At 48.8% G+C, this 71,273-nt stretch overlaps 3 protein-coding genes and 1 non-coding gene across 5 annotated transcripts in view; 2 read left to right on the forward strand and 2 right to left on the reverse strand.

The window, feature by feature from the left end:
• Positions 1 to 3,659: 3,659 nt before the first annotated feature.
• Positions 3,660 to 12,191, reverse strand: LOC103186631 (sodium channel epithelial 1 subunit gamma). Its single transcript, XM_007905791.2, has 13 exons — positions 12,174 to 12,191; positions 10,697 to 11,044; positions 9,894 to 10,212; positions 9,279 to 9,478; positions 8,790 to 8,893; positions 8,030 to 8,193; positions 7,689 to 7,778; positions 6,674 to 6,791; positions 6,196 to 6,274; positions 5,582 to 5,639; positions 4,997 to 5,058; positions 4,411 to 4,486; positions 3,660 to 4,016 (listed from the first exon to the last, which is right to left on the reverse strand). The coding sequence occupies exons 2-13, from the start codon at positions 11,032 to 11,034 to the stop codon at positions 3,666 to 3,668; spliced, it is 1,959 nt and encodes a 652-aa protein (XP_007903982.2). The 5' UTR covers positions 11,035 to 11,044; positions 12,174 to 12,191; the 3' UTR covers positions 3,660 to 3,665.
• trnap-cgg lies at positions 4,853 to 4,915 on the reverse strand. Its single transcript has one exon. It is a non-coding gene; the product is annotated as a tRNA-Pro (tRNA).
• A 5,195-nt stretch (positions 12,192 to 17,386) lies between the features above and the next one.
• Positions 17,387 to 50,779, forward strand: usp31 (ubiquitin specific peptidase 31). 2 transcript variants are annotated; one of them, XM_007905793.2, is made up of 16 exons: positions 17,387 to 18,164; positions 35,636 to 35,773; positions 36,451 to 36,539; positions 36,832 to 36,924; positions 39,033 to 39,168; positions 40,181 to 40,310; positions 41,163 to 41,346; positions 42,518 to 42,629; positions 43,595 to 43,692; positions 44,089 to 44,166; positions 44,606 to 44,735; positions 45,655 to 45,774; positions 46,248 to 46,473; positions 46,926 to 47,084; positions 47,982 to 48,137; positions 49,079 to 50,779. In XM_007905793.2, exons 1-16 carry the CDS (start codon positions 17,442 to 17,444, stop codon positions 50,677 to 50,679), a joined length of 4,173 nt encoding a protein of 1,390 aa, XP_007903984.2. In that variant the 5' UTR covers positions 17,387 to 17,441; the 3' UTR covers positions 50,680 to 50,779. The 2 variants fall into 2 exon arrangements, with proteins under 2 accessions (XP_007903984.2, XP_007903985.2); XM_007905794.2 differs by having other exon boundaries at positions 40,181 to 40,301.
• Positions 50,780 to 69,243: 18,464 nt separating this feature from the next.
• The window catches only part of LOC103186633 (heparan sulfate glucosamine 3-O-sulfotransferase 2-like), an 8,883-nt gene continuing 6,853 nt past the window's right edge, over positions 69,244 to 71,273 (forward strand). The window contains exons 1-2 of the mRNA XM_007905795.2: positions 69,244 to 69,309; positions 69,726 to 70,405. Coding sequence (XP_007903986.2) covers positions 69,244 to 69,309; positions 69,726 to 70,405 — 746 coding nt within the window. The remainder of the gene's footprint in view (positions 69,310 to 69,725; positions 70,406 to 71,273) is intronic.

A 71,273-nucleotide genomic window follows, 5' to 3' on the forward strand; every position in this document is an offset into this window, starting at 1 on the left:
GGGCATTCGCTCTGTGCACATACTGCACAAACCTCGTGTTATTAAGCGCTTCCGAAAGATCCGAGAAACGTACAGCAAAAGTGTGTCAGTGAAGTCCGGGTCACAGCAGTGAATGTGTAACACAGAGAGAGAGACTCACTGCTCCCCATCGCCTGGTCCTCAAACTGACACTCACCAACTCCCCCCACACCCCCCCCCACACCTCCCCCCCACACCCCCCACACCCCCATACCCCCCCCCACACCCACCCCACATACCCCCACACCCCCCCCCACACCCCATACCCCCCCCCACACACACACCCCACATACCCCCACACCCCCCACCCCACATACCCCCCACCACGCCCCCACATACCCCCCCCACATACCCCCCCCCCCCCACACCCCCATACCCCCCCCCCCATACCCCCCACACACACACCCCCACACCACCCAGGTCACCTCCAACTATCTGTGCACAGCCACAGCCACAGCCAGGGGTTGACTGCGTCAGAAACACACACACAGGGACTCACACACACACACACACACACACACACAGGGACTCACACACACACAGGGACTCACACACACACACACACAGGACACACACACACACACACCACACACACAACACACACACACACCACACACACAGGATTCACACACACACAACACACACACACACACACACACAACAGGACTCACACACACACACACACACACAGGACACACACACACACACACACACAGGGATTCACACACACACACACACAGGGACTCACACACCCACACACACAGGGATTCACACACACACAGGGACTCACACACACACACACACACACACACACGGATTCACACACACACACACACAGGGACTCACACACACACACACACACAGGGTGTCAGTAACTCACACACACACACACACACAGGGACTCACACACACACACAGGGACTCACACACACACACACAGGGACTCACACACACACACACAGGGACTCTCACACACACATGGACTCACACACTGGGACATCCACACACAGGGACACACACATACATAGTGACATCCACACACACACACGGACTCACACACACACACATAGGGACTCACACACAGGGACATCCACACAAACACACAGTGACATCCACACATACAGACACACACAGTGACATCCACACACACAGGGACTCACACAGGGACACTCACTCACTCACTCACTCACACACAGGGACACTCACTCACTCACACACAGGGACACTCACTCACTCACTCACACACAGGGACACTCACTCACTCACTCACTCACCCACAGGGACACTCACTCACTCACGTACACACAGGGACACTCATTCACTCACTCACACACAGGGACACTCACTCACTCACTCACTCACACCCAGGGAGACTCACTCACTCACTCACTCACACTCACTCACTCACACCCTCACTCACTCACTCACAAGCTCACAGTGTCACTCACTCACTCACTCACTCACTCACTCACACCAGGGACACTCACTCACTCACTCACACACAGGGACACTCACTCACTCACACACAGGGACACTCACTCACTCACACACAGGGAGACTCACTCACTCACACACAGGGACACTCACTCACACACAGGGACACTCACTCACACACAGGGACACTCACTCACTCACTCACACACAGGGACATACGCACTCACATACAGGGATACACAGATACAGGGACATACACACTCACTGTCACACACACTGGAGACTCACAAACTCACTGATACACACAGAGGGACAGCTGTTTAATCACAGCACAGAAAGTGCTTGAAGGGGCTCTCACGGACCCTGACCATTGACACCTCCCTCCCTACCCCCCAGATATCCCCACCCCACCCACCTCTCCACCACCCTCCCCACCCCACCCAACTCTCCCCACCCCCCCCACCCCCCCACCCTGGCCAGCAATGGGGGAATAGCAAGTTTGATAATATAGTAATAAGAATCCTGGCATTTGATACAGCGCCATATCACATCTTCAAGACGCCTCAAATTGCTTCACAGAATATACTGTAAAGTGAATTGACTGTATATTTTGCGTGTAAAATGCGGCAGCCAATTGCTCACCACAGTGGATGTCCCACAAACAGTCGTGGATTGAAATCACCAATTTTTTTATTTGAATTACCCCCGTGAGAATGATCTGCCAGTTGTGAGTTGACACTTTATTGCCAGGTAAACCAAGGCGTGTGGAGTTAGAAAAGTGGCCCCACATTTTGCCCTGCCCGGGAATCGGACCCAGGTCTCTCGCTTGTGAGGTGAATTATTATTATTTTTTAAGGGATTTGGGAGGGAATGGTTTGGGAGGGAATGGAGGGTGGGTGAAGAGTGAGGCTGTGGAGATGTGAGCAATGCTGGCACTGAGACTCTGTGACTGTGTGTGTGTGTGGGGTGGTGAGGGGGGGCGGGGTGCGGGGGTGGAGAGAGGCAGAGAGATGGCCTGATGATCTTTCTCATTCCTCCTTGGTGTCAGATTGATAGGGAACCGTTGGCACCTGCGAACCCCACCCCTGGATAGGCTGCTCTGTTGTGACTAGGAACTGAGGTTCGAGTCAAGAGATAAGGAAAATCTCTCTCCAGCTCCCAGCCTGAGCTCAGGTGGGTCACGGTGAGAGACTGAGGTCTGGGGGCTCAGGTTGAGGTGGGCTGTAAGGTATTTGGGGTTTCAGCCGGGTGTTTGGTGATGATAGGTATGGCCGTTGACCAGAGAAACTGACAGCACAAAAGAAGGCTGTTCGGCCATCGTGGCTGTGCCGGCTTTTATATCGAACTAATCCTTACAGCCCCTGATGTGTATCAGTGGAGGTTCTGGGCGGGTGGGGGAAAGGGAGCTGTTCCATGCCCTGTGCTGGCTGTGGGGGAGCTCTCCGACTCACCCCCCACCCCCGGCAACACTCCTGTTAATAGGTCCTCAGCTCTGGGATGTGTGTGGGGCGCGATATCAATGCAGGTTGTTGTAACAGTTTCCCTTTTCAGATGTTTGTCCGGTTTCCTTTTTTGATGTTTGTGCCTGTGAGCCTGTGCGTGTGTGTGACATTATTATTATGTGGCCGTGTGTGAATGCGTCTGTGTGTGTGTGTGGGTGGGTGTGTGTGAATGCGTGTGAACCCCTAGGTTCACTGACTGGTCAGTGTGGGGAGGGGGCCCTATGCCTGTAATGGCATTGAGTGATTATTCCGTGGGCTCTGACCTGTGAGCTGTTGTTTTCTCAGCCCCTATTTATCACTCTTACAACCCGACAGCTTTGCTTTGACACTGTTTGTCACCTCACTCTCCCACATTTGCAGATCAGTGTACATTAACCCTTCGGTCTCTCTGCTCTTCTGGGGCGGGTGGGGGGTGGAAGCAATGGGGAGTGGGCGGGTGGGAAAAGGTGGGGGTGAGGTTAAGGGGGAGGGTGTGGAACTGAGACCAGTCACAGCCCTGGCTGCCGAGACCAGGAACTCGGCAAAGACTCGGCGCTGGGTGTGAGGAAGATACTTTATTGAGTTTTATCGGATGTGATGACACGCGGCAATGCACGACTGTGCGGCGCACCAGCAATCCCCAAGGCCGAGCTGGGTCAGACACCCACCCTCCCACCCGCCCGCCCACCACACCCCCCCGCGCCTCACCCCCCCTCCCCTTGCCCAGCACGGCTAGAAACGTTCCTCTTCGGGGCCACCGTTAAAGCCGTGGCATTGCTGCAGCATCTCATAGTTGGGTGGCGGTGCTGTGGGCGGGCATTGCCGGGGCAGACGCAGGGCGGCGTTGAAGGTCGGGGGGTCTTCGTCCTCCAGGTAGACGGTAATGCCATGAGCCGTGCCGTGCGCCGGGACCTCCTCCTGCTCCGGCCTCTGCCACCAACGGCGAACTCTCTGCCCAGCGCTCCTCACCAACACCCACAGCGCGTCCACCAGCAACACCTCCACAATCTCGATCACACAGATCACGGAGCAGCTCATCCATAGCCCCAACTGCCCCCCGAAGTTCGAGAGCAGTGTCACCATCTGAAGCCACAGAGACGTCTCCATCAGAATAATAATAATAATAATAATCATCATAGAATTTCACAGCCCAGTAGGAGGCCATTCCGCCCATCGTGCCTTTTCAAATACCTCTCCAATTCCCTTTTGAAACTGATTCTGCTTCCAACAATTCTTGTATTTGATACAGCGCCTTATCAGGTCATCCAGATGTCTCAAAGTGCTTCACAGGATACACTGTGAAGTGAATTGACTGTATTTTGTGGGACAAACTTGGTAGCTAATTGCGCACAGCGACGTCCCCACGAATAGTCATGGACTGAAGCGACTAATTTATTATCATTTTTTTTAAACGGGATTATTACCCCCGGAAAACAATCCGCCAACCGACTACCAACCGGGTTCCGGCAGCACTCACAGTGTTTGCTGGTTTCTCTGTGATGTTTCTCACGCTCAGATCCGCGTAGTAAATGTCCAGGCTAGCAAGCTCGCTCCTGGGCGGGAGGAGAGGAGACACTGTCAACGCTTCCGCACACCGTGCACTTCCTCTCTGTATTTACACAAGACCCCAAATAACACAGATCTAACCCTCGACGTCTCAAGGCGCTTTACGGAATATACTGTAAAGTGGAGTGACTATATATTTTGTGGGTGAAACACGGCAGCCAATTGGATACAGCAGTGTTCCACAGACAGTCGTGGTTTGAGTAACCAAATTATTATTACTATTTTTAAAAAAAATTTTGAAGGGATTATTACCCCTGGGAAAGCGATCTGCAGATCAACTAACAACCGGCTTCCTACTTACTGCTGGTAAACAGAGGCGTGTGGAGTAAGGAAACTTGCCCAATATTTCAGCCTGACCCGGGAATCAAACCCAGGTCCTCTCGCTTCCGAGGCGAGTGCTCTAACCACTGAGCTACAGGACTCCATAAATGCCCACCCCCAGTAGAGTAGAGCTGGCTGGCGGGTTTGGATCTGGTGGGATTCTTGCTCAGACTCACGTGCTCAGTGTTTTATTGCCATCCCGGCCTCGTTCCCAGCTCAGCAGACGAAGCACCCAGTCCTGTTGGGGTGGGGGGAACAACAAAATTAGGGAGAGGGTCCTGGTTTAGAGACCCCACCCCACCCACTGTGGAGTGCATGTGTGTCTGCGTGTGTCTCTCTCCCTTTGTGCCTGTGTGGAACACTCTTCCTCTAACCCTCCACTTCCTTCCCCATCTTCAGGTGTGAGAGACAGATGGGGGGGGCCACTCCCCCCGCCCCCACCACCAACCACCCTTGCTGGGAGCTGTCCTGTGTGTTGCCCGACTTTGACGATTTGGGGTAAGTTTTGGACCGTGTTGTGCAGCAGAGATTAACCAGTGATTAACCATAATGATTAATGACGGTGCCGGAGCACCAGGGGGGGAGTGCGACACATGGAGGGGCCGGAGTTAATCAGAACAGAGATTCTCAGCTAACAGAACAGTGAGGTTTCCAGGCCTGAGAATCTGACAGAAACCCCCAGAGCAACACAGAGTGTGTGAAACACAACAACAACAACAACAACACAGTTGCAGCTTATCCGAGCCTCCAGCCAAGCTCACCTCAGCGCTCTGTGCCGGCCACTGGGCAACACTCGTCATCAATGTCCACTCCTTACAGCTGTCAGACACAGAGACACAGACACACACAGACACAGACACAGACAGACGCACAGACACACACAGAGAGACACAAACACACAGGCAGGGAGTGAGCATCAGGGTGTCAGCCAAACCCACTCCCCAGTCACCTCACTAACCACCCCCCTCACTAACTATACAGCCACTAACTAACACTCCCACTAACTACCCGCCTCACTAACCACCCCTCTCACTTATACAGCCACTATCTAACCCCCCCCACTAACTACCCGCCTCACTAACCACCCCCCTCACTAACTATATACCCACTAAACTACCCCCTTCACCAACTATCCCCCTCACTAACTACCCCCCTCACTAACTAACCCCCCCACTAACCACCCCCCTCGCTAACTATACACCCACTAACTACCCCCCCCACTAACTACCCCCCTCACTAACAACCCACAAATATACAGTCAATTCACTAACTATACACCCACTAACCATCGCCCCCACTAACTACCCTCCCCCCCCACTAACTAGCCCTGGTTGAGCCGCTGTGCAGGGTGGAGGTGGTGGTGGCAGTGACTCACTGACAGGCTTGCCGGCACAGCTCCTGGCACACCAGCTGCTCCCGGTGAAACCGATCCCGAAGTCGGTAATAACAGTAAACTGCGGAGACAGGAAACCAGGTCTTAGCCAGTCTCAGCCCCGCATTGCGAACCCCCCCCCCCCGCCCCCACACCCCCGTGTACTGTATACACACTGTGCGCAATTAATTGGCAGCTGAATTCACGCACAAAATACACAGTCACTGTACTTTACAGTATGTTCTGTGTAGCGCTTTGAGATGTCTTGAAGACGTGATACAGCGCGGTATCAAATGCAAGGTTTATTAGTATTATTATCCATGCGTGACGGCTGGTAAGCCAGTGGATGGAAGGGGTCAAACCCCTTCCAGAGACGAGGGGAGAGAAAGTCAGGAATAGGGAACAAAGACAGGCAAACACACGTGCGTCTGTGGGGGCGGGGTGTGCATGGGGTATAATGACAGCGATGGAACAGACTCACTCCAGCCCGGGAACCTGTTGTAATCACAATACTGTGCTCCTGGGGGCAATGGCTTCTCATAGTGTCCACACCCACAGGTCTGCACCATCTCCTTTTGGAAGCAGGAATGAAGGCACATCTGGAAGCAACACAACAGGGATACATCACAGTCACACTGAGAATCATTCCCTACCTCTCTGACCTTCTTACTCCCCAACCCACTACCCGCTGCCTCCGCCCGACTGGTTCCAACCTCCTGTTGGTCCCTCCTGCCCTCCGTTCCACCATCAGTGGCCGCACTTTCAGCCTCTACGCCTCGAAACTCTGGGACTCTCTTCCTCTATCCCTCCGTCTTGCCCCTTCCTTCCCCATCTTCAGTTGATGCCTGAGACCTTCCTCTTTGACCGTACCTACAGTCATCTNCCCCCCTCCGCTCCAACCCCAGCTCGGCATCGTGCTCCGCCACTGTTAAGCGCTCTGGGATGCTGCCCTGCGTGAGGGGCACAGCGTAAATGCAAGTTGTTGTTGTTAACCACAGTGTCAGCCCTGCTCTCTGGAACTCTCACTCAAACTCTCACCTTAAAGGTCAGGGAGAAGGAAGGTCAAGAATGCAGCCTCTGGCCGGCATATTTAATTGGAGAATCCGACCAAAGTAACCCTGACTCATCAACTACACCGCGTGCCCCCAGGAGGGGAGGCCATTCAGCTCACACAGCCGGTTCCACTGGTTTATTGGATCATGATTCACGACTGATCTTCCAATCCCATTGCCTGCCCTTCCTCCATTCCCGTCCCTCCCTTCTCGAGGATCTGTCTATCTCCCTCTTAAATAATCTTAGGAGATCTCCCATGGCGCTGTTCGAAAAGAGAAGGGAGTCTCTCTCTCTCTCTCGCCGACAATCTCCAAGATAAAATCACTTGCTCACTTCCTGGCTGTTTGTGGGGATGTTGCGGTGCACGAATTGCGGTGTGAGTGTGCGAATGTGAGTGTGCGAATGTGAGTGTGCGAGTGTGAGTGTATGAGGTGCTGGCTGACCTGCAGGGAGTAGGACTTGTTGTACAGGTTGTCCTCTGGGAGGTCCTCAATGCAGTCGCTGTAGGGGCCACCCAGCTTGTGAGATTCTGTCTGTGGGTGGGAAGTGGGGAAGAAGCTCAGTGAATCCTCCTGAGATCCCTCCCCAACTCCCCTGCCTCACCTCCTCACTCCCTGACCTCTTCCTTCCCTCCCTCCCTCCCCCATTCCCTCCCCCTCTCCCTCCTGATCCCAAACCCCAACTCGGGTTCCAAATCCCTGACTGTCAGGCGCCTTGAGACGTCCTCCCGACATAAATATAAGTTGCTGTTGTTGTTGTTGTTGTTGTTGCTGCTGCTGCTCACCAAGTCCAGGCCAATGGAGGTCTCCATTCCGGCCGGGATCGCGATGCCCAGATCCTCCACAAAGGGATGCTCACTCTGGTCGTGCACCACAATCTTGGCCCCCGTCGAGGTGACCAAGTAGGGGTTGTATTCGTCCTCGTCCAGGTGCAGAGTCACTTTCAGACCTGGAGGGGGGGGGGGGAGTGGGGAAGGGGACAGGCCGTGATTGACAGACGCCTCAACACCCCTTCCCTGCACACGGCAAACAGCGTAGCAAGCGCTGGGAGTGAGTGGGGGAAATCGCAGGAGGTTAAAAGGTAAAGGGAAGGAGAGAGTCAAGTGTGAGAGGGAGTGGGCAAGGGAGGGAGGAGGTGAGGAGATACAGCAGGGGAGAGGGGGTTAAGAGAGGGAGGGGGTGAGAGAGGGACGGGGCGAGGGAGGGGGACGAGGAGACAGAAGAGAGGAGAGCGGTGATGAGAAAGGGTGGGAGTGCCTTCAGCTCCCCTCTCGACCCTCTACCCCCTCCTCGCTCCCTCCCTTCCCTCCCCTCACCCTGACCATTTCCCCCCAATGCTCGGGTCCCGACCCAACTGTCCAGCGCCTTGGGACGTCCTGCCGACATGAAAGGCGCTCTATAAATGCAATCTTGTTGTTGTTGTTGTTGTGGGTGATGGAGGGAGGGAGTGAGGAGACAAGAGGGGGAGAAGGGGTGAGAGGGGGAGCAGGTGAGGGAGGGAGGGAGGGAGTGAGGAGACAGGATGGCGGGGGGGGGGGTTATTACCGTTCTGGCTGCCCCCGGTGCGAGTGATCAGGACGCGGCCATTCTCTCCTCCGTTGAAGGTGAAGCAGTTGCCGTGGAGCGGGTGCTGGTGGAGGCTGAAGTTCCTGCGGTAAACGCCCGGCGAGGTCAGTGACAGTCTGAGCACCGTCACCGGGACCCGGTAACCCGTCAGATGTGGGGGGTGGGGGAGGGCTGGATGGTTAGAGGTAGGGTTGATGGATGGACACGCACGCACACAGGTGGGGCGGAGCAGGGATGGATACAGGCACGGAGGGGAGTAGGCGTACACACACACAGGCAGAGAGGGAGATGGGTTGTACACACACACACAGGCGAGGAGGGGGAGGGGGTGTACACTCACATACACACACAGGCGGGGAGGGGATGACCACCCACACAGGCGGAGAGGGGGAGGGGGATGTACACCCACACAGGCGGAGAGAGGGAGGAGGTGTGCGCGCACACACACACACACACACACAGGCAAACCTGGAGTCACAGGGGAGGCCGTCGTACAGGCAGGTAAGGAACAGGTCATCGGCGGAGTAGCCCATCGCCCGCTTGTCCTCGGGGGGCACCTGAGCCAGGAGGTTGTAGTAGTGCAGCTGGTACCACTCTTGCACAGCAGCCATCCCCGAGGTGAAGGTGTAGATGGTACAGTCAGAGCTGTCAATGTCCCCCCCCTCACACTGACCGTGGGGGGAGTGGGGGCAACACACACACGCAGACACACGCACGCACACACGCACGCACGCAGACACAAATACATTCACACAGACACGCACACACGTTAGCACCTTACATTTGATATAGCGCCTTATCACTTCACTGAGACGTCTCAAAGTGTTTCATAGGACATACCATAAAGATTTTTTGGGGGGAGCGATTATTACCACTGGAAAGCAATCCACCAATTGACTAACATCCGGGTTCCCATTTACTGCTGGTAAACAGAGGCACGTGTGTGGAGTAAGGAAACATGGCTAAGGTTTTGCCCTGCCCGGGAATCGAACCCAGGTCCTCTGGCTTGCGAGGCGAGCGGCTTATATTACGGACTGTTGTGTTACGAAGATCTGGATTACGAGCTGAGCTGCTCAGACGTACCAGCTTGAAGCCGACCAGGTGTTCCTGGTTGAGGATATCGGCGTTGCCGAGCGAGTGGGTGCTGACTGTACCGTTGACCCGGTGCTGCCGCCTGCTCAGCAGGTTGGACACAATGCTGTACTCGGGGCCCCTGGCCTGGATCTGCAGCAGTGGAATATTCTGGAACAAGCTGGGCCTGCTGCCCTCGCCGGGCTCCGCCTCGTGCTGGGGTCTGACCTCACCACCATCGTCCTCGGCGTCCGTGTACTTGTAAAGCTCGTCCAACACCGTGAGTGTGGCTTTCTCCAGTTCCCCCACCAGCCATCTAGTCGCACTGTACCTGTGTTTGGGTCACAGTCAGTCCCTCAGCAGTCCCTCCCTCTCTCTCCCTCCCTCATTCCCTCCTTCCCTCTCTCTCTCCATTCTTCTTTTCATCCCTCCCTCCCTCCATCCATCTATCTCGCCCACCCTCCATTTTTTTTGACAGCCGGGCCTCTGACACACGCAGAAACCCATCACCGTAGGTAAGAGTCTCCAAACCAAACTGAGAGCTCCACGTAAATGTCCCCGTGCCGTGGTGCTGGCGATGAGAGGCGGCGCTGGTGAGGGTGAGGCTGGCAGGAGGTGGGGCTGGTGAGGTGAGGGTGGTGGGGCTAGTGGCAGGCGGTACTGGCGTGAGGCGGGGCTTGCGGGAGGAGGCGAGGGCGGGGCCGGCAAGAGCGGGGCCGGCGAGCGCATGGGCGGGGCGGGCATGGGCGGGACCGACAAGGGCGGGGCCGGCGAGGGTGGCGAGCGCGGGGCCGGTGAGGGTGGGGCAGGCTGACCTGTAGGGGTTAATGTTGCAGATGGTGATGGCCGGGAACGGCAGCTCCTGAAAGTGCACGGTGATGGAGACCGACACGGTGTAGTAGGCGCTGGCGAGCAGCGCGCACTGCCACACGATGAGGGACGCGGCACAGCCGGTCAGCAGCAACCAGGCCCCGCGGCGCAGCCGACCACGTGACACCACTATCCTGCGGAAGCCATGCGTGTTGGTGTTGTAACAATACCAGCGGGCCAGCTCACTCATGCTCAGAGCCTGGGGTCCCGTCACCGGCAGCTTCTCCATGATCTTCGCCGACAGTTTCCTCTTCCCCGGCTCCATGGCTCCCACCGACTCCATGCCTCAGTCACTGCGGGCGGGCGGGCAGGCGGGGGAGTTACACAGTTATAACTAATAATGATAGCGTCTCATCACGTCTTCGAGACATCTCACAGCGCTTCGCCGAATACACTGTAAAGTGTAGTGACTATGTATTTTGCGGGCGAAACGCGGCAGCCAATTGTGGCCAGCGGCGTCCCCACACACAGCGAGTGACCAATTTTTGTATTTGGGGGATTGTCGGCCAAGACATTGGGCGAGAGAGAGAAAGTCCCTTCTCTTTTTGAATCGCCCAACACTGCACTGGAGTGGCATCATTGATTAAGCGATTCCAAGTCCCAATGCGGGGGCTTGAACCCACAATCTTCTGACTCGGAGGTGAGATCACTACCACTGCGCCAGACTGAGAAACAGCACTTTTATAGACCTTGGAAAAGTCTCCTTGCGCTTCACAGGGTATCACTGTCAAATAACAATAGTTTGTGAACGCGGAATTCAAGGTCATACTTGTCTCTGGGAAGGTTAAATTATCTCGGCCGTGAACTGAGCACAGTCACTTCGCTGGGATCCCGATCAGTGTAAGGTCGGTGAGACTTCACTTTGTAAAAGTGATGGACAGAAACTGGTTCCCAGTTGTCATCGATTCACTTCATTGTGAATTTGATGCAGCAACAAAAGCAATGGAGACACTCATACACATGAACTCAATACACACTCACACACCTGCACTCAATACACACTCACACAGATACACACTCTCTCACACACACACATGCACTCAACACACACACAGATTCACACACACAAATTCACACACACACAGATTCACACACACTGATTCACATACTGATAGAAACACATATATATGTGGACAGACACACTCACACAGCCACCGGGAGTCAATGAGCATTACAGGTAATCATAACAGCTAATCACAACAGGTAAACACGCAGGTAATCAACACAATACAAGATTACATTTGTATAGCGCCTTTCACGCTGGAGGACAGCCCAAGGACATCACACAGGTAGACACAACAGGTAAACACACAGCGACCGAGGAGCAGAAAGTGACATCTGCAAATTTACTATTAATCACAATTACAGTTGCACCTTGGCTGTGAGCCGTTCACACCTTTCTCTCTGCAGAGCAGTCAGTACCTGGTGTCGGGTGGGACTGGCAGTGAGGTGTCAGGTCCCTGGGGAGCGAGGGAAGAAGTGTTGGCAGAGATAAAGGACAGACTCCTCTCAGTCCCCGCGGCTGCTCAGAGCCACGCACACTCTCTGGCTGTGGCCAGAAACCGACTAACACTACAGGGACACAGGCACACATTTACACTGAGAATAATTGACAGCTCCACCTGGTGTCGTTATTGAGGGGCGGAGGGTCTGTCTGAGCTAACAGCACACAGGTAAGCCGTACAGGTAAACATTACAGGTAAACCGTACAGGCAAACATTACAGGTAAACAGAACAGGTAAACATTACGGGTAAACACACAGTTAAACACACAGCTATACAGACAGGTAATCACACGGCTGAACACATAGATAAACACACAGGTAAATACACAGGTAAACATTACTGTTAAACATACAGATAAACACAGCTATACCGACAGGTAAATACACAGATAAACACAGGTAGACACAAATGTAAACATTACAGGTAAACATTACAGGTAAACATTACAGGTAAGCAGATGACTGACAGGGTGACACTGACTGGCTAAAGCCAATACTCAGCTGCCCTCTAGCGGCAGTTTGCTGTCACGCCAGTCAGCTGAGATCCTGTATTGAAGGCAGGAGCTGTGTGTGTGTGACTGTGTGTGACTGTGTGTGTTTGGGGGTGGGGTGGGGGGGGCTCTGAGCTGTTATGAGATATTTCTGTGAACAAATTGTCTGCCATTTTCGCCTACAACATCTCGCAATAATATCAGTGAAAAAGAACATGTTTGTTTTTATAGGCAGGAGGGAGCTCGGTTTAACGTCCCACCTGAAGGATCGGACAATACCGAGCTCCCCCCAGCACTGGGCTGGAGTAACAGCCTGGACAGACATGTGCTGCTTGAACCACAATCTTTCCCCCCCCCCCCGAGGTGAGAATATGAGTGTGTGAGCCAGGCTGTGACCCTGAGGCCAATGCCTAAGACTGACGATAATCACTAAGATTACTGATCAGACTGATTTATTGATTATCCCGGCTCTGTCGCTCTGCCGGTCTGCAATCCACTTGGGGCCTGAAGGTTCGCGTTACCCTTGGGCCTAACCCTGTTTTTACCCTTTCGAGGTTGACAAACAACGAGAATGTAACCTCCTGAAGACTGGATAAGTACAGATTATCAGTGACTCAGACTGGACAAGGCGAGTGACTGAGCTCCAACAACAACAAAATTATTATATTCACGTCGGGAGGACGTCCCAAGGCACCCTCCAGGGTGCAACCAAAAACAATAATAAATTGGTCATTTTCAATCTACGACTGTTTGTGGGACATTGCTGTGCGCAATTGGCTGCCACGTTCGCCCACAAATATACAGTCAATTCACTTTACAGTTTGTTCTGTGAAGCGCTTTGGGACGTCCTCCCGTCGTGAAAAGCGCTATTTCAAATGCAAGGATTATTATTATTATTATTATTAAGGGAGCTGAAGTAGAGGCACCGTCAGTGACACAGTGCACTAGCTGGGAGGGTTACAGAGCTGAATGTGGGGTAGCTGGAGAGTATCACTTGTAATTTGATCATTAATAACCAGAAGCTTGAGAGATCGATATTGCAACATTACGTGCTTAATTGGTCTTAATTGGCACTCAATATTTCCTGTCTTGTCACCACCCAGTAATTCCTCACTGATGTCATCAGTTTAAATAAAATGCATAAAAACATAATATTAATAATAATCCTTACATTTGATATAGCTCCTTATCAACAATGAGACATCTCAAAACACTTCACAAGATTTACTGTAAAGTGGAGTGACTGTGGGTTTGTGAGCGAAATATCTTCAGAAATATAAACAAAACCCGGAAATTGTTTAACCTAATTTTTTTAAGTGTGTTTGTGTGTGTTGGGGGTGGGGGGGGGGGGGGGAGAGGGGGCGTTTCCTGTGTTTTTTCCACACATTGGGATTGAGGACAGCCAGCTGCACCGGCCAACCTTTCACACCGCACACCCACACACAACTCACAATCTGACTGTCACTCTGACAACTGGAAAACATCTTACACAATTGTCAGACGGAGTCAAACTGTTTCTCTTTCAGAGCTGTGGGAAACCAGCTGCTAAACTGAGAAGGAATTTGGGAAGTTATATTAATATTAGTGATATGATTTCACCTATGTCGAGAAGATGCAAAAGAGTCTCACAGGATTTACTGTAAATTGCAGTGGCTGTTTTTTTTTGTAGTTTTTCTTTTGCTTTGCAATGCAATACAAATGCAATGAATGCCTTACAATAAAGAACAATAATCTTTGCATATGACGAGAGCGCCTTTCACGTCGGGAGCAGATCTCACAGGATTTTATTGTAAAGTGCACGATTTCTGGGTAAATTTGGAATTGGCCAATTCCTTCCAGCGAAGTTCCACACAGAAGCCGGCAGTGAATGAGCAATGTTATGTGGAGGATTGTTAGCCGGGAACACCGGGAGACACAAACTGCCGTGGGATCTTTAACGTCCAACCTCAACGGCGGTTAACGTGGTTTAACGGCTCCGAAAGATGCAATGCAATGATTGTAAGAAATGGGGGAAAACATATAATTTCTTTTACCCCCTCCCTCAGTCCCCCCCTCCCTCAGTCCCCCCCTCCCTCAGTCCCCCCCTCCCTCAGTCCCCCCCCTCAGTCCCCCCCTCCCCCAGTCCCCCCTCTCCCAGTCCCCACCTCCCTCAGTCACCCCCTCCCTTAGTCCCCCACACTCAGTCCCCCAGTCCCCACCTCCCTCACTCCCCCCCTCCCCCACTCCCCCCCCTCCCTCAGTCCCCCCGACCCTCAGTCCCCCCGACCCTCAGTCCCCCAGTCCCCCCCACCCTCAGTCCCCCAGTCCCCCCCACCCTCAGTCCCCCCAGACCCTCAGTCCCCCAGTCCCCCCCACCCTCAGTCCCCCAGTCCCCCCCACCCTCAGTCCCCCAGACCCTCAGACCCCCAGTCCCCCCACCCACAGTCCCCCCTTCTCTGAAGCCGTTGCCCCTTTAAATCCCGTGGCTGTCCTTTTAAATCACTTCCCTGCTGAAGGCGGGAGGACGGGCGAGTGACGGGCGTCGCGCTCGACCAATGACGGCTGAGGGTCGGACGCTTCGACCCAATGGCGGGCGACCGGCCGGGATCGGCGTGCCCGGCACCCAATAGCGGGCCGGGCTGGGGAGGGGTGGGGGCCGGAGCGGCCAATGGGCGGCGGCGGGGGGGCGGGAGCTGGGCGGCCGCGGCGGTTGCCGTGGAGAAAGGGGCGGGCGCTGAGCTGCAGTCCGCCGCCGCCGCCGCCGCCGCCCCCTCAGGTGGAAGTCAGAGCGGCGCTCGCGCGGACGGACGGACTGTCTGCCGTCAGGAGGGCGCGAGAGGCCGCGACCAGAGGAGCCGAGCGGAGCCGAGTTTACCTCACACCCACCTGTCCACCTGCCCGTGAGGCGATGCATCGAGCGGGGCGCCAGGCCGCCGCCTACCCGCGGGCCTCAGGCTTCTGAGGGGATCCCAGCCCACGGTCAGACCGAGCCACAGCCACAGCCACAGCGAGCGGCCCTCGACCCGACCCACTCCCCTCCCCGCGGTGGGGAAACCATGCGCCGCCGGGCCAGCGAGCTCCAGAGCCGGCAGGAGGTAGTGGTCGTGGTGGTGGTGGAGGAGGCGGCGGCGGCGGCGGCTGGGAGCGGAGCCTCGGAGCCGGCGCCTCACTGAAGCGGCCGCTCGCTGCCTCCCTCCTCCCCTCGCGCCCCCGATGCGGCCGCGGGAGCCCGAGCTCCAGCTCAGCGACCAAAGGCCGTCAGTCAGACAGACAGACAGTCAGTCTCTCTCTCACACACAATCACAACCTTCTCACTGCAATCTGTCCCCACACTCAAACCTGCACCACTCCCCGCCCGCCGCTCCCACAGCCACAGACACACACACCCACACACACCCACAGCCATAGCCACACACACCCACAGCCACACACACCCATAGCCACACACACCCACAGCCATAGCCACACACACCCACAGCCATAGCCACACACACCCACAGCCATAGCCACACACACCCACAGCCATAGCCACACACACCCATAGCCATAGCCACACCACACACACCCATAGCCATAGCCACCCACACCCATAGCCATAGCCACACACACCCATAGCCACCCACACCCACAGCCATAGCCACACATAGCCATAGCCACACACACCCACAGCCATAGCCACACACACCCACAGCCACACACACCCATAGCCATAGCCACACACACCCACAGCCATAGCCACACACACCCACAGCCATAGCCACACACACCCATAGCCATAGCCACACACACCCATAGCCACCCACACCCACAGCCATAGCCACCCACAGCCATAGCCACCCACAGCCATAGCCACCCATAGCCACACACACCCATAGCCACCCATAGCCACCCACAGCCATAGCCACCCATAGCCATAGCCACCCACACCCATAGCCACCCACAGCCATACACACCCACAGCCACAGCCACCCACAGCCAGGTTGCTGCTGCTGCTGAGGATTTTTTGGATAAATAATTCCAAGATTTAACTATATAGATTATATTTCTGTCTCTCTATCTCTCTGTTTCTGTGACTCTCTGTCTCTGTCTCTCTCTGTGTCTCTCTGTTTGTGTCTCTGTCTGTCTACTCTCTCTTTATATGTGTGTGTATATATATATATGTAATTGGGCATTTTTCCATTTGCAAAAAAAAAGTATTTTTCATTTTATTTTGCAATCTTAATACTGTACCATCCCTTCCGCATCTTCCACTGCAACTCAACAGAAACAACCCCAGTAAAGTCTCTGCCTTTAAGCGACGGGATTTTCACTTTAAAAGGTCCATTTGTTTTTTTAATTTTAGAACTCCCTTTTTTTTCAAAAAAAAAGTTTTTTTGTTTTAAAAAATATATATTTTTATAAAAGAAAACACACACGCAGTCCAAAGCCACTGTTGGGGGGGGTCTTCATTTGTGGTGGTTGGAAAGTACTTTTCTTTAAAAAAGAAAAAAACTGCGTTGTTTTGTTTTGCTTCAAACGACAATCTTCAACGTTTACTTTGTTTTTTTAACTAGGAAAAACAAAACTTATTGAATGTTTCCCCCTTTGAATTGGTAGATTTCCTGCACATACAGACACAGTTACTTATTTTTTCTTTCAATTGGAATTACTGTATTGTAAAGATCACTTTTACACACACGTGGATATATATATATGCATATTAATTTATTCTGCAAATGTCAAACATGTCCAAGTCGGCAGCTAAAGAGAAGAAGTCTTTTAGCAAGAAACTTTTCAGGCGAGGGTCTGTGCGATCCGTGGGCAGTTTCATGAGCCGAGTGCTCAAGACCTTGTCCACCCTCTCTCACTTTGGCACCGAAGAAGCCTCGGCCGAGGATGAGAAGGATGATGGCGGCTTCAAGGACTTCCGAGCCGCGGGGGCTGAGATGGGAGTGGGAGCCGGGGCTGGGGTGCTCTCCTCGGCTTCTATCATCATGATGATGAGCGGCATTAGCCCGGGGATGGGAGCTGCACATGCCGTGGCCTCTGCCGGCAGGTGTGCGGCCGGACACAGCGACTCCTCCGACAGCTGCTTCTCTCCGGCTTCCGGGGATCGCTGGCAGCCACCCGGCCTGGCTGGCCTCAAAAACCATGGCAATACCTGCTTTATGAACGCCGTGCTGCAGTGCCTGAGCAACACTGAGCTGTTCGCGGAGTTCCTGGCCCTAGAGCAGTACAGGGACCGGGTTAGAGATACGGAGGGCAACCGAGGGGAGCAGGAGGAGGAAACGGAGGAAGGAACTGAGGAAAAGGGCAAGAGCCAGAGCCCCAAGTCCAATGGTGTGTTATTTCCACCCAAATCCCAGCAGGAGAAAGGGGAGGTGACGGAGCAGCTTGCTACTTTGGTCCGGGCCCTTTGGACATCACAATACACTCCACAACAGAGCCGGGAGTTTAAGGTAGGATAATAATAATAATAATAATCATCCTTGCATTTGATATAGAGCCTCATCACATCAGTGAGACGTTTGAAAGCGCTTCACAGGATATACTGTAAAGTGAATTGATTGTATTTTATGGCTGAAAGGATGTACATACAGTAGTATATCTCCGACCTGCTTACTTCTCAATCCACTACCCTCTGCCTCCACTCGACTGGCTCCGGCCTCCTGCATGTCCTTCATGCCCTCTGTTCTTCCATCAGTGGCTATGCTTTCAGCCACTATATCCCGAAATTGAAACACTTCCTCTAGCCTTGCCCCTTCCTTCCCCATCTTCAGGTCGTACTGAAGATCTTGCTCTTCGACAGCACCTACAATCACCTCCCCCCGGCACAGGGTCGTACTATGCCACTGTCAAGCGCTCTGGGACACTACCCTGTTTGAGGGGCTCAAGTTGTTGTACATAAATTGTATTTTTGGATAAGAGTTTTGGCGCTGTCATTACATAACATCCATTTAAGTATGACTTGGTCAAAACGGGTGGGGACTTGAAGATATTAATCCATTAATCCATTCAAGCTGCGTGTGTACTGTGTGTTTTAAGAATGAGTGATGCTTTCTAATGCGATAGGCTGCATTCCTGAAAGCAGGGTGAGTCAGAGAGGACTGCTCTGTGAATTCAATTCAAGGACACTCGGAGCTCTTGTAATGTGTCATGATCATGGCTCAGGGCTGCACACCCACCAACCAGGAAAGGCGTCTTTAAGGTTCAAGTGCAAAGCGATTATCCGATCAATTATTTAGTACTGTAATGCTTTATGGCAATGATGTGCTGTCTTGTAACCTAAATCCTTGTATTGATGGCTTGTGAGGTTGGGTTATCATAGCTGTCTCGCTATCCTCTCCTTAATGTTACCCAACAGGATCTTAATTTCCCTGTGATACTGTTTCCTGGATTGCAAAATGATTCCCTCATGTAATTCCGCAATGTACTTACTGGGTTAATGTCTATCCTAGAGCCTAACAGTGCAAAAATTACAGCCTACTACATGGTCGACTCCCAGCAATAATTCCTGCTCTTTCTTTTTGGTAAAGGCTGTTTCGTGAAAGATTATCTGCCTTTGCAGCCCTGATACTTCCCATAAACTTCCAGATCTGCATTGAGGTGGACAGCTCAATTTTAAATTGCTGCCTTGCTATGCTGAATCTGTAGTCAGTCGGGTTGGGATTATAGAGCTGTGATTGAAATGTAAACTGGGCTCAGGGTAGTCAGTAAATATTATTTCTGGGAGTTGCTATATGTATATGTGAAAATTAGTGGAGAAGAAAAACATTCTTGAATGAGAATAGAACCCACTCTACCTGTGTTGTACAGATAGCAGGACTCAGCCTGTTTCCTCGTTCATCACGTTACCCTGTTTTGCTTTTTGCTGCAGTTCTTTGTCACAGCAACAATTTTGTTTTATTCCACAGTAAAGGCATTGCCTCCGCGCTTTCGCAAATCTGATCTGTTGAGGGAGGTGACTTCAGGTAGAGGAAACTCTGAAACTACTCCCCAGTTACCTACCTCTCCTCCCCTCCTCAAAAAGTAACTAACATAAAAGCATCAGGTTATGTCCAGTTATCTTCCTTGTTTTATGCTAACTTGTTCTGTCCCACAGTTGTCATTGCTTCAGCAAGTGTGGAATGTCCCATACATTATACGTCCACACAGCTCATTTTTAAAACAGTCAGATGTAGGAATAACTTTTGTTGCCCTTATTCTTCTACACCTGAAATGTGCTGACTACTCACAAGAAGGTAGTTCCACTTGATGCAAATCTACTCATTATATTCTACTATCTGGGAAGGGAATTGCCAGTAACTTGTTCCACTTGAGGCTTATTTTGTATTTGTGTCGATTCTCTTAGACTCTGCAGTCTGTTAAAGTTAAATAACTTGCCTACATCCATGTTGTCAAAGTGCTTCACAAGTAATTATTGTTGAGTCTAGGAATTGTTTTTGTAGGAGAATGAGACATCCATTTGCACCAGCAAAGTTTTGCTAACAGTGCATTTTGTTGTTTTGGTCAGCCGGGTGTCTGGCACATGCAGAAACCCATCACCATGCTTATGAGTCTGAGAATTGATTCTCAAAGCGAACTGAGAATTCCATGTATCCCACCTTGTGTGCATTTTGAGATACTTGGGAGGATCTAGAGAAGAAGGTTCAAAGAAGGTGTAGTATTAATTTAATGGAGCAAGGGAGATTGGAAGGCTGAGGTGAGGGTTGAGGAAAGGGATCCCTGTAACATGCTTTTTCTAGTATCCTGTGTTAGAGGTATACTTGAAGAAAGGTTACTTGTAGGTTGGTATTTTAAGAGATGATTTGTGAAAATGATTTGTGTCTTGTGCTCTTAACGGAACCTAAAATTCCACCACTGTGAACCTCGCCGAGCTCCCAGTGAATAGGAGGCTGACTGGGGCAGTATAATAAAAGGTGTGGCTGTAATTTTTCTTTAGAATACCCTATAAACCTAAATAATGAAGTTTCTGGCCCCGGGCCTCTTGCGCTGTTTCCTCTGGGCAGAGTGGCTCTGGAGGCACATCCACTCGGAAACCTTGCTGTTGTGACTGTCCATGTGAGTGTCTCTCTTTCTCTGTGTGTGTGTTTCCCAGCGCCTTGGGATGTCCTCCTGAAATTTATATATTTTGCAACAATCTAATATGTGTTAATACCTCATGTTGAGTTTTTATCAATAAAGTGAAAAAATGTAGGTTGATAGTAAAATGTACCTCAATAGCACCAATCAACCCCCGCAAAATGTTGCCAAATTGCCCTGTGACTTTTGACAAATATATCCGCTCTTTTCTATCAGCCCAGGTCATTACTTCATATTGAGATCATTTACTCACTGGATAAATGTCAACAGCATTTCTTCATACCTTGCCCTGACAGCTGCCCTTAACCAGTGTAGATGTTGGAGATTTTTAGCTGTAAAGCCACAAAATGTAAGTCATGCACACTGGATGTACACATTCTCCATGTCTCCAGAGCATTTTGTGAAAGTTAATCTTATTTGCACATCATTGTGAATCAATGACCCGGAGAATCTCAGCAGTTGGTGTCTGCATCGACATCTGCTGTTGGCACAAACCCGTGCTAAATGACTGATAGCAGGGCGTAATTTACAGGCACCGGAGTAGTCGGGCGTTTCACATGACCTGTTATAAAGCACTTGCTGTCAGCTTGACATTATTTCAACTCCATTAGATTGCTGCCCTCAAACCCGAAAGCCTCTGTTCTCTCTGACAGTGTTTTATCTCCAGTCTGTGATCTGCTGTGTAGTGACCATCAACATGAGAGAAGTCAGAATCGAGCACTGTCAACCTCTTGTGTAACTTATGAGTACAATAATTCTTCAATTTGATGTAGCATTTATAAAGTTGAAACTCCTCAAAGCGCTTCACTACGGTCAGGGTGTAGTGCCTGTATTTTCATGGTAAGCTTCGCTGCCCTTCTCTCTTTATACATCCCCCAAATTGATGACCTGAACCTGAGAATGCAAATATTTGTTGCAGTTTTCTGTTCGGAAATCTGAGTGAGTTGGTTTGTTCCATATTATAGGATTGGACTTTGATTTAGACCTTGGGAGTTGAGAATAGCATTTAAAGGTTGGAAGGCACTTTGCAGATTTGCAGCATGATTTGAGCAGGTTTTCCAAAGAGAAGAATTAAGCAATTTAACCACCTCCGATGTCCCTTTGTATTAAGCTACTGTTTGTTTTCAGTAATTTCAGCCGCTTTGCATCCCGGTGCTTTTACTTTTTGTGTCTTTGCTGACATTACAGGAATTGGTGATCCATATAAGAATGTGTGTATGTTATAGCGTTGAACACTTTCAGGGCTGGGTTGTGTTCTTGTTTCTGTTCCCAGTTCCTTCCCCTCCCTCCTGAAGCAGTTGACCTGGGTTCAATTCCAGGCAGGGTGAAACCTTGGGCAAGTTTCCTTACTCCACAGCCTAATAATAATCCCTCCAAAAACAAAACAATAATAAATTGGTCATTTTCAATCCACGACTATTTGTGGGACATTGCTGTGCACAATTGGCTGCCGCGTTTCGCCCACAAATATACAGTCAATTCACTTTACAGCATATTCTGTGAAGCGCTTTGAGACGTCTAGAAGATGTGAAAAGCGCTATATCAAATGCAAGGATTATTATTATATTACTGGAATAGAGCTCCACCGATGCCTGGTGACACCTCACTTAAGTGAGAAAGGAAGAACTTTCATTTTTAAAGCGCATTATAACATCAAAATATCTCAAAGTGTTTCAATCAGCCATGAACTGAATGACCAATTGTTGACCAGCTCACCATGAGAAACTCTGCTTTATTAATATTGTAACAAGATCTTTAACATGCACCTGAACATAGAGCAGAGTTTAAGGAACGGACCGTTTCTTTATAATGTAAAATCTGGTCCTTTCTGTAGGATGAATAAAAAGTTATTGCTATTCTTACTGCATGAGTGTGTGATACCTGCAGTGTGAATGATGCTTGACTCCTTTTGTCGGTCAGTGTTGCATGTATTTTGTGTTAGGTTAGTGTCTTTATATAGTGCCATGATTTAATAGTCAATATAAAGATTGCTATATCGAAACCTTAAATTAATACAAACCGAGAAACCTCACTAATTGGCTCGCAATAGAAATAATAGTTTGACAATAGAATTTAGGTTTGAGAAACTGACTGTTTCTCCAAGTTCTGTAAGGTTGCTATTGCTGACTGTCATTGCACTGAGACCAAGCTCAATGTTGTGTTTGCCAATCTTTTTTTGGGGGGTGGGAGAAGGAGAGAGAAGAACAAGACTCTCAGTGGAGCCTGACTGGTGGCCAAAGGAGAGAATTGTGAGAGGCACATCACACTATTCTTGAGCTAGTTACAGAGCAGGGAGGGGTGGAGTGAGTTTCCCAGGTATGCCCTCAACCAGGAGTGTGGGTGAGGGGGGGAAATGTTCAGTGGAAAAATCACTTTACAGATATCAAATATGAAGTGCATTGAGTGACATTTCGCATTGGAAAATAGTTTTTTTTTAGAGAGCTGTATAATCTGTGACAAATTTTCAGGAATGTGATGATGTGGGAATTTCTGAAGGGCAGTGATTCGAGGCCAAGAAATAAAACCTTTAATGGGAGACTGCACTGGTTTGTCATCTCACAGCTGGGTGCTGAATGCCTTTCCGTACCCGTGCATTCAGAATTTCTCCTGCAGCTTTCTTCAATTAAACCAAACCAGTTAACACCTAATCTTACAAAGAGAGGTATTGATAAATTAAACATCCAATCCTTCTCTGTTGCTGTTTTATGTTTTTAAGAACTAACTTGGAGGAAGAGTTGGAACTGATGCATAGAACGCCTCCTACAGTGACTTTGTCAATGGGAGGTGGATTTGGCTTGTGAGACTGAACATTGCAAAATGCTGAAGAGAAAAGGCCAGTAGCCGCTGTAGCTCATTCCTCTATTACTTTAACTCTTCTGTTACTGGTGTAATTGTATTTGGATTAAGACCAATTTCAATTGCCAATTATTCTAAACTTTTACAACATCAGAGTAATTTTTTTTACTGGTTATCTGTTCAATTATCTGTTCTAAAAGATTTTCACTAATCTCCAGGGCTGTCCTACTTTAATGTAGCAGTCAGGGTTTACCTTGGGAGAGAAATGTGACTAAACATCTGACATATTTACTACATATTTTTCACAAAACATGATTTCTCCTGCTAAAAAGCTTATGTTACAAAACTAATCATTAGGCTTCACTGCGGAAATTAGCAATACAAAAGGTGTTTGTGACCTAGGTGGTAGTCGAGTGGTTAATCTGCAACTAGAAATCTGATCTTATTTATACTTTTGCTTCATTGGCTTTCTGTAGTCACTTATTTCGCAATCCTGGTATTGAGCTCTGCTTTCTGTACTCTTGATCGTTCAACTTTAAGTTCCCTGATGGCATTTGAACTTTTGCTATTGTGATCAATTTCCGTCCCCTTAAGAATGTACAGATTTAGTTGGATGACCTTAACATTTCTTTTCTTCCAAAGTGATCATACCCAACCTCCTTGCCTCGCCGAATTTCAATCGCTGTTATCTAGAATCTATTTGGTTACTCATCTCTGTACTCTCTCAAGGACAGAGATATCCTTCCTGTGATTAGGTGACCAGAGTTGCACACAGTACATCAACAATATCCCTTCTTTTGTTCCTCCTGTTTTTTGACTATTCCAGCCAGCGTTGTACAAGCCTTTTATTGCAGAAAAGACCACGTGAACTGTTTCACACTTTTATCCAAAATAATCCCCTTTCCCGATTATCCAGTTAGCACTATCACCGTCTCCCCATTTGATTCCTTGCTTCCATCGTCAGTTTTGTTGTAATGTTCCAATAAATCTGATTCTGACTTGGACACCTTTTCCTCTTCCTCAGTAAGGGGTGGGGGGGGATCGTAGCGATATTATTATCTGTGATATTAATTTTCCCTCAATTCTATCTTTACCACAACACAAGCTTCTCCTGTTCACTCCGTTTTCTGTATTGATATTGTCATTGTTAAATACCCTCAGCAGGTGTGTCTCATTCCTGCTCTACTGTTGGTTCCCAGCCTGAGAACACTTGAATTCCCAGTGGCATAATACGTTACACTAACCTGCTCTGTCTCTGGCAATGTTACTTTGCCCTTTAGGCCATAAGGTAAGGTCAGAAGACCTTAGAAACAGTAATATTTTAAATAGTTAGTCTCCTCTGCTCCAACCCCCAAAGATCAAAACGGTCTGTGCAAAAGACCCAGTCCCCAGATCAGAAACATCTTTTTTATTAAGAAGTGCATATTAATTTTTTACGAAGTGCATCTTTCTGTTGATGGGTGTTTTTATGTTAACGGTTGAGTACTGATCCATTCATTGTGGAAGCACTATATCGGATTACATGCTGAGCCTGACCCACTGAAGAGGTTGATTTAAAATGCAAAACAAAAGATAAATCACCCTTTGATAATGGCTTATGTTGCTATGGATAACTTCGCACTCACACTGTCCTGTGCCGAGCCTCTGGATGACGTCATCGACACAGAAGCATGTTAATTGTGCTAACGAAAAGACTGGTGACTATTCAGTAATTCAGTACCGTACAAGTTAAGTGTAATTTTAGTGAAAGAATTCTAGATTGGTGTGCAAACACCACTCCCCATTCCTGAACTATTCATTATGGGAACTCCATAAACTAGGCTCACTCCTCACTCCCTGAAGCTGTCAGCTTTTCCAGCAATAGATTGCCGCTGAGGTTTCATTATAAATGTCTTTGAAGGGATCAGATGGAAGAAGCAGGTGACCCTTTTGGTCCAGTTTCTTTCACCCATCCCCTAGGGATTGCCCTACAGATACCGTTTTGATTTCTCTTAGAAAAGACACTCCTTTTACACTGTGCTCCGTCCGGACTGGGCAAAGCAACATTCTCTTTGCGAGTCACAGCAAGTCCTTTTGTTGTAGAAAAATGGGCATTGCCTTTCTGAAGGTGAACACACATTCACTGAGCAATTAAACTTTTGTAATTGCAATGTTTGGTGTGGGTTACCTGGTTGACTTGACAAATTGAGGACTCTGACATCACAGAGGAAAAGTTGCCTCTCCAGTATTTCTCTTTATCTGATTAGCAATAATAATATATAATAATAATGTTTTCATTTGATATAGCACTTTATCGCATCTTCAAGATTTCTCCAAGTGCTTCACAGAATATATTGTATAGTGTAGAGACTGTTTATTTTGTGTGTGAAATACAGCAGCCAATTGCGCACAGCAATCTGTTGTCCTATGATGTTGCAATGGCTTGAGATAGATGTAACACTTAGAAGTAGAACTGAAATGAGATGTTGTTTGTAAACTGTTTGCATACTTGTATATACAGTTCATTCTATGTTCCTTGCTCTCCCAGTCCACCAGCTGTCTCTCGAAGACCACCATCATGATTAGAGACTTGAGCTTGTATGTGCATTGGTGGCCATGGTGATTAGAGTTGTAAATTACTGGTTGCTATAATATGAACTGTGCCTTAGCATTGGCTTGCAGATTCTTGTATTTTCTTTAAAGAAAAACAGCTGGCAAATGTAGAGAAACTGCCTGTGTACTAAGCTGTTCAGCGAATGGTTTCACCACGCAGTTGTTCTCTGTCGTTTCCCTCCTGCTCGGAACACTGATGATTTTGACAGCACGCCAACTGAAAGCGGTTGCAAATGCCACAAGTCTCCGCTGAAAAAGGACACTGCAGAAAACGAGTGAATTAGGTTGGGCCCTGTGAGGTAAATGGAAATGTTGCAGTAGACATTTATTACCACTCGTCTGAGATTGATCAAGCAGTAGTGGAAAGTTAACATTGCTAAATGGTCCTTGGCTGATTGGTCTTGCTCTGATCTTGCTTGGTCTGATGTGAATTGCTGTTTAACAAATTGCTTGTGTCTCCTATCTTGCTTCTTTCTTACTGCATTCCCCTCTGATTTTCAGACTGTTCTGTTGTGCTAATTGGGACTTTTTAGCTCACAGTTTAAGCTGACAGTACAGTGCCGTATCCAGGGGGAGCTAATTCAAAGGCTAGGATTATTATTCTTTCCCGGCTTGTTCAATCGTGGATATTCAACATCGTGGCATCAAGATATCCAAAAACTGAGTTAAGCTTTTCATTTATAGGAAGATATGAGTCCTCTCTTCTCCTCTTGGCCTCACTGGCTATTACCCACCTGAAGGTAAGCCACTTGCTCTTGGATATCACCAGTGTCATTCTTTACCTGGTCAGGTGTGTAGTCACCTGATGGTAATTCTTTCTGTTACTCACTGTACATTAATGCCCTACTTACCCAGTGTGTCTGGTCAGGAGCTCACTGGGAAATGCAATCCCTACCTGTGCTTCCCAGTACCGCACCAACTGTGGGAGAGGGACTCTTATTGTCCCAACTTCAAAGAAAGGCACCATTGTTGCAGGTGACCTGAGCAGAACCAGCTGTGACTTACAGCAGTTCAGGCCACCTGCAGTCGGCCAGGATTAGCTTCTGTAAATGTTATTTTAAATCGCTGCCTCTTGGGTTATTTATAAAAAATCAACATAATACTCGATTGCTCATGTCTCCTTCAACCTGAGATTAATCAGTTCGGTGATTAGATTCTGATAGCTGGCGTCAGGGTTCTGTTTTGATCTGCATCCTGGAACTGGGCGAGAGGGGAGCGGGTGGCGGTAAGTGAGGAAAAGTCATTCACAGGAGCTTATGTAAGTGTTGCTTTAAAGTAGAACTTAATTGTGAGTTTTGATGGCTCTTGTTTTATCAGGTCCTGTAAAGGTTTTATTTTTTTCAACCCCCCCCTCTCCACCTCCCCCTTTTTTCTCCCCCTGCTCAAAAAAGGATTTGCATGTACATTCTTGAAGCGTACAACCCAGTCCTGAAGTATGAACAGAAGAAGCTAATGGTATCAGCTCTTTTTAAATTGATTGCCGGAGATTAAATCCCTACCTGCCCTCGATATTTCCACACACACTGTGCTGGGCTGCTATATATTGCTGCTGTAACACGTTGCGAAAGCTCTCTTTATTCTGTGGCGGTTATGGCTGTGCTGTGGGGCCATCCTGTATATAAATTCCAAGTGACACCCAAGTGTAGCACTTCCACTTCTGTTGGAACCAGTGAAATCGAGGCCAGGAGGGAACCGGTAGTAAATGGTTTTATTGTGTCTTATTGAATTTAATCTCTGTGCTGACGATGGCTGAAATTTCCTGATAGCCTGATTTATCTTGTTACACGTGAGGTTTTGGTATGCCTTGGAATATTGCACAACTGCTGGTCTCGGACAAAGAGTTTCCTTGCAGTGTTTCTCTGGTGCAGCCCAAGGTGGAAAGAACTGTGTAACCTTACTGAGATCCAGAATCATTCAGTGCCATTGCCCAGATTAATTGTTTTGAGGATTCGGGTCTTGGCTTTGAGCTAACCAGGGTGTTGCATGTCGTCTGAAATTCTCTGTGGAGCATTTGTTTGCGATTCACTAATGCAGGACTGAGCCTGTGTCTAATAAATGAAAGCAGAAGGATGCATTTTTTGTTCAATTTTCTGCTTTTGCCACAGCCTTGACTGTCAGGGCTCAAATCCTGAGCCATTCCGGATGCCAAGTTGCTGATCCTTAGTACAGACCTCAGGGCTATGATTTTGCCCACAGAATATACAGTCAATTTGCTTTACAGTATATTCTGTGAAGCGCTTTGAGATGTCTTGAAGACGTGATAAGGTGCTATATCAAAATGCAAATATTATGATGATGATGTAGTCATTCACAGCAAACATTAGAAAGGTGCAGGGTTAGGCTTGTCTTTACCCTCCCCATCCTCTTCAGCTCCCACCTTGCTCTATCTCGGGTGCCCAGCTAATAGTCTAAAGCACTTTGAGACGTCTTCTTGGTATAAGGCGCTGTTTACAGGGAAATTGTACTGTATCATGTGGGTACAGTACATAGCTACAAATGCTTCAAAATTAAACTTAGTGGTTTCTCAAGAAACTGTCATCTGCATGTTAATCAGTACGACTACACCCCAAAGCTGTGGTAGTCTCTCCGTCAATCCCTTCGCCTTGCCTACTGTCACCTTCCCCCTCCCACCGGCTCAGCATCGGGGTCGGCCACTGTTAAGCGCTCCAAGACATTATCCAGCATGAAGGGCGCTATATAAATGCATATCATTATTGTTGTGAGCTGCTTCCCCAAAAATACTCTCAGCCCCGTCTCCTGCCCTCCACTCTCAAAACCCTCCTCGTCGACCGCACCTTCGATCACCCTCCTACCGCTACCCGCCCTTCACCCCTCCTGATCCCAACCACCAGCTCGGGACGGATCCCTGACTGTCCAGCGCCTTGGGACGTCCTCCTGACGTGAAAGTAGCTATGTAAATGTAATTTGTTGCGGTTGTTGTTGTTGTTGTAGTACATGAGTGGGTTAAGTGTTGAGGAAAACAAAGCCAGTTTTAGGAGCTGTTTCTTTTTACGGAATACTTTTTCCATTTGCTCTGCCAGAGGGATGTTTTGATTTGGAAAGATGAACTCGGTGCGTCCCGGATCAGGTGTTGAATCCCGTCTCATGGCTCAGGTGGATGCTAATGATTCAGCTTAATCAGTAATTCACTGTGTGAGGGACCTGGCTATGCACAAATAGATGCTGTGTTTGACCATAGAAATAATCGCTACATTTGTTTGCCTCGCTATACTTTGCAGTAAAATTTGTGAAGCGATTTTGAGATGGTTTAATGAGGTGATAAAGGTCTGTATCCAATAAGGATTATTTTATGTATCCGTTTTATGTATCCTGGAGATCTGTTTAATAATAATATTATTAAACGGAGACACACCAGGTTTCAGCATTCTGTAGTATTTATTGTGCTAAAGATTTCTACCTCTCTCTTTCTGGAGCTGAGATTTGTATTTTTTAACATTTTTATTTGGGAGATGTGTATTAGGGAAGCGTATGTTTTCAGCATTTACTGCACTAAGGCACTGAATCAAATACAAGAATTATTATTATTACTGTTCTTTTGTCTTTCCACTTGCCCTGATAGTACTGATTGTTTCATAGATACAGGCTGTTCTCCAGTAGCTGCCCACTAAGTGGCTCTTCCCTCCCCCCGGCCCCCAGCTCCACTCCTGTTTTGTGCTTTGATGTGAAGTATGCACGACAGCCCGCATCTCAGTGATTCTCTGTTGTGGCTTCCCACGGACTGAGTGAACATCTTGACCTAGTGCCTAAACGTAGCAAAGTTCCGTCTCTGTGAATCATCCCTACATTTTCAACTCGACAGAAAATGCTTAACAGTAGAATGTTTTGCAGGTGTGTTTTTTTTTTAAAAAAGCAGCTTTTGAAAATAAATCTTTTTCAATTATGAATTACACAGGGGGTTCCTTCTCCCAGGCCTGTGCTATAGCTGCTCAGTCGTCAGCCTTGGCAGGTGGAGTGCAGCAGCTTAGCTTTTAGCTACCACTCTGTTGGAGAAATTGAGTCAAGAAATCTGTCTTGAACACGCAGGCGTGCACTCTCAGATGCACACAGGCGCACACACACTCACACGCACAAGTGCTCACACTCAGGCGTGTTGACACACGCAAGCGTTTGCACACAGGCACATGCTGACATGCACAAATTTGCACCCATTTTCTCCTGCAGGATGTTGAAAGTGGAGAATGCTGTGATTTATAACTGTTTTGGTGTGCAAATGTATCTTAATAGTAATAATTCTGGTATTTGATATAAAGTCTTATCACATCGTTGAAACATCTCAAAGTGCTTCCCAGGATTTACTATAAAGTGTAGTGACTGTATTTGTAGACAAACACGGCAATTCGTGTGGACATAGCAACAATCCACAAACAGCCAGGGGTCCTTAATGTAGTCCTCAATGGGTTGCAGTTCTGAGACATTGAGTATCAGATCGGGAAGCCTGTGCTACTCTTTCTAATTCTGAATGAAAGTTCAGTGTCCATGCTGCTGATTACATCTGGAAAGTGTTTAAATAATCTAGATCTATCTTTCGCCTGGGGCTTCCAATGACTGAACAAATCTATCTGAGAGAGAGTAGAATGTGTTTTAACCTTTTAAGCCCATACTTTGAACCTCTTCCCTCCAGTGTCCCTGATTTCTTAGGCTGACTTACACTGTTTGGTTTCTCCCTACCCCCAACCCAACAAGAGAGAGAATTGTAGCTCTGCTTCTGGAGACACTGGTGTCACTCATTGTTTTTCCAAATAACCTTGTCAGCGGTTTCCTATTTAGTAAAACAAAACGTGCCCTCGACCATCAGTGACCCCACCTCCAGCACTCGCAGTGTTTCCTGATCCTCTGGGATGCTTTTCCAAAGGAACCCTGAGGGAATAATGGTGAACTGCATTACGCTTTTACCGTAGCTGGTATAGCTCCCTGAGTCTCAAAGTGAGGATCTAGTTTATTAATCAAAAATTGTTCTCAGTACATTCATAAATATACAATTTAACTGTGCTGCTGTTGACCAAGGAAGAGGGCTTGACAATATTGACCGTCTTCAAAACCAACCTTAAAACCTATTTGGCACTTTCGACCACCTACTCCCACCCCACCCCCTCACTACCACCCACACGCTTGAGCTTCCAGACAGCTGAGTGAAGCACTTTAAGGTGCCCTCCTGATGTCGAAGGTCCAATATTTGTTGTTTTGTAGCTTGTTGTTTTGTTGAAAGCTCATATAAAGAGGAAGTGGTGGGAGGGCTTTCAGTCAAAGTAGTTTTACTAACACAAATGGTGGGAGGTAGAATAATGAAAATCTCCAGGGTAAAAGTAATCTGGGAAGTGATGCCTCCGTCCTTCTGGCAAAGCCTCGCTAATCCCAATTAAATTCTCCCGGTCCCATCAGGGCAGCAAGTGAATTGATGTCAGGCGCCCATTAGACGCTGCAAGTCCCAGATGTTACTGGAGTGATGTCAGACGTCTAGTCACTCAGAACAATGTTTCAGACTGACTGATTCAATGCCAGTTCAAGTTACAGCTCAGCTGGTTGCTTTCTCTGCAGTGTGTTTGTGTGTGTGTTTTATTAAAAAAAAATTGTTGTGTGATCATAAGCCAGGTCATGCAGACCTGATGTTTCTGTCTGGGACAGACAACCGCCTTCAACTTGCTTGTGGCAGTTTTTATAACTCCTGTAGTTGAGCTTCTGTCCAAAGCCTGATCGCTTCAATTGATTGGTTTAATTGCCTTCTTCACTGTGTCAGTAGCAGTATCTGGATAGACTTTTGAAACAGGATCAGGAATGTGATTTACTGGCTACGTCTTACACAACATTGTAAATGGAGAGCACTATAACTTGTTTACTATTGTCAAGTTTAACATTGTGGAGTCCTGTAGTGTAGTGGTTAGAGCACTCATCTCCCAAGTGAGAGGAATGGGTTTGATTCCTGGGCAGGGCAAAACCTTAGGCAAATTTTGTTACTCCACACACACACACACACCTCTATTTACCTAGCAGTAAGTAGGAACCCGGTTGTTAGTCAATTGGCAGATCGTTTTTTCCTTCAAAAATACAATGACATTTTTAAAAAAAATTTGGTCACTTAATCCACGACTGTTTGTGGGACACTATTGTGCGCAATTGGCTGCCGTTTTTTGCTCACCCAGCGAACACGGTCCATTCACATTTTACAGTATATTCTGTGAAGTGCTTTGAGACGTCTTGAAGACATAAGGTGCCATATCACATGCACTATTATATTATTATTGTATTGAAGTGTAGGTGGGTACAGGACAACCCCGTTGGCCTTAGGTTGGCCTGTTGTGTTCTAAAGACATTTATTGATCTTGTTGTCATGCAGGATCCCCTTCACAGCCCAACAGGTCCTGCAATAATTTCACTTCTAGTTATTGACTCCATTAGCTTTGCATTTCTTGAGGGCAGTTTAGAGGGTCTGCATGTTCTGTGGCACCTCTTGGAAAATACCACATTTGATCATTTTCCATTCTGTCAGAGTCAGCTTAGAGGTTGACTCCCACAAAATGACCCTTCAGTGCTCTACACATCTCCCCGTTTCTCTCTGTAAGTAGCCTGCTGGAATGTGCAGTTAGTTGTGTATAGGAACACTGCTCCTCCAATGATTAATATTCTGACATTTATATTGGGCTAAGTGCTTGAAGAGTTCCTCGTGCAAATCCTGAAGCTATTTCATTTCTAACTATGATGGAAGGTGGCGTGGACTCATAAAAACAGGCAGTTCTGCTGGCTATTGATCTTTAAGGTGGACCAAGGCTACAATGTTGATAGATTTTAAACCATGTATCCAGTTTGTTAGCAATTCTACAGAAGAAGGCGGATTTGAAATGGTCTGTGGTTTGGCAGGTTTCTACTAACATACAGTCAATTCACTTTACAGTATATTCTGTGAAGCACTTTGAGATAGCTCAACGATGTGATAAGGCTCTATACCAACTGCAAAGATTATTATTTCTGCAATATTTGAAGCATTACTATCTTCCAGGGAATCGCGTTGAGGTGCTGTACCAAATGCAAGGATTAGTATTTTTATTATTCCTTCTTCTGCAGGCTGAGCACTGAGATTGGCTGCCTGTTTGTTTCAGGTGAATTGGACAAATGTATAACTTGCTAGCATACTGCTCTGCGCCCCAGTTTCTTTGTGGGTGTTTTTTTTGCTTACTCCATACAATTTGCAATCTCTAGTAATCCGAACTGTTTAATTTTTGTTGGAATTCGGGGTTGGAATTAAATGTTGGGGTTTGTTAGCTTTTCTGACACCCTCTGAACCCATCGTTTTGGAATCCCATAGCTCACCTCACAAGCGAGAGGACCTGGGTTTGATTCCCAGGTGGGGCAAAATCTTAGGCAAGTTTCCTTACTCCACACTCCTCTGTTTACCTAGCAGTAAGTAGGAACTTAGTTGTTAGTCAGTTGGCGGACTGCTTTCCGGGGGTAACAAACCCTCCAAAAATAAAGAAATTTGTTTACTCAGTCCATGACTGTTTGTGGGAAACTGCTGTGCGCAATTGTCTGTCATGTTTCGCCCACAAAATATACAGTCAATTCACTTTATAGTATAGTCTGTAAAGCTCTTTGAGACGTCTCAACAACGTGATAAGGTGTTATATCAATGCAAGTATTATTATTTTGAATTATACTTTTTAAACACGAAACTGGTTGTCCATTATTCTGTCTTTAACTATCTGAACCACTTGCACGTCACGGGATCCAGACAGCAACTGGCCCCAGGTGCTGGCCGTCGTGCTTGGAAGCGATTCCGTCCAGCGTTGGATTAAGCCTTTGTGGTTTAATGTGTGGAATGTTTGTATAAGGGGATTCGATGTGTGCTGACACAGCAAAGTGGCTAACCAGGGCGAGGCCAGTTAAACGCTTTTTGTGTGGAGCTAAAATGATGAACTCGTAATGCCCAGTTCAAACGTTCAGTCAATGGGAAGTTAAATGCTGGCGATGTTTTTGTTCTTAAGTCTGCTGGTGTGAAGTATGTAGGCACATTGTAGCCACATTCCATCTAATCATCTCAGTCCAATCTCCTTTAATCAAGACTGAACATTGTTTTCAGTGTTTATTAATGGAGTAATTGATAAAACGTGTGTATATGTTGGCGAGAGAAATGAAAGGAAAGCATTCTGGAGCTTGTTTGGTACATTGGCAGCATATTGTAGTTAAAACAGCCTCCTTCAATGGCTAAGCTTTTTAAGTACCACACAAACAGGTTCCCAAATTGAGAACAAATTTAAGATTTTGCCAAAGTTCTGCGCAACGTGAATTTTTAAGACCCTGATTTAAAAAAAACATTTCAAATTTGAAATCACACAGGTTTCCCAGCTTGCATGGAGATCTCCTATGTGTCTGTGAGGGACTTTGAGACATGAATTCCATGAAACACGCTGCATGTAAGTGCACAGTATTTTGGACTGAAACTCAATAGCTGAATACAGACTTGTGCTGGGTTAAGCAGCTGTTCAGCGTGGTCCGAAGTAGAAGCTGGTGTTACTTCTGGTTTTGACTCATCAGTGTTACCCAGCAGTGCAGAATGCCACTTTGGAATATGTCTCAGTTGGAGCTGTTTGGCATCTTGATTTCACGTGGTTCATATACTGGTAAATGTCTCTGGTCAGTCTGTAGCTAGAACCTGAAAGCTGTCTGTCTTACACTTCAACTTTCAGTTGCTCTTAGGAGAGGTGCTAGCTGCACTGTGAACTATGTTTGTGAATAATGCACACACACACACATCCAAAAAAAATCAGTTACGGTGAGTTGGTAAGGAGTAATTTAATCAGGTGAATGAGTCTGTGGCAATCTTGTCTTCAATTCTAATCATCTGTAAGCATTGATCTCTTAGGTTTTATCAGTCATGTTTGTTTAGTCATATGAGCAGCTCTGTACATATCAGTACATTCCACTGGTTGCACATTACAAAAGGTTCTGCTGTCTCCAGTCAGAGAGTTCTTTAACTGCGTGCTTCTCAACAACAACAAATTGCATTATATAGTGCCTTTCACATCGGCAGGATGTCCCAAGTTGCTGGACAGTTGAGGGTTTGCACCCGAGCTGCGGGCTGGTGTCAAGAGGTGGAGTGGGGGGAGATGAGCTGAGGTGCGGTCGAAGAGGAGAGTCTTAAGACTGGAGTTCTCAAGGAACATAGGAGTCAAACTGCTCCTGCCAGCTATGTCAGTCTGCCTCTATTGGTAGCACTCTCCTCTCTTGTTAGTCTGGGCTGATCCTCCAGTGGAGCACTGGGACTCCAGCATGACTTTCCTGGAAGGGTGTGTGTCTGTATAATAAAAAAATGGTGCTATCCGTCAGATCAGACCTTAAATGTCTGCCTGTCTTCAAGTGGATGTTTACCCTATTGGAAAAGAGAATGGATTTTTTCCCAGTGTTCTGATGGCTGATTTTAAAGAAATGTCCTTAAAATCATTTCTTTCAGAACGTTGTTGCCAAGAATGCTTTCCAGTATCGGGGGAACTCCCAGCACGACGCCCAGGAGTTTCTGCTGTGGCTGCTAGACCGAGTGCACGAGGACCTTCACCAAATCGTGTTAACCAACGGGCGGCCGCCTGCCAAGGTACGTGTACCCAGCGGCTCTCAGAGGTCTGAAGCCAGAAGATTCATCCAGTAACTCAGGGTGTTTATATCTTAGCTCCGCTTATCTTTATGGTTTGTCTCGTAATGTGTGGACCTGTAGAGTAATGGTTAGTCCTCACAAGCGAGAGGACCTGGGTTCGATTCCCGGCCATGGCGAAACCTTGGGCAAGTTTCATTTCTCCACAAACTCCTGATTACCTAGCAGTAAGTGGGAACCAGGTTGTTAGTCGATTAGCGGATCGCTCTCCGGTGGGGGGGTTAATAATCCCTCCAATGTGATAAAAAAAAAGTGGTCACTCAATCTATGACTGCTATGCACAATTGGCTGCCTCGTTTCGCCCACAAAATGGACAATCAATTTACTTTCCAATAAACTCCATGAAACCCTTGAGATGTCCCAACAATATGATAATGCTCTATATCTAATGCAAGGATTATTATTACTAATTAATAATAATTCCTGCATTAGACATAGAGCCTTATCATGTAGTTGTGACATGTCAATAATAATGATACATTTTGGGGAATTTGTAGAAGGCAGAAACCACTCGAGAGCAATTGGACTTGAGTGGGACTAGTGGAAGCTTTACCTCTAGCTTCGGTAGTAGCGATTGGGACTCTTGTTTGGTGACGGTTGAGCTTTTGTCCTTGTTTCAGCCTCCGGGAGCTGAAGATGAGTTGTGTGAAGGACCATCACCCAGCTTGAGGAGCAGCTTCGTGCAGGAGCTCTTCCAGGCCCAGTATAGGTGAGTGTGGCTTTGAGATTCCACTGGGAGTCACTGTTGGGTGGAGTGGGAGGAGAATTGATTTTAATATCATACAGGCTTCCAACCTGCTCTCGTGGTATGGCTTTAAACCAGGACTACAAGCTTTCTCCAATACCTGTACTCAATGCTGTCTGACACACATGGTCTGAAGGGGATGGCAACCAATTTTTTTGGGGTGGGGGTCACTTTACTTTTGGGGGGCTACTTCCAGCAGTTGGTCATTTTGTGCTTCAGTTGATCACCCAGCCTTTGCCTTCCCAACTTTCTCTAGGTCTTCATTGACGTGTCCTCATTGCCAAAAACAGAGCAACACCTTTGACCCGTTCCTCTGCATCTCCTTACCCATTCCACTGCTCCAGAGCCGGTAAGTGTTCACCTGTTACTGCTCCAGTTTTGTTGCCAATATCAACGCCCGAAGCCTTAGGCAAGTTTCCTTATTCCACACGCCTCTGTTTACCAGCAGTTAGTAGGAACCCGGTTATTAGTCGATTGTTGGATCACTTTCTGGGGATAGTCCTGTAGCTCAGTGGTTAGAGCACTCGCTTTGCAAGCGAGAGACCTGAGTTCAATTCCAGGCAGGGCGAAACCTTGGGCAAGTTTCCTTACTCCACACGCCTAATAATAATCCCTCCAAAACAAAACAATAATAAATTGGTCATTTTCAATCTACGACTGTTTGTGGGACATTGCTGTGCGCAATTGGCTGCTGCGTTCGCCCACAAATATATAGTCAATTCACTTTACAGTGTGTTCTGTGAAGCACTTTGGGACGTCCTCCCGACGTGAAAAGTGCTATATCAAATGTAAGGATTATTATTATTATTAATCCTCCAAACAAAACAAAAAAAAATTTGTCACTGAATCCACAACAGTTTGTGGGATAATTGGTTGCTGCATTTTGTCCACAAAGTATACAGTCAGTCTACTTTAAAATATATTCTGTGAAGCACTTCAAGACGTCTCAACGACGTGAATGCTCCATATCAAATGCAAGAATTATTATTATTATTCTCCGCCTTTTTCTCCCAACTCAATGAAACAGTGAACCAATCTTGGCATTTGGTTTGACCCTCCGCAGCTCCACCATCCAGAAGCTCAGCTCATTCCCCTGTCCCCTGTCTGTATCCATGGCTGCATGAAACAAGCCCATCACCTCTGTGTCTCCCAGATTGAATTCAACACCTTCCTGCCTTTGCGACCATCTGTAGGCTTGCTCTTCTGCTCACGCCCTCTGGTCAGAAAACTTGAGCCTGAAGTCCTGTGCGTCTCTGCCCTTTCCACTGAGTGGCTTCAGCCACTACGCCACCACACTCTGGAACCCCCTCACTCAACCCGTCTCTGTCTTTGAAAGTCTCCTTAAAAACCTACTTCTTGCTGCCCTTCTCTCCCATCCCTCCTGCTTTGTGGTGTCACTGTCTCTGTAAAAACCCAGACATTATTCTGTCTGAAGGATGTTCTGTAAATGCACGTTTTTGTACAGATCTCTCTTTACCAGTCATTACACTTTAAAGTATATTCTGTGAAGCGCTTTGAGATGTCTTGAAGACGTGATAAGGCGCTATATCAAATGCAAGGATTAATTATTTATTCTCTCTCTCTCTCTCTCTCTCTCAGTACACTCGGTATCTAACTGTGAGCAAAAGCATCTGTTTAAATTGTGTGATTGTGCAGTGAACACAGTTGTCCAGATTGATTGAGCTCTTTTCCCAGCCTGTCAGAGATTTATCGGATTTACTGCATTATAACCCAAACGGGGTTTAGAAATGGCGTGATGCTGTTAGTAAACCGCTTTTCTATTGAATATTTTGTAATCTTGTATTCAAACCGTATGTATTAAGCGCTGAGCAGGGGCTCTTGGTAGAAATGTAGCTTTGCTCCTTTGAGTGTTGGCGAGGCAGCAGTATCCAGTAATTAGTTTTAATTATCTCCCTGTCGGCTAGCATACTGCTTACTGCTGGTTTCAGCACGGGTATTCCGACCTAATAAAAACTTTAGTGAGTTTAGGTGCCACCCGGGGAAAGAGAAACTCTTCAAACCATACGTTCTGCTTCCCCTTAAACATTGAACTTTCAGGTTCTCAACTTAATTGGCATAACCAACCCTCCTCCGCCTTGTATAAATGCAAGGAATTATTCAGATCGGTCTCTCAATATGCTTCTGTTGATGTCTAACCCTCTTTTCTTATATACACACACACACACACACCCACCACCACCAATAAAAAACAGCTCCAGTGATTTCTTAGACTAAGAGTAACACAGTCCTGCTTTGATCATGATTCACGTAGTGAATTGAAAATTGGGGAAGTGGTTGATAGTTTTTTTTGGTTTGTATTTCTCCGCCAACCTCCCGGTTTATAGTGAACAGTCTCCTTCTCGGGAGGGGTGCGGCTAACATTTGATCAGAAAAATGAAAACCTTCGGCCGCTTTGAAGCCCTTTAGTCTAACAACAGCTGTTTTCTGTGTTCACAGGCCATTAAATATCACTGTGGTTTATGAAGGCAAGTGTTCGCACTGTATGAGGATAGGAGTTGCTGTCCCACTATCTGGCACAGTCAGCAAACTCCGCGAGGCAATAGCGCAAGAAACCAAAATCCCCACCGATCAGGTAGAGTTGCTGGCTCATATGTACCGTGGGTGCTATTTATTTTGTACCGAGAACAGAGCAGCAAATATATGCCTGATAAAGTGTGCAGCTGCCCCTCGAGGGTCTGCTGGATTTTGGCCAAGGGAGGGCGGTTTACTCAGAGCGGAGGGTTGGAGCCATTCAGATGGCACTAGCTACGATGCCTCCGGGCTGTCTGAGATTAACACTGAGTAGAAGCAGAGCCATGTCCACCTCCTGTCCCACACTGTGCCTGGCACTGTTTTTCTCCACATGCTTCAGTTTGTATACAATCCGATTTACAATGTTCAGCCTCGCTGAGCCTCTGCACGTGTCTGATTGCCGCTGGATTTTGTCACGTTTTCAAACTCCAAAAGAGGAATTTCTATGGCTTGTAATTACAGCACGTTAGTCCTCGGGATGGTAATCCTTTACTGTTACCATGGCCGCTGTGGTGGTAAAGTTTGCTGGTGACTGATAACCCAGATCAATGGAGCAATTGCTGCTCCAATACATGTGTTCAGTAGTTGTGCCAGCCAGTCATTGATCACACTGATGTCTAAAAACTAGCTCAGGCTAATAGAGGCTCAGGAGGGACGGATTTCTGATATTGCCAGACTGTCTGTATTGCCACTGCAGTGTAATAGCATTTTCAGGAAGGCACTGTGCAAATGTTTACCCATGCAGTAAACTGTGCTCCGCACTGATGCCGGGGAGGGCAGGGAGGATGTATGAAGAGAATAGAACTGCAGCTATTAGACAGTGCTTGCTGGTGGATTTGTGGAATCCTCTACCGCCCCTAACCTCCCTTCTGTTGATCTGTTGATTCCCACGACACCCCATACCTGCTGTGGCTCGAGCACCATGAACTTGATGGCCTCCTTGTGGCTATGTTTGCGTGTTGCTTACTGCATAACTTGGGAGTGGTGTGCGCTGGATGGGTTTTGTGTCTGTGTAATGTGTGTCTTTAATTGTTTGTCTTTGTGTTTAAACCCCCCCACCCCGCATGTTTTAGATTGTCCTGACTGAAGTGTATTACGACGGATTCCATCGTACCTTCAGTGACGACGATGACCTGGACACCATTCATGAAAATGATTGTATTTATGCTTTTGAGACGCCCGTGAACTACACAGGTCAGAGAGGTATGTGTGGTTGTGTACAGCCTGAGTGCTGTCTGTGATGGTGGTGAATGCGATTTCCTATAACACAGCATGAGTAGCAAGTGGTCAGTGTGAGGTGTTGTCAGCGCTCCCACACTATCCTGCTTGAAGGGTGCTATATCAGTGCAAGTTGGTTCCTTAAAGGCTACTTATTAAAATAGCTGTGGGAGGCTGGGCGGGGTGGGAGCATATTTGCTTGTCGAGCTCTTGAAGGGGCAGCAACAATTGGTTGGTCTGTATGATGTGGAGGAGGTTTAGCTTCTGGGTGCCGGCTTCTCATAGCCAGGAGGATGAGAGGATTTGCTGCCAAGTCTACACTGCTCACTATGAACCTTGCATTCCAGACCCAGAGGCAGCAGCTTAAAAATCAGAGCAAGAGTGTTAAATGTGAAAATATTTCTTCTCAGAGGGTTGGAAGACTGGGAATGCACTGGCCCAGGTGACTAAAGAGGTTTAAAAGGGAGACAGATATTTGGGTTAAATAAAGGGAAAAAATAATTAAAAAGGTGTGGGGGAATGCAATTAAATTATATGGTCTGACCTAATAAACTGGTCACTGAGCGACCACATTTTGTTTGAAGGATTATTACCCCCGGAAAACAATCCAGTCTCAATCCAGAAAACAACTGGATTCCTACTTACTGTAGGTAAACAGGTGTGTGGAATAAGGAAACTTGCCTATGTTTTCGTCCTGCCCGGGAATTGAACTCGGGTCCTCTCGCTTGCGAGGCGAGCGCGCTAAACCACTACACTATGGAGACTCCAAAGCTTGCGCTGATGAACAGTTAACCTGTCTCTGACACGCCGGTGAAGTGCTTCATGTTCGTGCTATAGGGACGCTGACAAACATAAACCAGAACAACCTGAAGTTCAGCAGCGATCACCACTCGTCCTCAGTCCACTCGCATGGGGGAGTGAAGCAGATCAAACGGGAGAGAGTGGCGGTGACCAGCTCGGGGTATGAGAAGCTAGTGCTGCTGGTGTGTAACCGCTGCTGCTCTGGGCAGCAGGGGAAGAGGTAAGTAAGATGGATTTATCTGCAATCATTGCTGATTCTACTGATCTTAGATTGTAGCCTGAGCGAGTTTCCCTGAGGTGTCAACAAGGGCCACGTCTGTGCAGTTTAAATGAAGCCAATGATGGCAGTGGCTTAATCGACCAGATTACAACGAGCTGATAATGGGAAGGAAATCACAGCTCTAACCTTTACAAAATGCACTAATTGTTTAAAGACTAATCTCCACACATTGTCTGCCATTGCAATTGACAATGTATTCTGAATTTGCGTGCGCATATGATAGGCCAAAAATAACACAGACTTACATGGACTGTATTCATTTCAGCCGCAGATTTCGATACCTCTCTATAAATTCAAGCCATGTTTCTATTGATGGAACAATTAGTCTATTGACATCTTCTCCGAATCCACTCCTTCCTCTTGTCAGCTGATTGATTAGACTAATCTTTGTCTGCATTGACTAATCGAGGACTTAACTCAAAAGCGTCCGGCTGACACTTGTGTGTCAGCCGCACTCTTTCGACAATGGTTTCCTATGTAATAATTATATGTAATAATGTATATAATTGGGGATAGATTCATAAAGCTAACATTCTTTTAACCCTCAACTTGTGGATTTATTTCCAGATATTTATAGTCTCTTTTGACTATTATTAAAATTCAATTAAAATTTAAATTTAAACAGCACCTTTCAAGTCAGGAGGATGTCTCATAGTGCTTCACAGTATTTACTGTAAAATGTAAATTTATAGGCAAATGCGGCAGCCAATTTGTACACAGTAAGTGACCAATTTTACTTAGGGGGAATGTCGGCCAGGAAAGAGAATCTCCCTTCTCTTTTCAAATAGTGCCATGGGATCTTTAACATCCACCTGAACAGGCAGACGGGACGGTTTAATGTCTCATCCGAAGAATGGCACCTCTGACAATACCTCGCTCCCCCAGCCCCACACTGTGTGCCGGAGTGTCAGGACCCAACCCTGCGCTGGCACAGATCAGCTGCAATGTTTGGCTCCACTTTATTTCTCAATTCTCATTATTATTATTTGTTTTGTCTTGTGAGGTGTTTTGAGAATTCACATGACTTCACGTGCCACATTAATGTAAGTTATTAATAGACTTCTGAAATCTGTTTCTTTCTCCTCTTCTCCCTTCATTTGTGCTTCTGTAGGTTTGGACATCCTTTCGTCCTGTGCTTGGATCGTAAAGTAACATGGGAAGCTCTGCAGAAAGACATTTTGGAAAAAATGCGACATCTCTTCAGGCCAGGAATGTACACTGAGGTAAGCAGTGATTGACTTGTAGGAATGTTTGCGTTCTGTGTTACTGAACCTCTCTGGGTGCCTATTGTGTTACTGTATAATGCTGTACTATCTGATATCCCTAGTGCAAGCTGAAATTGCTCATTTTTCTGCGCAATATCACATAGCTCCCTCCAGGCTCTGTGCACACTCTGTGCTCTCATGTTAATTTACACAGATATGTGAAAAGTAAGTCAGAGAGCAGACAGCAGGACGCCTGTGGACACACAGCTGAGTATTGTTTGCTGATGGAGCCGACCAGTCGTAGACACCCCAGCCGGGTGTCTAATACACGCAGAAACCCATCACCATGCTTAAGAGTTTCCAAACCAGACTGAGAATTCCATGCATCCCACCTAAACATGAGGAGTCCTGCAGCTTAGTGGTTAGAGCACTCGCCTCGCAAGCAAGACGACCTGGGTTCGATTCCCGGGGCAGGGCGAAATGTTGGGAAAGTTTCCTTACTCCACATGCCTCTGTTTACCTAGCAGGAAATAGGAACCCAGTTGTTAGTCAACTGGCAGATCACTTTTCCGGGATAATGATCCTTCTTATATAAAAAAATGTTTACTCAATCCATGACTGTTTGTGGGACACTGCTGTGCGCAATTGGCTGCTGCATTTTTCCCACAAAATATATAGTCAATTAACTTTATAGTATATCTGTGAAGCGCTTTGAGATGTCTCGAAGACTTGATAAAGCACTATATCAAACGCAAGGGTTATTATTTACCTATTACACATGGAAATTCCAGAGATAGATTGTTGAAATGGAATGCACACTCTCTTTACTCTGTTCTTTATGTATGAAGTGCTCTGAGACGTTATCCCGCACAAATGGTAACTGTCTAAATGCCAGTTGTTGTTTTTGTTGTCGTGTGACATGAGGGTGTTTGGAGGAGAGAGCTTTGATTTATTGACTGTGTTGTGCTCTATGTTCTTGGCAGGTTGGCCCATTCAGTCTGCGAGTAGTTGGAGGAGTTATGGGCAAGAGTTACCTATCCCCTCAGGAAGAATACCCCCTTTCCCAGGCTACCATGGAAAGGTAAAACTTCACCTCTTATTACCTGTGTGGGTGACTGAGAGACCTTAAATGTCTCTGGAGTGCACACTGTGTTGTATTTGTTCCAGGGCTGTGTTATAGACATCTAGTCACTGGCCAGTTTACGTTTGACATTGCAGCTGGGGATCTTCATCTAGGCCTGAAAAGAATGTCAATGTAAGCTCCTCTCCCAAACTGTGAGGTGACACAAGCCAGGCTCTGTGAGAAATGTCCAGATATCCTGGTGGCTTTGTAGTAAACGTGGCTTCTTCACAGTTAAAAGCTCCACCATGTATTTGTGTTTCAATCCTGAGGGTGTTGGGGGGGGGGAAGCTGAGCATTGATGCTGAGGACCCATCTCTCTGTCGTTCTGTCACTCCGTGTCTTTCTCTCTTTCAGAGCGTTGAAGTCATGCAGACCTGGTGGGCCCCAACATGTGAAGGTGACTGCAGAGTGGGACAAGGAGACCAAGGAATAGTACGTTTTACTGCCCATTGGGATAACCAGGGGAAACGCTCAACATTTCTTCCAGTAACAACGGGAGTGAATGGGTGGGTGGGGAGCGGGGGAAGAGATGGGGCAGGGGCAAGTGGACATCTTAATGTGAGCTGAGAATGTGGCCAAAGGCACGGTCAACGAGGCCGAATGCCCTTAAGACAGGCCTTGAAGAAGGTGAGGTATGGGGATTCAGGGATGGAGTTCCAGAGGGTGGGGGCAGAAAAGCTGAAGGCTTGTCCTCCGATGGTGGAGAGGGTGGGGGACGTGGAGCCGTCCAGTACCCGTCAAGCAGAGGGAGCGAGAAGGTTGGTAAGGTATTAAGAGACAAGGCCGTGGAGAGATGCAGTGAGAGGATGCAGACAGTGGTCCTGGGCTTTGCCGGGGCTGCCCCTGTAGCAGCTCTGCTTTCCGATTGCAGCTTGTTCGGGAATGCCGAGGACGAATACGTGCCCGACTCGGAGACTGTCCGCCTCCAGCAGCAGCTCCATCAGCAGCCGCAGACCTACACGCTGTCCCAGTGCTTTCATCTCTACACCAAAGAGGAGCAGGTAACCACGAAGGGCACTGAGCGAGGCTCCCTTAAGCATTATTCTTTAGGTTAGGAATAGTCTGGGGATAGAAAAAACACCCCCACCCCCCACCCCCCCACACAGTTGTGAGTTGCTCCAGTCCTGTTTTAACCACAGGTAAAACGCATCTCTCACCTTGTCCACGTGGGGTGAATATAGAGCCCTGTGATGTGGGGCACTGGGGCTGAGATCACATGCAAGCTGTAATTTGGATTTCCTACCACAACCATCCTGGGATTGAGAAGCTGAGGTATAGTGTGATATTGGCCGTCCCTGCAGTATTTCTTACCCTTCTGTGCTGATATAGCACGACTTATCTGTAAGTACATTGCTGAGGATTGGAGAGTAATAATACTTGAATTTGATATAGCGCCTTGTCAAGTCATTGAGATGACTCAAGGAGCTTCATGGAATATATTGTAAGGTGTAGTGACTGCAATTTGCTGGTGAAACGCGGCAGACAATTAATTGCACAGAAATGACCCACAGGCAGCCATGGAGTGAGTGACCATTTTTTTTTCATTTGGGGGAATTTGTTGGTTAAACAGATGAACTAAAATAGCTAAACTTACTCAGTCTTTGAACTGGGTAAAGAAACTGACCTAAGAGCTATATTTCAGCAGTTTTAGGGAAAGTGTTTGAAAAAGGATTTATTGGTGAGTAATGGTGCTTGGTTCCTCAGCTTATTACGGTATAATAATAATAATCCTTGCATTTGATGTAGCGCATTTCACGTCTTCTAGACATCTCAAAGCGCTTCACAGATTATACTGTAAAGTGAATTGATTGTATAATTGCGGGCGAAATGTTGATCAGGATTTAACACTGGTCCTGTTTACGGGGCTGTAATCTTTTTATTTCTGGTCACGCCTTGCCTGCCTGTTGCTTGTGTGTAAAGCTTGCCCCGGACGATGCCTGGCGGTGCCCGCATTGCAAGCAGCTTCAGCAGGGCAGCATCAAGCTGAGTCTGTGGACCCTCCCTGACGTGCTCATCATTCACCTCAAGCGCTTCAAACAGGTACTTTCAGCGACAGATTTCTGGGTTCTGATTTCTGACTAATTATTTTGAATGGGGAATTATTTTGAGCGAGGCATTCGGAAAATCAAATCTCAGATTCATTTGCCAACCTGTAAAATGGATGAGGAATTGGATGTTGTGTCAGTTTATTGCTTCATGGCAATTTTTTAAAATGCCTTTTCCCACATATCCTGCAAAGTAATGGCTTGCGTTTGATACAGCGCCTTTCACATCAGGAGGATGTCCCAAAGCGCGTCACGGACTATCCTGTAAATGTAGAGAGTGTAAGACAATTTGTCCACAGCGACCTCCCACAAACAGCTGTGAAGCAGTAACCAACACCCCTGTTTCCCCAGTATGTATCTCTCCCTTTCAAACACCTGAATGCACATCCTTGCTGCCCTCCTGTGACAATCTATCTGTTTAACATCTCGACCGATCGGATGCCTCAATTGGCTCTGCTCCTCCCACAGGAAGGGGATAAAAGGACCAAACTGCAAAACCTGGTGAGGTTCCCCCTCACCGGCCTGGACATGACTCCTCATGTAGTGAAGCGCAGTCAGAGCAGCTGGAGCCTCCCATCCCATTGGTCCCCGTGGAGACGGCCGTACGGGCTGGGCCGAGATCCCGAGGACTACCTCTACGATCTGTACGCTGTGTGCAATCACCATGGAACCATGCATGGAGGCCACTACACCGGTAAGATAATAATATAATAATAATCCTTGCATTTGATACAGCGCTTTATCGAGTCGTTGAGACGACTCAAAGCGTTTCACTACGTGAAATGTGGTGACCGTGTATTTTGTGGACGAAACGTGGCAGTCATTTGCACACAGCAGTGTCAAAAACAATTGTGGATTGACTGACCAAGATTTTGTGTGGGGTGGGGTGGGGAGGAGAGAATTATTACCCCCAGAAAGCGATCTGCCAATTGACTAACAACCGGGTTCCTACTTACTGCTGGTAAACAGAGGCGTGTGGAACAAAGAAACTTGCCTGAAGTTTTGCTTCACCTAATGCCAGGCACAGGGACCAGGACTGTAACAGTTTGAGCCCTCACTGGGACTGGCAGTCTACCTGCTGTGGGACATTCATTCTTTATGGTTATCTCTGAGCGCGAGCAATGACCCTGATTAATATCTGCCCAGCTTACTGCAAGAACTCTGTGGACGGGCTGTGGTATGCTTTCGATGACAGCGATGTGCAGCACATACCAGACGAGGATGTGTGCAAGCAGACGGCCTACATCCTGTTCTACCAGAGGCGAAGCGCCATCCCCTCCTGGTCAGCCAACAGCTCTCTAGCAGGTAATCATCTCACCATCTACACTGGCTGCTGCTCGTGTTCTGATCTACACCCATCTCCTACCCTCTCTGCCCTCCACCCTCCCTGATTGTTTAATACCGTCGGATGTCCTTCTGACTGAAAGGGGCTTTAGAAATGTAGTTTTGTATTCTATTGTATCTCAGCAGTAGTGTTAAATCATACCACTGCACACTGAGCTGTTTGCATGGAACAGGTTTGAAGCTCAATTAAATAATAATAATAATCCTTGCATTTGATATAGGGCCTTATCACATCTTTGAGACGTCTCAAAGTGCTTCACAGGATATATTGTAAAGGGGTTTGAATATGTATTTTGTGGGCGAAACACAGCAACCAGTTGCGCACAACAATGTCCCACAAACAGCCATGGAGAAATGACCAATTTTATTTGGGGGATTATATGACCAGGACATCGAGAGAGAGAGAAACTCCCTTTTTTCGAATAGTGCGATGCGATCTTTAACGTCTACCTGGACAGGCAGACAGGACCTCGGTTTAACATGTCATCCGAAGGGATATAGGGCCTTTTCGCATCATTGAGGCGACTTAAAGCACTTCACAGAATATATAGTAAAGTGATTGATTGAATATTGTGTGGGTGAAATGCGACAGCCAATTAAGCACAACATTGTTCCATAAACAGTCATGGATTGAGTACCAAATTATTGTTTTGATTGATTGAAATTTACTTGAGTGAGTAAATTGAGTGATTCAAAGAGATGTTTACTTGAAGAGAAAAAGATATAAAATTGTTTGGGAGAAAGAGCGGGGAGTGGGAGGGTAGGTTTAGACTGCACAGACTCGCTGGTCCAAGCGGTGTGTTTTTGTGCTGTGAGAGTGTGTGATGTATAATGTGCGGATGTGACTGTGTTTCACAGGATCCACCAGCTCGTCGCTCTGTGAGCACTGGGTAAACCGACTGGCCGGCAGCAAACAGCCCAGCATCACTTCCACCGCCTCGTCCCGACGCACATCCCTCGTCTCGCTTTCCGAGTCAGTGGAGTTCACGCAAGATCGCAGCGATCAGGACGATGGTATGTTTGTATACTCCGCGACACTCGACCTTTTTCACTTCTCCTGCCCTCTCTCTTTCTCTCTATCTCTTTTGTGTTTAAAGTTGTGTTTAAAGCTGTATTGGTCACTTACCCAATCACTGAACTCTGTCTTGTGATTACTGGGCCTGGTTTTCAGTGAGTCCGGGACCGTGGTGCAGCCTGAGTGTGAGAATGGCCGCACATGCTCGCCTTGGGTTTCTCCTGTGGGAAAGAGCCTTGCATTGCGTTGCCCTCACCTCACCCCAATCCCCCCCCTCCCCCCGCCCAAAGCTGCCAGTTTGGAGATGTGTTAATCTGCTGTGTGAAACGGCCTCTGATAATCCCAGACTGGGCCTATGGTGGTTGCGAACAGTTTGTACACATACTCGACTGGACGCACAAGGGACAGGAACTGTCTCAACCCAAAGGGCAGCCTTTGAGGAGCTCTATGTCCTCCGTTAATTGGAAACTCTCTGAATCGCGTGGGGACCGATATAGATCTAAAGTTGTTGTGTCTTGTCAATGTATTGGCTCAAGACACAGCATGGGGGTGCCATACCGATCTCCATGTTCTTAAACAAAAGGCAAAATACTGCAGGTGCTGGCAATCTGAAATAAAAACAGAAGCTCCTGGAAACACGCAGCGGGTCAGGCAGCATCTATGAAGAGAAAAAAATCTCTCTCTCCATAGCTATTGCCTGACCTGCTGCGTCTTCCCAGCAACTTCTGTTTTTATTCCATTTTCTTAAGTTTAGTTTAAATGATGGGATTTTTTTTATAGAGACTGAATCGAGCTTATGTTTTGTGAGCTCGCTGGGAACAGCTGTGACTGACGATGACACAGCAGTGAGCTGGCTGCTGCTTGTGACACGCTTATGACTATAAAAAACAAAACAAATACCAAACAACCTGAATTAATGAAACATTCTTGTCATTAAAAGGTGGTTTTTCCACTCGTCCTTTTGTGCGAAGTGTCCAGCGCCAGAGCCTATCGTCCAGATCTTCAATCGCCAGTCCCTTGGTGCTAAGTGAGAACGGAGCAAAATCCCAATGGCCATTGTCTACCAAGGGCACCATGCGATCAAGCTCACCCTCTCGCTTTTCCCTTGAATCTCCGGCTCATAACCCCACTCCCACTGCAGGGTTCCTGGGCTACACCAATGCCAATATAGGCCTCAGTGCTTTACCGAGCCACTTGGGCACGTATGCTGGGCGGTTGAAGGAAGTCAATCAAGTCGAGGGCCTCCAGGCTGAGCGCATGGGAAGTAGCAGTGAGGCCCGGGCTCCTCTGGCAGTGATGGAAAGCATGGCCCGAGAGGACGAGCTGAAGGTGAAAGCAGTCAGCTCCAGCAGGCCCAGCTTGCCTATTGAAAGACCACTGGACCAGTACATCAGTGGGATGGGACAGCCCGAGAAACGGAACTCCCAGTCCGAGACTTCGGACAACAACAACCGGAAGAGCACACTGGACCTGTCCAGCCCTCAGTCCCCCAGCCTGAGTGGCGTCTCCTCACTGGAAGACCAGAGGCCACGAAGGAGCCTACTGGCAGCCGTGCAGGCCCTGGAGAGTGTGCAGAAGAAAAGCTTCAATGCCCGAGGCGTTCCCGAGCATCCCAAGGTCTCGCTGGGGAAAGGCCACTCCTCTACCAGCTCCCACCACCCCACCGGGTCGCCAGTCAGGGTCTCGCGCCGATCGAACTCTGTGCGGGACAAGTCTGAGTTGAAAGTCAGTTCGCGACGCGCTTCATCCAGCCTCCTACCCAAAAAGGACAGCATCCGGAGTCAGGACTCTCTCTCCTCGGGTTCCCGGCCCAAGCAAAAGGCAGCCGCCTCCTCGCACAACTCACCCTCGCTCTCGCCATCCAGGAGGAAACCTCTGCATACGCAGGAGAGGACCCCGGGCCGGTCGAGAACTTCAGAACGGGACTCCAAGGAAGGGAGAAAAGGCAGCCCCTCCCCGGAAAAGCGCCGGGCTGCGGGCTCCAAGAGCAGCAGCACCGCCAGGCTGCCTCACGCCAAAACGGACAGCGCTCGCCTGGAAAGGAGGCGGCTCAAGAACTCCAGCAGCAGCTCCTCGGTGGCCGAAGCCAAGTCTTCGGACTCCAACTCCAGGACCGACCTGAGGCGGGACAGCAAGGCCGACGACAAGGGCATGTCCTTCTTCCGCTCGGCACTCAGGCAGAAGGAGAGCCGCAGGTCTGCGGACCTGGGCAAGAGCACCTTGGTGGCCAAGAAGTCGGTGGAGAGCAAGAAAGTTCCCAGCGAGGGAGCGCTCAGGGAAGGACAGCAGCTGAGCGCAGAGGCCTCCTCTCCCAGCCGCTCAGCCAGCAAGTTAGCCACACGGGGGAAAGCATCCAGTAAAGACCCTACCCCAACCAAGCGCCCCCTCCTCTCCCCCACTAAATCCAAGTCTGTACAGCCAGAGGCAGAAACTAAGTCCCCCACAAACCGAAAGAAAACTTCTGATAAGACTTTTAAATCTAGAAAGATTGTTACCAGCGGCATGCAGTCCTCTGCACGACTGAGCAAAAAGTCACAGTGAAACGTGAGATTACCGGAAAATATACATAAAAGCCAATTTGTCTTTCTGTCAGATCGGTTTATTATTATTTTTATTCCGGCTGCTCTTCCCACCCCCTCTCCCCCGCACCCCCCCCCCCCACACCCCTCACTTCGACTCATCTCGCCTCGTGTTACTGACTCAGCGTTTCTGTTTGGAGATGTTTTTATTTTTGTATTTTTTTTAAAAAAAATCTGCCCTTTGTTTTGGGGTGGGGGTGTGTTTGTTTTGTAAAAAGAATGAAAATTAATTAAGAGCCTTTTTTTGTTGCTAGACCAAATAATTGCCTCTGTGCAAAACAAATGCAACAGATATCTCTCTTGTGCATTGATCGCCAACTGAGCTGTAGATTTTTTTTGTTTCAAAGAGAGAGAGGTCTCCCTTCTGCAGCGGGTGGTAACAGCACTTTGTATGGCTTTAGAAACCTCTTTTGGCTGGGCATTGACACTAACTATGCTGTTCTGAATGAATGAATGATTTGGGATTTTCAGAAGAATTTTATGAATGTTCTTTTTTTAAAAAAAATCACACACACAATGTGACTACTGCGTATCCTGAGAAAACTGATCAGTCAAAGTGATTTCTGTTCCCTTTCCCTCTCTGTTTCCACCCTCCTCCCCCGTTCGCCCCATCCCTCCTGCCCGCACTCCCTGGTTTGTGAAAGGGTTGTTGGTGTCTCGCTCAGAGCTTGATAAAGTACTGTAATGCGAGTCAGCCTCCGGTTAGAACAGTGAGTAATGAAGGAAGAAGATTGATTGGGTTTCGATGTGTCTGGCGTCTTGTCTGAGAGGTTCTTACTGCTGTGGTTGGACTGTGCCAGAATCCTTGAGATGTGGCTGGGTATCACCGGTGCCAAGATGGGTGGGTGTGTGTGTGTGTGTGTGTGCTGGTGACTGGTGTCCCTTTCCGGCTCCAGAATTACAAGTGCTGGAGTCCCGTAACATAGTTAGTTAGCTAGCGGGTTCGCCTTGCAAGTGAGAGTGGGTCTGGGCGAAACCTGAGGCAAGTTTCCTTACTCCAAACGCCTCTATTTACTTAGCAGTAAGTAGGAGCCCAGTTGTTTGGTGGATCGCTTTTCCCCCCCAAAAAAAAATCTGGTCATTCAATCCACAGCGGTTTATGGGACCAATTGGCTGTGCGCAATTGGCCACTGCATTTTGTCTACGAAAATACACCGTCATTCCACTTTACAATATATACTTTACAGTATATCCTGTGAAGCGCTTTGAGATGTTTCAACGACGTGATAAGGTGCTGTATCAAATGCAACAATTATTATTATTGTGGGAAAAAAATTGTAAAATTCCATATATACACAACTTAATTTTATCACTGATTCCAACCGGAAGTGAAAGCTTCCAAACCCTCTCTGTAGCCCATAATCGCTTTCTTTCGCACCCCCCCACATCCTGCTCCCTCCAAAGATATCGGACTCACTCGCTCCTACAGATTGTTAAACCAAATGACTATATAAAAGGATGTATATTTTCAGAAATGCTTGTGTTCTTCCATAGAGGGTGAAATTCCTGTGTTTGCCCTTTGATGTTGTTTATCCATTCTCCTGTAAATGTAGCCAGCCCCTTCCCCCCCACTCCACCCCATGCTCTTTCACCCAGGAAAGGGAGTTAGTTCTCCTGGGTCTCCCTACACGTGCTGCACTATGTGACACACTTTCCTGGTCAGCGACACACAACGAGCTTTGTTCTCCCCATGTTTTTGGGGACTTGTCGCAGTTTTTTTTAAAAAATGCTATATTTGCACAATTTTTTTAAAAAAAATCCTCGCTGCTTTTTCCTGTGGTTTGACAGTGTCTGTCTCCTACTCTGTCTGTCTGTGTGTGTGCGTGTGTGTGTGTTTCTGTCTCTGACTTTGTGTCTGTCTGACTGTAGGTATGGATGCGTGTATGTGTGTCTCACTGTGCCTCCCTCTGTATGTGTGTTTGTCTGTGTGTGTGTCTGACTGTGTGTGTTTCTCTGACTGTAACTGCGAATGTGTGTGTGTGTCTCTTGTGTGGATTGATGTGGAACCAGCCAACTACCAGGGGCTGAAGGACACGGGTTGAGGGTGGGTGTGTGGTTCCGTCACCATCTTCCCTTAAAGTAAACTAAAAGAGAAATAGACACTCCCGAGATTACAAGCCACTCCATCAAATAAATCAACTAAAAGACAGTTCTGAGCGCCCACATCCCCCAGCACATCCTCATTGCTTCATATCACTGTCAGAGTGGGTTGGACCCGGGTGGGGGGGTTTGCTGATATGTTGGGCTCTGTCTGGGCTGTTGTGTTGAGCACAACAACTGCTCTTTAAAGACCTCAATTAAGATTCGGTGCTGAACTGTGCAGAGGTTTCCTGCAGTGTGGAAAGCTGCCGGGATGTGGCGCTGTGGAGCCATGGTGGGGCTTTAATTATTTAAAGGGCCAAGAGCCATGTGCTGAGCTCCAGCCAAGTCAGAACGGGTATTGAATTCTCATTAAGTGTCTGGGGGCTGCCCCCTTTCTCACAGTGCCATCATTCCTTCCCTCTTCCCCTTTCTCTCTCTTTCACACACTCCCCTCCCAAAAAAAGCAGATACTTAAGAATTATTTGAAGCACGCTTTTTTTTGAGCTGTTCCTTGCAGAGCTATAACCCTGTCCTGTGCTTTCTGGCAGGGCATGCTCTGTTACGGACACCCACACCCAGTAGCGATGCTTTAAACATTATCAAGCAATCTCTGATGGTGCAAAACCCATCCCCACCCCTCACCTCCCCCGAAAGTCACTTGTGACCGGCGGCTCTGCCATCCTCTTAAAACACTAACCTCTGGAATTACAGGCTTGCCAACAGCTGGCCAAATTCAGGCACAGCTGGGATACAGCGGTGCTATATATATAATATATATAATAAATATATAAAAGGAAAATTTCTACTGTCAATGCTTAGTTAGCGACTGCCAGACTTTCTTGTGAATACGCTTAATTAGAGAAGCAAGTGGCTTTGATCTTATTGCCGATGAGCTACCTAGAGGAAATGTCTCCGATTTTACACCTGCTGATCTTTATTCGGTTACTTAATTCAGTGGTTAAAGTGGGTTTTGATTAAGTGGTCGATTCTTTCTCTTCCCCCTATCTCAGGTGGAGTTCTGTAGCTTAGTGGTTAAGTACTCGCCTCGCAAGCAAGAGGACCTGGGTTTGATTCCTCGGTAGGGCGAAACTTTGGGCAAATTTCCTTACTTCACACGCCTCTGTTTACCTAGCAGGAAGTAGGAGCCCGGTTGTTAGTTGATTGGCAGATCGCTTTTCTGGGGGTAATCCTTCAAAATAAAAGTAATAATCCCTCCAAAAGAATAAAATTAACTTAGTCACTCAATCCAGGACTGTTTGTGGGACGCTGCTGTATGCAATTGGCTGCCGTGTTTCGCTCACAAAATATACAGTCAATTCGCTTGACAGTATAAGCTCTTTGAGATGTCTCGAAGATTATTATTACTATTTCCCCCCCACTCTTTCCACAGTAGAATAGAGAACAGAAGCGACCACTTCATTCAAGCGCAAATGCACAAGTCTCTCTGACCAGCACCTCACATCTGTCCAGTGTCTCACTCCACGGCTCAATCGTACCCAAAATGAGCCTCTTGGGGAGGGTTATGTAAAGTCTCAGACGCTGTTGCCACAGCCTGGGGGGCAATGGCTGCAACCAACAGCGCAATCCTGGTGAGACAACCCAGAGAGCTCGCTTGGGCAGGCCGTGTGTGGGGGTGTAAGGTTTGTCCCCTGTAAATTGGAGATGGGATTCCACTACATGACGTTGCTGATTTTAAATAAAAAAGGAAAAGATTTAAGTTATTTTTTGGGGAGGACAGGTGCATGAGAATGTGTTGATGCCTTTCGATAATTTATTTGTATGTTTTATTAACGAGGTGTTTGCACTTTTTAAATATGCAAAGTTTGTATTGTTTCTATGTTTTAAAAGAACGTTTCTTTTGAGGACAGTTTGTACAGATTTCATGTCGTTGAAAACAAACCTGCGCAGAGAATCAAGAGTCAAGAAAAAAAAAACACCACAATAAAATATAATAATGCAACCATCTCTTTGTGAAGCGCTACGGTGATGTTTGTTCAGGGTTAGCGTTGGGGCACAGCCTGGCTCGGGGTGAAGTCTGCCCTTGGTCAGCAGGAGAATTGGGAGCACTGCCGTTAATAGCAAAGACTGTCTGTCAGCCTGCCTCATTTGGTAGCAATCTCGCCTCTTGAGTCAAAAGGTTGTCTTTCCAGCACCTTGGGACGTCCTCCCGACACGAAAGGCGCGATAACAAATGTACTTTGGTGGTTGACGTTATTGTGTTTCAAGCCCAGCACAACAACGTCTCCACAAACAGCTGTGAAGCCTTTGACCAATTGTGTTTGGGGGATTATTGACCAGGATGCTCGGAGAGAGAGAAACCCCTTCTCTTTTTGCCACAGGATCTTTAATAACAGGTACAGGCGGGATTTCGTTTTGACGTCTCATTTGAAAAGGCTGATGCCTCTGGGAAAGCGGTGCTCCCCCCACCCCCAGCACTGCACTGGAGAGTTAGCCTGGACTGTGATCAGAGACCCTGATACTGAACCCACAGGCCCCTGCCTCAGAAGCGAGAGTGCTGTGAGGTGAGCCAGACCGACACCCAGTTACCTGAGGGGAGGAAAGTGTCCTGTAATTGTGTACCAAGTACATACAGCCCCTGTGCTGGCTGCCATTCCTGTTTACTAGTTGGTACACAGAGTCTTATTTCAATGTGGTCTTTCAATCGCACTTTCAGTCACTACGCCCTGAGACTCCGAACACTCTTCCTCAATCCCTCCGCCTTGCCCCTTCCTTCCCCATCTTCAGATCGTGCCAGAAGACCTTCCTCTTCGGCAGTGTCTACGTCACCTCCCACCTCCCCCCCCCACCCCCCCCAGTCAAGTGTTCTGGGACGCTACCCTGCGTGAGGGGCACTGTGTAAATGCAAGTTGTCGCAGTAACCGGAAGTTTGGGTTTATCTTGTAATACATTCGTGCCAAGAGCAGGTGGTGCCGTGGTTGAGTTTATCCTGAGTTCCCCTGAAGCACTGACACTAATAGTTGTTTGGTTTGTATTTCCCTGAAGTGCTTGAGCAGGAAGGTGTGTCACCTGTCAGTGTGTACAGCAGGTATAATATGACACAAATTAAATGCTTTCAGATACAAGAAATTACATTTATTCAAGGAGCAAAATGCTAGCGCACTCGCCGCAGTAGGCGGTGGGTTCAAATCTAATAAATAATCCTTGCATTTGATATCATGTTGTATGTCAAAACATCTCCAAGCACTTCACTGAGGTTTTTTGAAGAGCCCAGTGATTATGTTTGTAGGCAAACGCAGCAGCCAATTCACACTCAGCAACTTCCCCATAAACAGCCATGAAAGGAATAATTTGTTTCGAGTCTGGGGGGTTGTTGTCAGGACAGCGGGAGAGAGAAACTCCCATCTCTTTATTGTCCATCTGAACATACGCAGAACACGTTTGGATTATTGTCTCAAATGGTACTTTCGACAATGCAGTCCACGTACACGCACGTACGCACACAGCACATACACACGAAGCACTGCACTGGAGCATCAGCCAAGACTGAGCAAGTCTTTGATTATGAGGGCTTGAATCCACACCCTTCTGAACTCAGAGATGAGAGTGAGCCCGGCTGATGCCTGGAAAGTGTTCTGTTTAGTCCCACTCCTGCGTCCTTCCATTCCCCCACCCCCCCCCCCCCCCCCCCGCCACCCACTCATAACCTTGTATGTATCCCTTATCAAATCTGCTTCCTTCTTAAGCGCTCCGAGACTGCCCTGTATGAAGGGCGCAATATAAATGCAAGTTGTTGTCAATGATTTCTGCTCTGGTCAGTGCTCTTGCTGGCATTGTGTGTCCGAACATGTTTTCATTTATGACCTCCCGCCCTGGATGAGTGCGGAGGCTCTGTGTCACACTGTCACAGTCTGGTGTCGGCTTTCAGACCATCGATTGTCCTAGAGCCGGGTCGATGCTGGAGGAGGTGACCTCTGGCTGGGGGATAGCGAGGCTGGGACCAGGGGAGGGGGGAGGTTACTCCTCAGAAGATTATCACCTCTTATGGGAGGGGAGGGTGTGTCAGTGTTCACGTGTGTGTACGAAGTGGGGAAAAGGGTGGGGTGCATATAGAGGGAGGAGATACCACGTGAGTAAGTCAGATTCAATGTCCTGTCACTGTCCTCGCAGTGTGGACACACAGTGTAGAGGGAATCAGTGGAGGGTTATTACAATGGATACGGAATCGGTTGACCGGAAGAACCCAGAGGGTGGTGGTACAGGGAACGTCATCAGACTGGGAAAAGATTACCAGTGGAGTTCCACAAGGGTTTGTTTTGAGATCTCTTTTGTTTAATATTTTTATAAATGATCTGGAACTTGGAGTCACAAGTACAGTGTTTGCAGATGACACCAAACTAATGAAGGTCGTAGATTGTGAAGCTGAACAATATAGGTTACAGAAGGATTTGAACATATGAGAGAAATCGAGAGGATACAGAGGAGGGCAACCAGAACGATTGAGGGAATGGAGGGACTGGACTATGAGGAGCGACTAAGTAAATTGGTCACATTCACACTGGAAAAGAGAAGATTGAGAGTAGACATGATTACAGTCTTTAAGATTCTAAAGGGGCAAAACAGTATAGATCATGACAGCTGTTTCAACTACTCCAGAACAGTAAAACCAGAGGACACGACCTGCGATTGAAGGGGGAAAATTCAGAATGAATCTATGCAAACACTATTTCAGTGAGCGAATAGTGAACCTGTGGAACAGGCTCCCTAGGGAGACGGTTGAAGCAGGAAATGTTGATTCCTTCAAACAAATTAGAAACACAAACACATTTTTAGGAAATAACATTATAGAATATAGTGCATAAGTAGTTCGGGACATATGTGCAGGCAACCGCCAGGAAGGTGGAAGGCGAACTAGATCGACCTTGGTCCTTCTTTCGTCGAGCATTTCTTATGTTCTTATGTATTTACATAACAGTCACAAGACTCTGGCCCCGTCCCACTAATTTCCACTATCTTGATAAAAATCCTACCCTCTCTGCCCTCCACCCCTTTCTGAACCCAACCCTTAGTTCAAACCCAAATGTCAGACTGTCTAGCGCCTTGGGACGTCCTCCCGACGTGAAAGGCGCTGTGTAAATGCCATGTGTGGTTGTTGCTTGTCCATTGTGTACATTGTATTCTTACCTATTCTATATTGTGTGTAATAATAATAATTGCATTTGATATAGCACCTTATCATTTCATTTAAACGTCTCAAAGCGCTTCACAGAATATACTGTAAAGTGCAGTAACTTTTCATTGTGGGCAAATTACACAATATATATTTACTGCCTGGATGGTGAGTGGAAGCTGTGGAGTGACAGTGCTGGAAGCTGGCTCGTGGTTGATGAATTATAGAGAACATGTTTGAAGGCTTGAGTCCCTTTGGATGATTTATATGAGCACACTGTGCTGCACTATTTATGAGTTGCTTGTCAGTCTCTGCCTTTAATTCATCGCAATTTTTCATTACTCCTCGCTCAGCAGCCCTGCTCTTCCCACATCCTCTCCAATCAGAATTAAACATAGGAAATAATATTATATATATATACATATATATGATAATAATCCTTGCATTTGATACAGCATCTTATTGCGTAATTGATACGCCTCAAAGCGCTTCACAGAATATATTGTAAAGTGGATTGACTGTGTATTTTGTGAGTAAAACGCGGCAGCCAATTGCGCACAGCGGTGTTCCACAAACAGTCGTGGATTGAGTGACCAAATTATTGTTATTTTTTTAAAGGGATTATTACTCCCGGAAAGCGATCCGCCAATCGACTAACAACCGGGTTCCTACTTACTGCTGGTAAACAGAGGCGTGTGGAGTAAGGAAACTTGCCTACGGTTTCGTCCTGCCTGGGAATCGAATTTGGGTCCTCTGGTTGCGAGGCGAGTGCTCTAACCACTGAGGTACAGGACTGAGCTATGGGGGTTTGAGGGGAGAGTGGCTGTAAACTCAGGTAATATTCAGTGGATGCGTGGGACAGCATTGAGCTGTTATTTGGAGGCTGCATGATATCTGGGGAGTCTTTATCTCCAGCAGGAATGACTGCCTAATGAAGAGGCCACGAGCAGCGGCCGACACAGACACAACTTACACTGGGAGACAAGGGCAGGTAAGGAGAAGGGGAGGGCGGGCACAGAGCCTGGTATCGATCGCTTCCTGCCTGGAGACCATCTCTCCTCTCAGGTTCCCACAGTGCGACGACTGCCTGTGACCTGCCTGGGGCTCAGATAGACAAACTCTCTCTCTCTCCCTCCTCGCTCTTTCCTTCTCTCTCTCTCTCTCTCTCTCTCTTTCTTCCCCCTCGCGCGCTCTCTCTCTCCCTCTCCCTCTGTCCCCGAAGCGACCGGAAAACACACCCGGAATTTTATGTTTAGTTATTGAAGTCAAATTGAGAAGAATGTACAAAATCACCCACAGGGATAATAATAATAATAATCCTTGCATTTGATACAGAACCTCATTACATTGTTGAGGCATCTCGAAGCGCTTCACAAGATATACTGTAAAGTGTCAGTGAGGAGGGGGGTCAGTGAGGAGGGGGGGTCAGTGAGGAGGGGGTTCAATGAGGAGGGGGTTCAAAGAGGGGGTTCAGTGAGGAGGGGGTCAGGGAAGAGGGGGGTCAGTGAAGAGGGGGGTCAGTGAGGTTCTGAGTGAAGTGAGAATGTAAAGCTGTTGAGCACTGGGGTGAGGTGGGAGGGACAGGAGCCGGACACAAGGTCAGCCCCAAACCACTTCTCAGCCTCTCCAGCCTCCTTACAACTGCACGTGACGAGAGAAGAAATAATGTGCTCCCCCCTACCCACAAACAACCCCCCCCACCACCAACACACACCCAAACCCTTGTCAGCTGCAACCGCAGACAGCATCCTCTCTACATCAGTGATATGACCACATGACTGCCACAGCTCTCACTGTCTGACTGCGTCTATACAGACATCACTCTCTACCCCTCCCTTGCTACCCCTCTCTGTCTCACTCTCTCCCATTCTCTCCCTCCACCTCTCCCCCTCCCTTTCTGTCTCCCTCTCTCTTTCAATTCCTCGCTCCCTCTCTCGCTCCTCTCAGCCACTGATTCACTGGTGTCTGAGTCCTGGCTTTAACCCACCAACTTCCAGCCTCAGAACCTAAACCTGAACCTATCCCAAGCCCTGCCCCAAACTCAGCCCCAAACCTGAACCCATAACTCAGAGTATCAGGGGATATGGGGCAAAGAGAGCTAATTGGAGTTGAGGAACAGATCAGCCATGATCTGATGAATAGCTGAACAGGGTTGAGGGGCAGAATGGTCTACAACTGTTCCTATGTTACTGTGTTCCTGACGCTACCCCTGTGTTGTGTGTGTATGTGTTGTGTGTGTTGTGTGATTACAGACCTGGCTGGAGTCTGGGAGCCCGTGTTTGACAGACCGTGAGCAGTTGGTGTAAATACAAAGCCACGTGTTGTTGCCAGTGAGGGGAGGGCACAACATTCACCATCTCTGGGTGCTTCTGACACCGGGTCAGAGTTTTATTCCCTGCAAGAAATCAATAGGCTTCACACAGTGACAGCAGAATACAGACAGAGTAAAGCTCCCTCTACACTGTCCGTTCATAAGAACCTAAGAATTTGCAAGGTCTATCCAATTCACCTTCCACCAACCTGGCAGTTGCATCACAGGTCATGTCCACCGGCACAGTAAAGCCCCCTCCACAGTGTGCGTCTGTCCACACTCCCAGGTCAGAGTTAAGACACAGTAAAGCTCCCTCTACACTTGTATCCGTCCACACTGCCAGGTCAGGGTTAGAGACACAGTAAAGCTTCCTCTACACTGTGGGTCTGTCCACACTCCCAGGTCCTGGGGAGCGATGTGTGTGTGTGTGTGTGTGAGGCCAATAGGATTCAGGGGGAGAAAATGCGCAGATGCAGTACCCTACACCACCCGGAGGTGGCGGCAGACATAACATTTGTTTGTTACATAAAACATGGCTGTGATTAATTACAGGGTTTCTGGTGTTTAACAGGTTCCAGCCTCTGCCCAGGATCACCACACTGTCATTATATCACATGCACTGCACACAGTCCCGGATCACTGCAAAACAGCTGAGAAATGAATGAGGGAATTTCACTCTGTGTCTAACTCGAGTTGTAGCTGACCACCTCTGTGTGTGTGTCATTCATTAATTAATTAATTCTTGCATTTGATACAGCACCTCATCACGCCTTCAAGACGTCTCAAAGCGCTTCCCAGAATATACTGTAAAGTGAATTGACTGTATATCTTGTGGGCAAAACACGACAGCCAATTGCACTCAGCAGTGTCCCGCAAACAGTCATGGATTGAGTGACCAATTTTTTTTGGAAGGGATTGTTTCCCCCAGTAAAGCGATCCATCAATCGACTAATAACCGGGTTCCTATTTACTGTTCGGTGAACAGAGGCTTGTGGAATAAGGAAACTTGCCTCAGGTTTCTCCCTGCCCGGGAATCGAATCTGGGTCCTTTCACTTGTGAGGCAAGCGCCCTAACCACTGAGCTACAGGACTCCACGTAGCTCAGAGCTATGTCCTTTGCCCGCTCTGACAATGTGTGAGTGAGTGTGAATGAGTGAGTGTGAGGGGTGACTGTCTGTGTGAGTGTGTAAATATTTGCTTGTGGTAAACAAGGTGAATGTGAGAAGCTCCCATGTGCACTCATTTAGCTGCCTCCCACAGCCACAGAGCGAGTGATCACATCCCACAGCCTAGCGAAAGACTGAGAACAGAGAGAGAGTGAGTGAGACAGAGAGAGAGTGAATGGGACAGAGAGAGAGTGAGCGAGACAGAGAGAGAAACAGACAGAGAGAGAGAGTGAGACAGAGAGAGAGTGAGACAGAGAGAGACAGAGAGGGAGTGAGACAGAGAGAGAAAGAGACGTTTCTGACCTTAATGAAAGCGTCTGACGACTGGCTTGATGTTTGTTCTGCGCCTGATCACTGGGGGGGCAGTGAGTGCGGTGACAGCCGTGTGATGCTCTGTCACCACAATCAGCCTTGACACATGTCACTGAGACAATAATTAGCTGTGTCGCTTCTCATTCCCTCTCATTGTTACTCACTCACACAGCAATTCCCCTCACCTTCCCCCCCCACCAAGAGGGGGAGAATTCTGGGTGAATTTTTAATTGTTAAAAATGACATTTTGTTTGTTGAGGATTTCAACCTGGATTTGATGATCAGCTGTGAGGTTCCTCTGCTGTCACAGAGAGAGCGAGAGAGAGACTGAGAGTGAGTGATTGTGTCAGACACCCGGCTAACCATGGTGATGGGTTTCCGTGTGTGTCTGACACCCAGCTGACCAACTCCCATACCAAATTGCCTGTCCCATTTGCCTGCACAGTCACTACATTGGAGATGAGATTCCCGTGGAGTTCTCTGGGTGTGTGGGGGGGGGGGGGGGTAGTTTGATAGGATTGTGTGATTGGCTAAAGGGAATGTTGACTGATGCCCAGTTGGCATTGTGGTGCTCGGGAGAGATGGGAGAGGAAACTCAGAGAGTCGGAGACTGATTGAATTCCCAGACCGGTGGCCGGGCCAGGCCACACATGGATTTAATTCCCGACGTTCTGAGGCCGAGAGCGGGAAAGGTCAGTGGGAAACCGTCCTCGGAGAATTTTAAAAAAAGGCAAAGAGATTTTATTCAAGATTCATCACATTTGGTCTGTTCAATTAGCCAGGAGGCTGACAAGCTGATCGACGGCAGAAAAGCCAGGTCATTGATCAGCTGTGTGTGTGGATCTATCATCGCGGGTCACACTCACCACTGCCGCAGTGACAGCTCTCTCTCTCTCTGTCTCTCGCTCCCTCTCTCTCTCTCTAGCTCGATGACCACGCTTGACTTCCAATCTCACAGGAAGGATGGGCAGTGATGGGCATCTCTCACTCATAAACCTTCACCCCCCCCTTCGAACCGTGTCAGTGCATCACAGGGCAACGCTCTCACTGATGACGACTGTTGTTGTAACGCAAGGCCCCTCTAATTCCATCCCACATTCCCTCCGCCTCGTCCCCTCCCTCACCTCCTTCAACGCAGGTCTCAAGAAGATCTTTGGCCGCCCTCCCCTCCTCTTTACCCCTACCCTCACTACCCTCCACCCCTCCTGATGCCAATTCCCTGCTCAGATGCAAATCTCTAACTGTCCAGCGCCTTGGGACGTCCTCCCGACATGAATGGCGCTGTATCAATGCCAGTTGTTGTTGTTTACACACAGGCCGTGAGGTGAAGGACGGAACAAGGAACCAGGAAATGACTTTGTTTTGACGTCTCATCTGAAAGAAGGACAGAACCTTCAACAATGCAGAGCTCTCCCCCTTCCCTACTCTCCCCCACCCCCCCACCACCACTTACTCCCCCGCACCCTTCACTACCCCACAGGGTTGTGCTGAAGAGTCAGCCTGGGCTAGGAGTCTGAGTATGAGTTCAGTGGAGCCTGAGAGACAGGAGCTCAGGAGGGATTGAGTTTAAAGCTGGGAGCCTCCTGGCTGCTGGGATAACGTGTGCAGCAGATCTCACACTGTAACACAGGGCTCAGTATTACAGGACAACAACGTGAGATCTGAGATCTTCTACGCACATTATCCCAGCAGCCTGGAGTCTCCCAGCCTTAAACTCTTCCGCAAGCCAGAGGATTCGATTCCCGGCAGGTGAAACCTTATTATATTTAGGCAAGTTTCCTTCCCCCTCAGGCCTCTGTTTACCGAGCAGTAAGTAGGAACCTAGTTGTTAGACGTTTCTCCTACTGAATAGTCAATTCACCGTACATTCTATGAATCGCTTTGAGACATCTCGATGACGTGATAAGGCGCGATATCAAATTATCAAGGATGATGATTATTGTTATGATTCAGTAAATACCGTGACTGCTCAGCCTCTGTCTCTGTGTGTGTTACAGCCGCTGTTTCTCTCTGATGTGATGAGGATAAGGAAAGCCCCAGGTGAGAGGCTGTGCAGAGTGTGTCATAGCCCCACACGCAAAGGCTGTTTGTTCAGCTAACACACAGCGCCTGCTGGGGCTCACTGGGCTGAGGTCTGAAAGGATTTATCGTTGAATTATATGTCTGAGTATCTGTGTTTCTGTGTGTGTGTATATCTGTGTTGATATGTGATGTGGTCTGTGTCTGTGTCTAACTGTTTTGGTGCCTGTGTTTGTGTGCCTGTGTTTGTGTGTGTGGTGCCTGTGTTTATGGTTGTGTGTGTTTATGTGTGTGGGTGTGTATATCTGTTGGGGTGTTATATGTGTGTGTGTGTGTCTGTGTGTGGGTGGGTCTGTGAGTAGGGATGGGGCGGTGGCTGCTGTGGGTGGTGACTGGAGCTGCTCTGGGAATCACTCTCACCCTTCACACTTCGCAAATGTGGTTAACAAACTGTTCAAAACAATATTATCACAGCCAGCCTGCTCATGTGTGTCAGCCCGACTCTGTGTGTGTGTGTGTGTGTGTCAGCCTGGCTCAGTGTGTGTATATAGACCTGCACAGTCACTACACGTAGATTCAGTGTGAGGTGCTGAATGGTGATGGGGCTGTATGGCTGTCGCTGGCTGGCGCACACACAGCGGAGTCTATCTCTCGCTGACGTGAGCGGTGGAATTTGATGTTATTGATCGCCATTGTGTCCGGGCGATCGATTAAGTATCAACCGAGCTGGCAGCTGCTTAATGGATGGCCTTACAGTGAGCAGCCTGTTAATGTTAGTGTTAATGTTAATGTTGGTGTGAAGGGCAGTGTGGAGGGAGCTGTGTCCCATGTGCTGTCTGCCGCTCACTGGGGCAGAGGGTAGACACATTATTTGGGCTGACGGCCTGATTCCGTGCAGTTCGGTCTCTGTGATTCTCTGTGGTTTTCTGGTGTGAGATTCCGTTAGATCACGAGATCTCAGGACCCAAAAGGGAGTCTCTCTCTCTCTCTCTCCCCCAGTGTCCTGGTCGACAATCCCCCAGATAAAATCACTCGCACACTTTATGGCTGTTCGTGGGCACATTGCTGTGTTTAAATTGCCTGCCACGTTTTAACAGCGACAACAACAAAATGACATGTGTGAAACGCCTTTCATGTCAGGAGGACGTCCCAAGAAACTGTACAATCAGTGTTTCCCTGAGCTGGGGATCGGGATTGGGGAGAGTGGAGGGCGGGGGGTGGGGGTGTGGTGGGGAGGAGGGTGATCAAAGGCAAGGTCGAAGAGGAGATTCTTGAGACGTGTTTTGAAGGAGGCAAAGGAAAACACACCCACATAACACACAGTCACTACAGTTTACAGGATACTCCTGTGAAGCACTTTGGGCCGTGCTCCTGACTTGAAAGGCTCTGTAAAGTGCAGGGAATATTATTATTATTATTTTATTACACAGAGAAGAGATGGAGAGATAGAGAAAAGACAGAAAGACAGACTCTTTTTACAAAATCATTTAAAAAGTATTGGCTGGGAAATTGGCAATTTGACAGGAGGTAGTGTTGATAAACGATGCCTAACTATTGATTTGTTCTGCAGGTGACGAACTGTGCTTATAAATGTCTCTTTTACAATCCACACCATGAGGAGAGAGGCCGAATTAGAACAAGATCACAATTCTACCCTCATTCCCACTGGGGGAATGTCTTGCCCCTTCCTTCCTCATCTTCAGGTGGCACCTGAAAACCTTCCTCTTCGACCGTGGCGTACGGTCACCGACCCACACACACATACACACACACACACGTCAGGGATTCTGAGCTCACAGGTAAGGCTGACACTCCAGCCCAGCGCTGGAGGGGAGAGGGCTCCAGATTGGCAGAGGTGCCGTCCTTCAGATGAGACGTTAAACCTCACTCCCCGTCTGTGCCCTGTTCAGACGGACATTAAAGATCTCTGTGGCTCTGTCGGAAAAGTGACAGTCAGTGGTACACACACAGTGACAGTCAGTGATACACACACAGTGACAGTCAGTGGCACACACACAGTGACAGGCAATGGTACGGTGACAGTCAGTGGTACACACACAGTGACAGTCAGTGGCACACACACAGTGACAGTCAGTGGCACACACACAGTGACAGTCAGTGGCACACACACAGTGACAGTCAGTGTACGGTGACAGTGCTACACACACAGTGACAGTCAGTGGCACACACACAGTGACAGTCAGTGGCACACACACAGTGACAGGCAATGGTACGGTGACAGTCAGTGGTACACACACAGTGACAGTCAGTGGCACACACACAGTGACAGTCAGTGGTACACACACAGTGACAGTCAATGGCACACACACAGTGACAGTCAGTGGCACACACACAGTGACAGTCAGTGGCGCACACACACAATGACAGTCAGTGGCACACACACAGTGACAGTCAGTGGTACACACACAGTGACAGTCAGTGGTACACACACATGGTGATGCTGACAGTCGGTGTGACAGAGAGCCGTGTGTCAGACCTGCTCTAATTGAAACCGATCCTCGACAAGTGTTGTGTTTGGGAGGTTCACCCTTGGCTGAGCGGCCGACAGCTCCTGTTCCAGCTTCATCTCAAACACTGCGAGGCTGAGTGAGCAAACAGCAACTTCACACATTGCTCTTTATAATGCTTTCACTGGGGGGGCGGGGGGGGGGGGGGGGGCAGGAGAGAGAGGTAGGGGAGGGATTTCCATAATAATAATCCTCACATTTAACACAGCCCCTTATCACATCTTCAGGACGACTCAAAGCGCTTCACAGAATATCCTGCGAAGTGAATTGACTGTGTCTTTTGTGGGCGAAACGGGGCAGCCGATTGCACACGGCAGCGTCCCCACAAACAGCCGTGGGTTGAGAGACCAAATTGATATTACTTTTCGAAATAAAAAAATTCCGCAAACATTCACCCCCAACTCCTGTGCCGGTCGGGTTGCGGCCAGCCGTGACGGTTACCCAGAGACACGTTACCACCCCCCCCCCCCCCCCACCCCCACCACCGCACCCGCTTACCTGAGCAAGGTGCTGGGGAAAAAGGAGATGATTTATTGGAGGCAGGAAAGCCTCCACGTGGCCCGCCAGGGGCAGTAGAGAGTCTTCTATTGGCTGCTCCCACTCATCAGTCAGCCAGACCCCCGGCTTGTACATGGAGGAGACCTCGCTTATCCCCTCCCCCCCACGTGTCCTCAGGGCCGAACTGGCTCCCAGGTGACATGTTTGGCCACAGAATGTCAGAATCGAGCCGCCCCCTGAGCCAGGAGGGTCCGCAGTGTTCCAGGGCACTCGCTGCTGATGACAGCACAGCACCGGCCTGGGTCATCGGCAGGACCTGGAAGGGCCGAGCAGTCACTGGGGGGAGGGCGGGGAATCCTCCCCCTCAGCTCCTGTTAACCTGCAGCCAAAGCCTTAATGGGGAGGGTGGTCCAAGCTGGACAAGCAGCAGGAAAGCTTGGCCAGACAGCACTCTCTCTCTCTCTCTCTCTTTCCCTCAATGGCCAAGCTATGTGTGGGTTGAGCTGGTTAGACTCCAGCAGTTATCCCAACGCATGCTCTGGGCCTCCCCCCCAAGCCTTGGCTCTCGCCAACCTGCGCCTAATACCCTCCGGAATTAGGTAAGCAGGACGTGTCCCTCCAGGGAGAGAGAGAATGCATTCCATCCCAACAATCTGTCTCTGGGATTTCCATGTGTTGGTTGGGATGCCTGGAATTCTCAGCCTGGTTTGGAGACTCTTAAAGCAACGGTGATGGGTTTCTGTAAGTGTCAGCAAAACAAAATAACTCCCCCCCCCCCACTCTCAGAAAGCCCTTCACGGGATTTACAGAGAAGTGTAGTGACCGTGTGTTTGCAGGAGAATGAGGCGTATTTGTGATTGGGAAACTCTCAATGAAAGCAGCTCCTTTTGACTGAAATTTTCTCTGCTTCTGAATTCAGCAAAAACAAAATGAACCAATTGAACCGAATGTCAGCAACTCACCCGCTGGTGGGGAGAGAGAGAGAGAGAGAGAGAGAGACAGAAACGAGAGGAGAGAAAGGACGAGGAGAGGAGGAGAGAGAGAGGGAGGAAAGATGTGTGACAGGAGAGAAAAGGGGGTAGTTGAACCCGACAGCCAGTTTGCGCACGGCAACGTCCCCCAAAAAAAGCAGGGAAGTGAGTGAGTGATTGACGTTGTCGGTCGGGGGGGGGGGATTGTCGGGCCAGGACACCAGGAGAGAGAGAGAGAGAGAGCGAGGGAGAGAGAGGGAGAGAGAGAGAAACTCCCTTCTCTTTTACAATCGCGCCGCGAGTCCTTAAACGTCCGTTGAACAGGGCATAAGACACGTGGTCTAACATCTCATCCGAAGGACGACTCCTCCGATAATGCAGCCCTTCCCCGCTCCGCGCCCCCCACCCCTCCCCTCCCCACCCTCCCCCCTCCCCCCCACCCCCCAGCGCTACACTGGAGCACCAACAACAACATGATAATTCGTAAAGCGCCTTTCACGTCGGGAGGACGTCCCGAGGCGCTGGACAGACGGAGCTTCGGGACTGGACCGTGAGCTCAGAGAACACACCCTCTCCTCTGGTCATTCTCAAGCCTGGGTCAGGCTCATCCCCCTCTCCTCCTGAGTCAGCAGGTTTGTGGGTTCGACCCCCACCCCCCTCCCTCTCTCTCCCCCCAGGGGGGAGAGAGAGGGAGGGGGGGGTGGGGGTCGAACCCACAAACCTCCTGACCCCAGGGGAGAGGGGGATGAGCCTGACCCAGGCTTGAGAATGACCACAGATGTCGTGGGCGGCCGCAGAGAGACACAGACGGCGCCTTGTGAGACAGATCGGTCAGAGAGAACTTCGCTGGTCTGTGCGAGTGGGTGTGAGAGAGGGAGTGTGAGAAAGAGAGAGAGAGAGAGGAGGGGAGGGGAGGAGGGCTCTAGAAATCGAGAGAGACAGTGCGAACTGGAGAAGATAGCTGGAGGGAGAGAGAGAGAGAGAGGGAGGGAGGGAGGGAGGGAAAGCGAGAGCTGGAGAGAGAGAGCGATAGAGAGAGAGAGAGAGGAGAGCGATAGAGAGAGAGAGAGGGCTGGAGAGAGGGAGCATTGGAGGGATAGAGAGAGAGAGAGCAATAGAGAGAGAGAGAGCTGGAGAGAGGGAGAGAGCAATAGTGAGATAGAGAGAGCTGGAGAGAGAGAGGGAGCAATAGAGGGATAGAGAGAGAGAGAGAGCAATAGAGAGATAGAGAGAGACAGAGAGAGGGAAAGCGAGAGCTGGAGCGAGAGAGAGAGCGATAGAGAGAGAGAGAGGGAGCAATAGAGGGATAGAGAGAGAGAGAGAGCTCCAGAGAGAAGCTGTTGGCATCTGTGACACGGGTTAGTGACTGTGGAGCGGGGATCGGAGTGTGGCCCCGAGTGAGTGAGTGAGTGGGTGAGCGGGTGAGTGAGTGAGTGGGTGAGTGGGTGAGTGAGTGAGTGGGTGAGTGAGTGGGTGAGCGGGTGAGCGGATGGGCGGTTAGCGGGCGGTGGATGTTGGCGGTTACCGGTGGTGTGTATCAGCGGCTGTGCGGCGGCTCCGGGACCGGCAGCGGGAGTGTGGGTGAGGCCGAGCGATGCGGGGGGGCCGGGCCGGGCCGGGCTGAGCCGAGCCGGGGTTCAGGTGCCATGTAAAGCCGCGGGGAGCGGACCCCGGCAGCTGGTGCCGGTTTGGTCAGTTTCCCGGGAACGGCATTAGGTCGCAGTCACCGTTCGCTCGTTCGGGTCCGCAAGCGGCCGAGCCCCCGGGCCGCCTTGGGCCCGCGGGCCGGAGTAGGAAGATGCGGGTTCCGGGCGCGCGGGGCAGCCATGACCGGGGGCGGCCGGCACCCCGCTAGGTGGTCCCGGGGGGCGCTGCTGGCGGTCAGCCTCTCGCTCTCCCTCACCTACCTGTGCTACAACTTGATCACCGGCTCCCCCCCGGGCCCCGGGCCCCTCCGTCTCCACCCCCCCCCCGGCCCGACCCCCGCCTCCAGCCCCGCGCCCACACACTGACCCTGCAGGAGCGCCTGAGAGCGCCCCAGGGGCTCGGCCCCCGGACGGAGACCCTCAGCCCCGGGAGAGACGTCACCGGGAGGGGAGAGACCCCCAAACCCGGGAGGGTGACCCCGAGCTCCAGCCCCGACCCCGGGATCCGGGAGACCCCCACTCCCGGGAAAGATCCCCCCAACCCCAGCCTTGGGACCGGGGGTCTCAATCCCGGGACCGGGAGCTCCAGCCCCGACCCCGGGAGTCGGGAGACCCCTCATCCCGGGGGAGACATTACCGGGAGGGAGACCTCCAGCCCCGGGCTGCGCCCCCCCGGCCCCGGCCCCGGCCCCACCGCTGTCCCCGCCACCGCTCAGGGCACCCGGAGCCCGGGAGCGGCCGAGGACTGTGAGCCGAGTCCGGAGCCGGTGACCGGGCGGAGTTGGGTGTCCCGAGAGCCGGAGGCCAGCAGCGCGGCGGCGGCGGCGGCGGCGGCGGCGGCGGAGGAGGTGAGCAGGACCGGGACCGGAGGGCAGCAGCGCCTCCCACAGGCCATCATCATCGGCGTGAAGAAGGGGGGGACCCGAGCGCTGCTCGAGGCCATCCGCGCGCACCCGGCGGTCAGAGCGGTGGGAGTGGAGCCGCACTTCTTCGACAGGAACTACGAGAAAGGGTTGGAGTGGTACAGGTAAACTGCTGTCCTTATACACCCCATAACCCCCCAGTACACCCCCATAACCCCCCCCCAAATACACCCCCATAACCCCCCCAAATACACCCCCATAATCCCCCCAGTACACCCCCATAACCCCCCCAAATACACCCCCATAACCCCCCCAATACACCCCCATAAACCCCCATAACCCCCCAATACACCCCCATAACCCCCAATACACCCCCATAACACCCCCCAAATACACCCCCATCACATTCCCCCCAATACAGCCCTATACACCCCATAACCCCCCAATACACCCCCATAACCCCCCCAAATACACCCCCATAACCCCCCCAATACACCCCATAACTCCCCCCAATACAGCCCCATAACACCCCCCAAATACACCCCCATAACATCCCCATAACACCCCCCCATACAACCCTATACACCTCCACAACACCCCCCCCCCCAAATACACCACCAAATATACCCCTGTACACCTCCGTAACCACCAATACAGCCCTATCCACCCCTATAACCCTTCAAATACATCCCCAAAACACCCCCCCAATACAGCCTATACACCCACAAAATACACCCTATATACCCCCAAAATACACCCCCATAATCCCCAAATACACCCCCAAATACATTCCCCCAAAAATACACCCCATATACCCCCCAAATACACCCTCATATCCCCCCATAACACCTCAAATACACCCCTATATGCCCCCCCACACCAAATATACAACCCGAAACTAGGAGAAAGGGCTGGAGTGGTACAGATGTGTACACACACAGCCTATACACCTGTATATACCCCTCTCTCACACACACACACACACACACACATGTACTCCCTCCTATATACCCGCCCCCACCACACACCCAC

This window comes from Callorhinchus milii, unplaced genomic scaffold (genome assembly GCF_018977255.1).
Source record: "Callorhinchus milii isolate IMCB2004 unplaced genomic scaffold, IMCB_Cmil_1.0 Scaffold16, whole genome shotgun sequence".
NCBI lineage: Eukaryota > Metazoa > Chordata > Chondrichthyes > Chimaeriformes > Callorhinchidae > Callorhinchus > Callorhinchus milii.

Bases quoted from the DNA above. Each gene is read 5' to 3' on its own strand.
- usp31 (XM_007905793.2), top strand. From the start codon at position 17,442: ATGTCAAACATGTCCAAGTCGGCAGCTAAAGAGAAGAAGTCTTTTAGC. The intron at 43,693-44,088 runs GTAAAACTTCAC...TCTCTCTTTCAG, and splicing joins TCCCAGGCTACCATGGAAAG to AGCGTTGAAGTCATGCAGAC. The intron at 46,474-46,925 runs GTAAGATAATAA...ATATCTGCCCAG, and splicing joins GCATGGAGGCCACTACACCG to CTTACTGCAAGAACTCTGTG.
- LOC103186631 (XM_007905791.2), bottom strand. From the start codon at position 11,034: ATGGAGTCGGTGGGAGCCATGGAGCCGGGGAAGAGGAAACTGTCGGCG. The intron at 8,194-8,789 runs GTAATAACCCCC...CCCCCCCTCCAG, and splicing joins CACCGGGGGCAGCCAGAACG to GTCTGAAAGTGACTCTGCAC. The intron at 5,059-5,581 runs GTGAGCTTGGCT...CCACCCCAACAG, and splicing joins GGCCGGCACAGAGCGCTGAG to GACTGGGTGCTTCGTCTGCT.